The 72,089-nt window shown below is 44.6% G+C and overlaps 1 protein-coding gene and 1 non-coding gene across 2 annotated transcripts; both read right to left on the bottom strand.

Annotated features, from left to right (window-relative positions):
* Positions 1-27,010: 27,010 nt before the first annotated feature.
* On the bottom strand, positions 27,011-62,809 carry TMOD2 (tropomodulin 2). Its single transcript, XM_049778214.1, has 9 exons — positions 62,632-62,809; positions 61,642-61,798; positions 58,894-59,019; positions 54,347-54,433; positions 51,022-51,152; positions 47,139-47,246; positions 37,705-37,848; positions 30,533-30,677; positions 27,011-27,095 (listed from the first exon to the last, which is right to left on the bottom strand). Exons 1-9 carry the CDS (start codon positions 62,755-62,757, stop codon positions 27,061-27,063), a joined length of 1,059 nt encoding a protein of 352 aa, XP_049634171.1. The 5' UTR covers positions 62,758-62,809; the 3' UTR covers positions 27,011-27,060.
* LOC126025377 (U6 spliceosomal RNA) lies at positions 39,656-39,762 on the bottom strand. The gene has a single exon (XR_007501388.1). It is a non-coding gene; the product is annotated as a U6 spliceosomal RNA (small nuclear RNA).
* Positions 62,810-72,089: the final 9,280 nt, after the last annotated feature.

Here is a 72,089-nt window from a genome sequence, read left to right as displayed (position 1 = left end):
ACAAAAGGATTATACTTTAGGAGCTGGAGAGATAGTAGAGTGGATGCTTGTCATATCCAGCCAGTCAGGTTCTATCCTCAGTGCCCTGGATGATTCCTCAAGTTCTGCCAGGCAGATGGAAATCCTGTTCCTCAATATTTGTTCTCGGGAGGTCGAGACTGTCCTAACTGCTGCTGGAGGCTGTGCTGGACCTCTTGCAGACCATCCTAGGCTTCCTTTCGTTCTCTCTCCACATAGATATCATACAACCCTCTCCAAGTCCATAGGCAGGAGCTCTGCTCTAGACAGTCACACGATTGGAGTGGCGGTGGGGCAAGGCTTTAAGAGCCACTGCCCGCCGACACTTCTTTTTGTCTCTGCACAGAGAAAGCTGTGGTTGAATACATGTCATGTCCTGAACTCAGTAAGTCACATGGGCAGGGCTTCAGGCAAATGCAGGTGCTGCTGTGTGGTGGGAGCCAATAAAAGTAGAGATTTCATGTGACATCTAACTAGACCGACTGGTACTCTGCCAACACAATCTGACTCCTACATTGTCCCAGTGTGAAAGGGGACCCTCACAGACAGAAATGCTGTGACACCCCCCCCCCCACTGGCATAAAACGTGATTTTTCTCTAAATAAAAGAGATTCTATTCAACTTAGGGACAGAACAAATCTGAGTACTGAGGTGAAATGTTTGAATAAGGACGAAATTATCACTTCCTGTTAGTTTTCAGGCTTAGAGCTGACAGTGATTGGTAAATGACACTGTGACTGAGGGCATTATAGACCCTTCATAGTGTTAGGTTTATACTTGCGGCCAAGGTCAGAGTTTCTTAGTAAAGCCAAGTGCACTGACTCAGCAAAGGCTGTGAAGGTCCAGCTGCAATTTTCTTATCAAAAGGGGCTCCCTCAGAAAGTTTTTTTTTCTTGTAACATAGTGAAGTTACTTTTTTGTTTGTTTGGTTGGTTTTTGGGGGGTCACACCCAGCAGCACTCAGGGGTTACTCTTAGCTCTATGCTCAGAAATCACTCTTGGCAGGCTTGGGGGACCATATGGGATGCCGGGATTCAAACCACTGTCCTTCTGCATGCAAGGTAAATGCCCTACCTTCATGCTATCTCTCTGGCCCCAGTGAAGTTACTTTTTGAAGGAAGACTTAAGATATTATGTTACCTAAAACAATGATTATTTTTTTTAATGGAGGGGAGGGTTAGGCCATGCCTGGCTCTGTGTCCTGGAATCATCAGGGATTATATCTACTCATTCTGGGGGATGGGAACGGACTATATGCAGCACTGGGGTCAAACCCATGTTGGTCACATGCAAGACAAGTGACTTATCTACTATATAGCCTCTTTGCCCCACTGAAAGTAAGGATTTCATTAAGGATCTGGGAGTAAGTCCAACCAGTGGGAGGGAAGTGAGAATTGGAGAAGACGCACATCAAGGCCAGAGCATACAATTTTATAGAAAGGATCAAGCAAACTCTTCAGCTTGAAATGTTCTTCCTTGGGGCCGGCGAGGTGGCGCTAGAGGTAAGGTGTCTGCCTTGCAAGCACTAGCCAAGGAAGGACAGCGGTTCCATCCCCCGGTGTCCCATATGGTCCCCCCCACAGCCAGGGGCAATTTCTGAGCGCTTAGCCAGGAGTAACCCCTGAGCATCAAATGGGTGTGGCCCAAAAAAAAAAAAAAAAGAAATGTTCTTCCTTATTGTTGCATCTCTTCCTGCTCGGCAGAGGCCTTCTCCTGTTTCATTGTCTATCTCAAATGCCTATTTCTCATGAAATAGTGCCTTCAGCTGGAATTAATTTCTCCATTTCTGCATGCAGCCAATCCAGATTTGATCCCTGGCATACCATATGGTCTCTGTGCAACACCAGTAGTAATTCTGGAGTTCAGAGCCAGGAGTGATTCCTTTGCTCTGACCAGTGTTCCTCTTGACTTATAGGCTATAACAAAACATTTATACACCCATTAACACCTACTGTACCAATATTCAGGATGACGGAAATGATACTGAAGGAGGTATTTCAAAAGTTGAGGCCCAAAGTCCAGGTCACGTAGCAGAATTTTGGCCATTACTAATAGTCTGTCAAATGTCACTTAAGATAGAATCAGCTTATTGGCATGTACATCCCACTTCTTACTGACAAGCCTTTAGTCAATACTGTGGGGGAGGCTGAACCCCTTGCTGGAGGTCTGAGAGTCCAAAAATAACTCCAGAGAGAAAGATTAAACTTCATTCTTCCATCCCCGTCCTGGGCAACAACTATCCGTCACAAATAATTCACTTCAGACAAAGAAGTTAGGGGACCAAAGGTTTGGAAAGAGAGTTCTTTGACAGTCTGATGCTAGTTCAATCAGCCATCCGACCCAGCCGTCAGCTCTGCCAAAAGCCTCTCTGGCCTCCCCCACAAGCTCTTTTATTTCACACTCAATCGCCCTCACCTGGACGATCCAGGTGTGACGACAGGCACAGAACTAAGAACATAGAATACTACCAAGAATACTCTACAAATACATTAGGCCCTATTTTGCCCATTGTGTCTTTTGTAGCACAGGATTAAAAGTAGACTACCAGGGGCCGGAGAGATAGCACAGAGGTAAGGTGGTTTGCCTTGCATACGGAAGGACGGTGGTTCGAATCCCAGCATCCCATGTGGTCCCCCGTGCCTGCCAGGGGTGATTTCTGAGTGTAGAGCCAGGAGTAACCCCTGAGCGCTGCCGGGTGTGACCCAAAAAACAAACAAACAAACAAACAAACAAAAAACACAAAAGGGGGGCCGGAGAGATAGCATAGTGGCATTTGCCTTGCAAGAAGCCAATCCAGGACCTAAGGTGGTTGGTTTGAATCCCGGCGTCCCATATGGTCCCCCGTGCCTGCCAGGAGCTATTCCTGAGTAGATAGCCAGGAGTAACCCCTGAGCACCGCCGAGTGTGGCCCAAAAACCTAAAAAAAAAAAAAAAAAAAAAAAAAAAAAGTAGACTACCACATTGTTACTCCTACTAAATTTTACCTGACTAGATACAGGTTTATACTTTGTCTTATGTTACTGTTTTTATGATACTAGGGATGGGAGGGACTCACATATAGAAGGCATGCTCCCAATCACTGAGGCATACCCCACCTATTGGGTTAATTTTTGATTTGTCAAAAAATTCCCTGTCCTGGGATGAGGGTGTGTGACTCATCAGACAAATAGACCTGAACGCAAAATCCACCCCATCATCCCAAAGTCTCTTGGTTTTCCCAGGGTTTAAAATTAAAGACTTTAGTGGGTAGGGTCTTTTCCATGCATTTGGTTGATCTAGGTTTGATTCTTAACATTCCAAAAGGTCTCCTGAGCACTACCAGGAATAATTCTGAGTGCAGGGCCAGGAGTAACCCCCGAGGATTGCCAAGTGTGACTCAAAAACTAAACAAGAACACAAAAATTAAGAACTAGGTATTCTACTATTATTATATTCAAATTATTTGTAAACTACAGGTCAAATATATCAAGAAGGGACAAGATAGTACAAGAACACATAGGGTTCTTGCATTGCATGAGGCTGACCTGGGTTTGATTCGCAGCATCCTATACGCATCGCCAGGCACCACTAGGAGTAATTCCTGAGTGCAAAGTCAGGAGCAACCCCTAAGAACTGCCAGGTTGGCTCTGAAACAAACAAAATCTTAAAAAGGAGAGACAAGATAAATAATTCAAGGGACTGGAGCATATGCTTTGCTGGTTCAATTCACAGCACCGGAGGCGAGAGAGATAGTACAATTGATGCCTTGTACACAACAGACCAGGTTCAATCTCTAGCACCATATGATCCTCTGAACTCTACCAGGGCAAGGAATCTGCATACAATAACCACTTTCTAGCTAAAGAAAAAAATTATACAAGACAGACAAAGTGGATTCAAAGCAACTGAACAAGCTCTGTGAAATCATCAAAGAGCAATTCTCAAGACACAAAGGAATGGCTTTCCTGAGAGTCTAGTAGAAGTGGCCTCATGGATAGATTCCACTAAGACAGAGGAGAAGTGGAAGGTGGATGTACTCAACTGCAGTGGTCCCTTCCTTGATGAGGGAAGGGGAGCAAGAACAGAGAGCAGGAGACAGAAAGACAAACACATCCATGTGCTGGCGTTAGAACTGGGTCTTCAGGAAGTGTTCAGGTCATGGGGATGGAGCCCTGAGAGAGATTAGTCCTTTATCCTGGTGATCCCAGAGCACTCATCACTGCTGTCTGGGGGAGCCATCTCTTTTTAGCCACTTTCTATCACAGAAGGCTGCATATGTAAGAGACTAGGAGGGGAATAGTTTGTCGCACTGCTGCTGCCTTGATGTGGAACTTCCCAGCATGAAGAAAGAAGAGAAAGAAAGAAAGAAAGAAAGAAAGAAAGAAAGAAAGAAAGAAAGAAAGAAAGAAAGAAAGAAAGAAAGAAAGAAAGAAAGAAAGAAAGAAAGAGAAAGAAAGAGAGAGAGAGAAAGAAAGAAAGAAAGAAAGAAGAAAGAAAGAAAGGAAAGAAAGAAAGAAAGAAAAGAAAGAAAGAAAGAAGAAAGAAAGAAAGAAAGAAAGAAAGAAAGAAGAAAAGAAAAGAAAAGAAAAGAAAAGAAAAGAAAAGAAAAGAAAGAGAGAGAGAAAGAAACCTGGTAAGGAGGGGGTACTTTACTTTGGGACCTGAAAACATTAGATGGCTTGTTAAAGGATGTGTGTGTGTTTCTGTGTGTGTGTGTGTGTGTGTGTGTGTGTGTGTGTGTGTGTGTGCGCGCGCGCGCGCATGTGTGTGTGTTCCGAAAGTCACTGTAGACCTTAGCCACTTCAGAGAAATGTGCAAGCACTTCATCGTTGTCTGAGAGTTAATGATTTACCTTTATTTCCTAGTTATTACGTGGGTTTTGTGAACGTTGAGAGATGGCAATGGATTCAGCTGATGAAAGATGGTAAAGGCTGAGGAAAGCCCAAATTAAAAGGGGTGATTGCCTGCTCATAAACCAAAGTCTAAAAGATCTATCTGAAGAGATCCTCCCCCTTTTCCTGCCTTTATCCTTCCCTGAGATCCTGTATGCCCCCTCTCAATGTCACCAAAGAGAGGGAGTAGTGACAATCACCTAGGGTACCCAGGCTTGTCCTCTGTGTCACCTGCAGTGCGCTTGGCTCTTCTGAATCTGGCTATCTTTGTGGATGAAAACTCTGGCCTGGTGGCAGAAGATAATTGAGAGCACAGGGTCTGGAGTCTTTGCCAAGGCAGAGAGACTCGATACAATCATTCAGCTGAGTGCACGCCGAGCCTGAAGCACTTAGGGAGGAGATCTTGGCAACTGCAATGCTGGGTGGCACCCAGGAGGAGACAGGGCCAGACAATGCCACATGCCCTATCCACACTATCGTTGTCTCCTCAGATAAGTGCTTTCAACAGAATCCTAAGCAGACTGACCTCACGACTGTGGTGGCTTCTGGGGACATTCTGGGGGTAGTGGGGAGCAAGTGACTTGCAGCTGGTGCTGAGGTGGAAGGGGAATGATACAGCTCAGGGAGATCCCTGCCATGCCACCCCCTAGAATTCCTTTAGAAAGTACATGTTTGGGGCCGGAGAGAGAGCACAGCGGTGTTTGCCTTGCAAGCAGCCAATCCAGGACCTAAGGTGGTTGGTTCGAATCCCGGCATCCCATATGGTCCCCCGTGCCTGCCAGGAGCTATTTCTGAGCAGATAGCCAGGAGTAACCCCTGAGCATGGCCAGTTGTGGCCCAAAAACAAAAAACAAAACAAACAAAAAAATAACAAAAAGTATATGTTTGCCTCCCACCCCTTCCTGTGGAGGGTTGGGGGTTGCTAGACCTTAAGACTATGGAGCCAGGAGCCTCTCCCCCTCGATGTTCTCCCAGGAAGAGAATCAAGGGCACAGATGCTCCCTGGAAGCAGAGACTGTGGCTAGTCAATGTGAATTCAGAAAGCAGAGGTGGACTTGGTGTTGCATCTAAGTTGTCTGAGTGGGTAAGGGGAGCACGGAGATACTACCTCACTACAGGGAGACTCTTTCTCTATGGGAAATTGGGTCCTCATTGGAAAGATATCCTGAGAACCGACTGTCTTTAGCTCTAGAGACAAGAGATTGGGCCATGCACCATGCCCCAGGGACTCCCAAAGCTGAAGGGAGACACAGGGATGGACACACTATCCATCTCAGAGCATGGATAGTGGAGTGTAAAAAACAGTGCATGGGATGGATCCCTGCAGGGGACCCTTGTATGTCTTTCTCCTCGTGACTCACCCTGCTTCCCTTTCCCCCCACAGCTGGGACCAGGTATCATCATGGGTGCTGATCAGTGTCCTGTGTCAGTCTTGTTGCTCTCGGGGACAGTGTCCGTGGGTCTCTGAAGATGAAGATGACTTGCAGGAATGTGGACAAAGCTGTCCAAATGGGGCATTATATGGAGGTCCTTTTTGAGCCACAGTGAGGAAAATACACATGTAGACATTTGCCTTCTGTGGAGAGGGGCCCCCTTTGATATTTACCTGCTTGCTGGAGCCAGGGGACAGTCCCCCAATTCTTTCTTTTTTTTTTTTTTTTTTGGTTTTTGGGCCACACCTGGTGACACTCAGGGGTTACTCCTGGCTATGTGCTCCGAAGTCGCTCCTGGCTTGGGGGACCATATGGGACACCGGGGGATCGAACCGTGGTCCGTCCTAGGCTAGCGCAGGCAAGGCAGGCACCTTACCTCTAGCGCCACCGCCCAGTCCCGGTCCCCCAATTCTTACTATCCAGAAAGTTGAAGTTTGGTGTAACTTCACCCTGGATTTAGGTGTATCTACCTGGGCCCGCCCATTCCTGGGAGGACTCTTGGGAAGCGGATGTTGCGTGTATCTTTACTTGCAAGACCTGGCCTTTTCCTGGGAGTGGTCTTGGAAAGGTAAGATAAGGCCTTTGACCCAGGGGATTAGGGTCTTTTGCTCTTTGGCCAGCATGGAGGTGAAAGGGAAGATGGCTGAAAGGAGTTAAGACGCAGGGCTAGCTAAGAATGGCTGAATGCTTAATTGGTTATGATATAGGCCACACATGTGGTGGATAGGGGTGAATAAAGCTGATACTTCCTGAAGCCTGACTGTGAGTGAGATTTCTACCCACTGCTCTCATGAACCTCCAGACCCGCCGGCTAAAGGGGGTTGCAGAGTCACGTGGCCTGAGATGGCAGAGAAAGTCCTCTCCATTCATCCATCTCCATCCAGCACCATCATTAATCATTTAACACTACAGTTTGTTATTATTGATATTTGGGGACCTACCCTGGACTCTTTTGAGTTAGAAGGCACCAATACCTACTTTTGTGGGGAGGGATTTGCAGAGAGGCATCTCATAGGCCAGGGGTCTTCAAACTACGGCCCACAGGCCACATGCGGCCTGCAGAGGAGTCTGATCTGGCCCGCCAGCAGTGAGCGCTGTTTGGTTGCCAAGATACCTGCCAGCATATACACTCAGTGTCACGGTTTCTCAGGGATGACGTCAACCGTCTCCACCCACGGCATGTTGTGTGCTGGGAGAGTGAGTGTGAGGGTGGTGTTGAGAGGGACACTGATGCGCCCTTGCACTTGGCGCAGGCGTTGCTGATGACGTCACTGGAGGGCACCTGACGCCACTTAGCGAGGAGTACCACATGTGGGTGACTATATGATGTAAAAAGGCGCCTGCTCCACCCCCAGGCAACGTGGTGTCTGAGTGCTGTGCCTGTCTGTCAATGAGGTTTTCCTCCACTCCCTCCACTGCCAAAGGTCAGTCAAAAGTGCCATAGAAATAAATTTTTGCCAGATGGGGGGTTCTGCCCGATTGGGGTGTGGGTGACTCATATGAAAATTCCCCTTTGGGAATGGTGAGGCATTCAGTGCTGAAATCAAAGTTAGGGGGTGGGCGGTGTTTGGGAGGTTAGGGGTTCGGTGCTGAATTGCCCATGTGGAAAATTAGGGGTTCGATGCTGAAGCATTTTTAGGAGGTTACATTGAAAATTTTATATGCATTTTGCAATTCCTTTTCAGTGTTCACATGCTGATTCCGATCATATCAATTTGGGCATTATATAGGGAGATATAACTGAACTATCAGGGACTGAGCTGGTCTGCTTAGAAAAGCCTGCAAGGGTAAGTGTTCACATCAGGGACTAAAGGGGGTTTATACACTGTATGTATATATACACACATATTTGTATTTCACTAATATCAGTTTGGAATCCCTAGGAAACAATGATGTCAAGAAAAAGAAAAATTGGGGCCGGGAAGGTGGCGCTAGAGGTAAGGTGTCTGCCTTGCAAGCGCTAGCGTAGGATGGATGGCAGTTGGATCCCCTGGCGTCCCATATGGTCCCCCCAAGCCAGGAGCGACTTCTGAGCGCATAGCCAGGAGTAACCCCTGAGCATCAAACGGGTGTGGCCCAAAAACCAAAAAAAAAAAAAGAAAAGAAAAAGAAAAAGAAAAATTGATGGCGAGTGTAGGATATTCAAAGAACAGTGGACTTATGATTACTTTTCTATGCGGTACAAAGAAAAAGCTGTGTGTCTGATATGCCAGAATATAGTTGCTGTGTTCAAAGAATACAATTTGCGATGCCACTATCAAACTCAACATAAAGATAAATATGATTGTTTGGTTGGAGAAGTGAGAAAAGATAAAATATTACAACTGAAACATACACTGACGACTCAGCAAAATACTTTTGTGAAGCAGAAGCAGTTAAATACTTCCTCACTGCGGGCAAGTTTTCAAGTTGCCAAGCTAATAGCGCATAATGGCAAACCATTTGTGGAGGGAGAATTTGTTAAAGAATGCCTTATTTCTGTTGCCAAAGAGATGTGTCCAGAGAAGGCCGATTTATTTAGTACAGTGAGCCTTTCAGGAGTTACAATGACACGAAGGATTGAAGAAATGGGAGAAAATTTGCTGCACCATTTGCAAAACTCTGCAAAGAAACTTCGCTATTTTTCCTTGGCACTCGACGAAAGCAATGATGTTCGTGATTCTGCCCAACTTCTCGTTTATATGCGTGGGACAAATGAGTATTTTGAAGTCACAGAAGAGCTTGCTGCACTGCAAAGTGTCAAAGGTACAACCACAGGAGTGGATGTATTTGAAAAGGTTTGCCAAACTGAATGGTTTGGAGCTGGACTGGGTTAAATTAGTCAGTGTAACAACTGATGGTGCTCCTAGCATGGTGAGGTCTAAGAGAGGAGTAATTGCTCACATTACACAAGAGATGGACAAACATAACCATCCTCAACCAATTGCCATACACTGCCTCATCCACCAACAAGCCCTGTGTTGTAAATCACTGAAGTGGGACTCTGTTATGAAAATTGTGGTATCTTGTGTTAATTACATTAGAACTCATGCACTAAACCACAGACAATTTCAGGAATTTCTATCTGAGGTAAATGTTGCCCATGAAGATGTTCTGTACCACACAGAAGTCCATTGGCTGAGTAGAGGGAGAGTTTTGAAACGTTTCTATGACTTACTTCCGCAGATTACAGCTTTTCTACTTTGAAAAAACCAAGAAGTACCAGAGCTCAATGATGCAGAATGGAAATGGCACCTTGCCTTTCTGACAGATACATCAGAGCTACTCAACAGTTTCAATCTGCAACTTCAAGGCAAGGGGAAGCTCATCTGTGATATGGCATCGCATGTGAAAGCATTTGAAGTAAAATTAGGCCTTCTCATCAAACAAGTACAGGAGGAAAACTTCAGTCATCTCCCAACAACTCACAACCTGTCAGTGGACAAACCATTGATTGCATTCCCAAAGGAAACATGTCTGGCTTCACTAGAATGGTTGCAAAAGGAGTTTCAATTTAGATTCAAAGAGCTTCATCTCCATGAACAGGACATACAGCTTTTTCGTAACCCATTTTCTGTTGAAATTGAAAATGTCCTTACAATTTACCAAATGGAACTGGCTGAACTGCAGAATTGTGACTCTCTGAAAGATGCATTTAAGTCAAGTAACCTTTTGAATTTCTATGCATCTCTCCCCTCTGAGACATATCCAAATATCAGGAACCATGCACTCAAAATGGTAACCATCTCTGGAAGCACTTATGCCTGTGAACAGACCTTTTCAAGAATGAAACATCTGAAATCTCCGACCAGATCAAGATTAACTGATGCCCACTTGCATCACTTGTTACGGCTGGCAGTGACAAATATGGAACCGGACATTGACCATCTCATTAGCTAAAAGCAGGCCCACAGTTCCCATTGAAATACTGGTGCGTGATCTGTTTATTTATAAATGGCTTTCATTTTGTTTATATAAGATATGTGCAGTGTGAGTAGGAATTAGTAGCTCCTATAGTCCGGCCCTCCAGCTCTCTAAGGGACCGTAATCCGGCCCCCACTTTAAAAAGTTTGAAGACCCCTGTCATAGGCACTCAAATATGGGGTAAATTTCCCTGAAATGCACTAGAGGTACTTATTCCAGACATCCTTTCAGAATATATCAGGCTAGGGGGAGGGAGGGAAAAAAAAAAAGAATATATCAGGCCAAAGAACATGCCCAAAGGGAAAAAGCACAGGCATAAATTGAGGGAGCAAATCCCCAGAGCTGCTCTGAACCTGAGCTGGGATCACCCCACCCCAAGAGCCAGGTTGAAAGGATCCATTTATTTATTTATTTATTTATTTATTTATTTTTGGGGTCACACCCAGCGCGCTCAGGAGTTACTCCTGGCTCTATGCTCAGAAGCCTCCTGGCAGGCTTGGGGACCATATGTGATGCCGGGATTTGAACCATTGTCCTTCTGCATGCAAGGCAAATGCCCTACCTCCATGCTATCTCTCTGGCCCAAAAGGATCAATTTAAAAATGACATGTTCATGGGGCTAGATAGATAGCACAGCACTAAGGTGTTTGCAGTGTACACAGCGGATCCAGGAAGAATCCCGGTGGTTCGAATCCTGGCATCCAATATGGTCCCCCATGCCTGCCAGGAGCTATTTCTTTTTCTTTTTTATTTATTTATTTTTTTGAGTTTGTGTGGCACTAATGTGAATGGGGTGGTTTTCTTAATGCCCATTTCTTCCCTATATTATTGGTGTATAAAAAGGCCATTGATTTTTTAAATTTTTATTAATATCTTTATTTAAACACCTTGATTACAAATATGATTATAGTTGGGATTCAGTCACATGAAGAACACCTCCCTTCACCAGTGCAACATTCCCACCACCAATGTCCCAAATCTCCCTCCATCCCACCCCACCTCCACCTGTACTCTAGACAGGCTTTCTACTTCCCTAATTCATTCACATTGTTATGATAGTTCTCAATGTAGTTATTTCTCTAACTGCACTCATCACTCTTTGTGGTGAACTTCATGTCGTGAGCTGGACTTCCCAGTCCTCCTCTCTTTTTTCTCTGAGGATTATTGCAAAAATGTCTTTTATATTTCTAAAACCCATAGATGAGTGAGACTATTCTGCGTCTATCTCTCTCTGACCTATTTCACTCAGCATAATAGATTCCATGTACATCTATGTATAGGAGAATTTCATGACTTCATCTCTCCTGAATGTGCATAATATTCCATTGTGTATACGTACCAGTTTCTTTAGCCACTCATCTGTTGAAGGGAATCTTGGTTGTTTCCAGAGTCTGGCTATCGTAAATAGCGCTGCAATGAATATAGGTGTGAGGAAGGGATTTTTGTATTGTATTTTTGTGTTCCTAGGGCAGTGATGGCTAACCTTTTTGAGCCCGTGTGCCCAAACTGCTGCACAAAACCAAAGAATTTCCTCAGAAGTGCCAGCACGTCAATTAAACCTTAATAATAAGATTTTAGTATCTAAAAACTAGGCGGCATCCTAGACCTTCCCACGTGCTAGCTGCAAAGCCTTCATGTGCCACCACTGGCACGCATGCCATAGGTTTGCCATCACCGTCCTAGGGTATATCCCTAGGAGTGGTATAGCTGGATCACATGAGAGCTCAATTTCCAGTTTTTGGAGGAATCTCCATGTCGCTTTCCATAAAGGCTGGACTAGACGGCATTCCCACCAGCAGTGAAGGAGAGTTCCTTTCTCCCCACATCCCCACCAGCATTGATTGTTCTTGTTCCTTGTGATGTGTGCCAATCTCTGTGGCGTGAGATGGTACCTCATAGTTGCTTTGATTTGCATCTCCTTGATAATTAATGATGTGGAGCTTTTTTTCATGTGCCTTTTGGCCATTTGTATTTCTTTTTTGGCAAAGTGTATGTTCATTTCTTCTCCCCATTATCTGATGGATTAGATTTTTTTTTCTTGTAAAGTTCTGTCAGTGCCTTGTATATATTTTGGATATTATTTATATTTATCCCTTATTTGATGGGTATTGGGTGGATAGTTTCTCCCACTCCGTGGGTAGCTCTTGTATCCTATTTCCTTTGAGGTGCAGAAGCTTCTCGGCTTAATATAGTCCATCTGTTTATCTCTGCTTCCACTTGTTTGGAGAGTGCTGTTTCCTCCTTAAAGATGCCTTTAGTTCTCAATGTCATGGAATGTTTTACCTATGTGTTGTTCTATATACCTTATGGTTTCAGGTCTGATATCAAGGTCTTTAATCCATTTGGATTTGACCTTCATACATGGTGTTAGCTGGGGGTCTGAGTTTGTTTTTTTTGCAAGTGGCTAACCAGTTGTGGCAACACCACTTGTTGAAAATGCTTTCCATGAGGCCAGCGAGGTGGCGCTAGAGGTAAGGTGTCTGCCTTGCAAGTGTAGCCAAGGAAAGATCGTGACTGTGGTTCGATCCCCCCCCCCCCCCCGCGTCCCATATGGTCCTCCCAAGCCAGGGGCAATTGCTGAGCACTTAGCCAGGAGTAACCCCTGAGCATCAAATGGATGTGGCCCAAAGGGGAAAAAAAAAAAAAAGAAAAGGCTTTCCTTGTTGCCAGGAGCTATTTCTGAGCACAGAACCAGGAGTAACCCCTGAGAGCCGCTGGGTGAGATCCCAAAACAACAACAAAAAAATGAATGACAAGTCAGAGAGGTAGTACAGAGCACATGCCTTGCATGTGGCCAACCTGAGTTTGAGTCTAGGCATCCCATATGGTCTCCCAAACCTGCCATGAATAATTCCTGAGTACAAAGCCAGGAGTAACCCCTGAACATTGTTGGGTGTATCACCCCTTCAAATATAAAAAGTATTAAGGAGCAGTACAAGTATTAAGGCAGTACAAGGGTTAAGGTATGAAAAAAAAAACAGACCATACCCACATATTGGAGTTTATTTTCAAACAAGTTAAAATCAGAGAGCAGGAGCTGACATAGGGCCACTGAGTCTGAGTGACATGACATAATCATGGAGTGCATTCAGAATGTCTTTGAGCATCTCTTAATCAGGCTTTGTAACCTTGATAATCTGAGAATATACTTGAAATGTGCTCCTGTCCTTGTATTGGTCCAGACCCTCTTTTGTTTGTTTTGTTTTGGGGCCACACCTGACTGCACTCAGGGGTTACTCCTGGCTCTTCACTCAGAAATTGCTCCTGGCAGGCTCAGAGTACCATATGGGTTGCTGGGGATTGAACCAGGGTTGATCCTGGGTCGGCAGTGTGCAAGGCAAATGCCTTACTGCTGTGTTATCACTCCAGCTCCCAGGCCCCCTTTTGCAAAGCAACATGCTTAGGAATTTTTGCTTCCATATTCTCCTGCTAGCTGCCTGATTTCCTGATTTCCATTAGCTAGTCTATAGAATGAAGCTCTTGCCTTGTTTGGGGCCCAGACTTTGGAGCAAGGAGCACTGCTGAGTCCACCAGCATAATTAAAAGTGTTCTTTTACTTCTCAAAACAGTGTGATTTTTTTCAACACCTGAGCAGAAATTTTTTCAGCACTTGAGCGCAATAAGCCCTGACAATGGGTGTGGCCCTCCCAAAAAAACAGTTCTGAATATCCATGGTCCCTTGAGTACCAACAGGGTCAATCCTTGAGCACAGTCAGGAGTAGTGTCAAACACTGCCTGTGTGGTCCAAATCTCCTTTCCCACCAAAAAACTGAAACCAAAACAAACAGCCCAAAGAATCAAAAAAGAGGGGGCTGAAGACATATACAGCAAGAGAAGTAGAGTAGTTGTGTGTGGCCAACTTGTATGTGGCCAACCTAAGCATGATCCCCAGCACTGCATATGGTTCCTACTGTCAGGAATGATCCCTGAGCATGAACCAAAAGTAAGCACTGCTAAGTGTGGCCCAAAAAGGAAAAAGAGAAAAAAGAGAGAGAGGAGTGGTGGTGAGAGGTATATGCTTGTCATAGTGCAACCTCAGCCACCACCAACGATTTTACTGGAATCCAAGTAGAGTGTGTTCAGTTCACTGAATACTCTCACGACTTCTCGTTACTTTTTTTTTGTTTGTTTGTTTTGTTTTGGGGTCACACCCGGCAGCGCTCAGGGGTCACTCCTGGCTCTAGGCTTAGAAATCGCTCCTGGCAGGCCCAGGAGACCATATGGGAAGCAGAGATTCAAACCACCGACCTTCTGCATGCAAGGCAAATGCCTTTCCTTCATGCTATCTCTCCAGTCCCGGGCAGTGTCTTAATTCCTGCACCATCTCTCAGACATCCAGCTGTTGACAGCCCTAGGTTTCTTATTTGTGTTTTAATAATTTTCCAGCATTTTATATGTATGTATTTCTTTTTCTTTTTCTTTTTTTTTTTTTGGTTTTTGGGCCATACCCGTTTGACGCTCAGGGGTTACTCATGGCTATGTGCTCAGAAATCGCCCCTGGCTTGGGGGGACCATATGGGACGCCGGGGGATAGAACCGTGGTCCATTCCTTGGCTAGCGCTTGTAAGGCAGACACCTTACCTCTAGCACCACCTTCCCGGCCCCATGTATGTATTTCTTATCCTAACAAGATACCATGCAGAGGGGCCGGAGAGATAGCATGGAGGTAAGGCATTTGCCTTGCATGCAGAAGGTTGTTGGTTCGAATCCCGGCATCGCATATGGTCCCCTGAGCCTGCCAGGAGCGATTTCTGAGGGTAGAGCCAGGAGTGACTCCTGAGCTCTGCTGGGTGTGACCCAAAAAAACAAACAAAAAAAAGAAGGTAAGTCTGACCCCAAATAAGGGCATAGTTGTAACCCTTATTTATAATAGCCACGGATGACAGAACCTTTAAATAATTACACTGCTTCCTTGTCACCAGAAGGTGTGTGATAGCAAACAGAAATGAGACAAAGGCCTTGCATGCTTCTGAGCTGTACAAGGTCATCAATCTAAGTGAGGAGAGTTCAGCAGGAGGGCAGGAAGAGCTGGGTTTGCTATTTCCCCAGGGAAATCTTTACAATGTGACTATGTTTTTGTGTTCCAAGTTATAAATCTCAAAATAGTCATTTCAAATTTAATACAAACATTCAAAGGTAAAACAATTAACGTATAGAAAATTATTTTCCCAGGGAAAATCTTTACAATGTAATTTTTTTTTGTTTTTTTTTCAGGCCACACCCGTTTGATGCTCAGGGGTTACTCCTGGCTAAGTGCTCAGAAATTGCCCCTGGCTTGGGGAGACCATATGGGATTGAACCGCTGTCGCGATCTTTCCTTGGCTAGTGCTTGCAAGGCAGACACCTTACCTCTAGCGGCACCTCTCCAGCCCCTTTACAATGTAATTTTATGTTCTTGTTTGTGTTCCAAGTTGTAAATCCCAGAATGCTTTAAAAAATAGTGATTTCGGGGCCGGAGAGATAGCATGGAGGTAAGGTGTTTGCCTTTCATGCAGAAGGTCATCGGTTCGAATCCCGGCGTCCCATATGGTCCCCTGTGCCTGCCAGGAGCAATTTCTGAGCATGGAGCCAGGAGTAACCCCTGAGCACTGCTGGGTGTGACCCAAAAACCACAAAAAAAAAAAAAATAGTGATTTCGGGCTGGAGAGATAGCACAGCGGCGTTTGCCTTGCAAGCAGCCGACCCAGGACCTAAGGTGGTTGGTTCGAATCCCGGAGTCCCATATGGTACCCCCCCACCCACCTGCCAGGAGCTATTTCTGAGCAGATAGCCAGGAGTAACCCCTGAGCAACGCTGGATGTGGCCCAAAAACAAAAAACCAAAAAAAAAAAAAAGTGATTTCAGGGACTGAGAGGTAGCACAGTGGTAGGGCATTTGCCTTGCAAGAGCTGATCCAAGACTGATGGTGATTCGAATCCCAGCATGTCATATGATCCCAGTGCCTACCAGGAGCGATTTTTTTTTTCTTTTTGGTTTTTGGGCCACATCCGGTTACTTCTGGCTTGGGGAACCATCTGGGATGCCGGGGGATCAAACCACAGTCTGTCCTTGGTTAGCGCCTGCAAGACGCCCTACCACTTGTACCACTGCTCCAGCCCCTTTTCTTTTTTTTTCAGGAGCAATTTTCTTTTTTTTTTTTGGTTTTGAGGCCACACCCGTTCGATGCTCAGGGGTTACTCCTGGCTATGCGCTCAGAAATTGCCCCTGGCTTGAGGGGACCATATGGGACACCAGGGGATCGAACCGAGGTCCTTCCTTGGCTAGTGCTTGCAAGGCAGACACCTTACCTCTAGCGCCACCTCGCCAGCTCCATCAGGAACGATTTCTAAGCACTACCAGGTGTGACCCAAACCGCCCCCAAAAAGAAAAGAAATAGTGATTTCAAAATTAATATAAAAATGCAAAGATTGACTCGGCCGGGCCCGCGCTCGCTCCGCTCCGCTCAGCCCGGGACACCGCGGCCACGCCCGCACCAAAAAAAAAAAAAAAAAAAAGAAAAAAAGAAGAAAAAAAGAAAGGAAAAAAACAACAAAAAAAAAAAAACAACAAAAAAAAATGCAAAGATAAAACAGTTAACCCATTGGAATTATTAGTATTTTTGCTCCCAATTACTATAATTATTTGGGGAAGTTGCTATGTTTAGGAATTGTTAGAGCTTGTAGAACCATAACCCCCGATTATTTTAAACAGCTGAAATCACCTATTTCTTTTTTGCTTATTTTTGGTTTTGGTCCACACTAGGAGGTGGTCAGGGTTTAATTTACTACTGACTCTACTACTTAGGAATTACTCCGGGTTGGCTTGAGGGATACAGGGATGGTGGAAATCAAACCTGTCAAACCTGTGTTGACGGTGTGCAAGGCCTTATTCTCTTTATTATCACACTGGCCCTTGAGCTGTTTCTTCAAATGATGAATTCTTCATTTCTCTGACTTTTTTTTTGGAGGGGGGGTACAATCAGTGACGCTCAGGGTTACTCCTGGTTATGTGCTCAGAATCGCTCCTGGCTTGGGGGACCATATATATGGGACACTGGGGGATCGTATCACGGTCTGTTCTTGGTTAATGCGTGCAAGGAAAACACCCTACTCCTTGTCCCACTGCTCTGACTACTTCTTATATTCATAGTAAACCTCTATGTATGCCAACAGTTTAAACAAATAATGATTAATTAAACAATATGCTCAGTAAACACTTGGCAAGGATTTGGCCTAAGTGGTAAAGAGTACATGTTTTGCAGATGAAGCTTTAAATTTGGACATGTTTGGTTGGTGGGCTATACCCACAGTGCTCAGGATTTACCCCTGCTATGCTCAGGGATCAAACTTCAATCTGGGGTCAGCTGCCGATAAGGCAAGTACCTTAATCCCAGTACTATCTCTAAGGCTCAAAGCAAAACAAAACCCCAATAAATTTATCTTAGCATTAAGTCTGGCTAATTCCACAGGATGTAACATTGCAACTAGTTGTTTAACTGGGATCCTTAATGATCAAAGCAAAAGCATTTCACTTTCATAATGTCGCTTTATTACACATTTATTTCTTACACAATGTTCAAGTTCACTTTTAATAGGAAAATTAAACTAACCATCAGTTCCTTAGGGAATATAATGATTGCGAAGTGTTAACATGAGACATGGAATTGTAGGTTTTTCAGTAACTGTTTAGCAAATAAATGTTTCTAATGTAAGATTAATTAGTTTACAAAGTATTTCCATTGTTCTCTTTAAGACTATACAGGTATACATCAAGTCACATTATAGGCATACAAAGTGGTAAAATGTTACAGATTGGTAGCATGCAACCATTTTACATTTTTAAGTACAATGAAAAATGCTGTGTCTTTTTTCTGAAAAAATGAAACAAACTCTGAAGCCTTACTTACAATGTAAGTATTATTCCATGACTTACAATTTGTGGTGTTTTTTTTTTTTTCCCATTTTAGAAAAAAACAAAGTGGCAGACACAAGAATTTTCAGGTTGGAATACTTTTTTTTCCTTAACTAAAGATTGTCTCTGGCAACATAGGTTACTAAAATAAAATTTCCTAAAAAAGCCTTTTATTATCCATCTCACTCTATCTATCTCACTACATGGTCAATTCCTTTCCATCCACGTTCTGATCATCCACAGGCAGTTTTGATCCTGGGTCTGCTTTTCTTTATCAGGTCGTATTTATGATTGGATTCTGTTATTTAGTCAACATGTGCTCAGAAACACACATACGCATGCATACGTACACATACACAAATTTCAAATAAAGGTCTGTTTCTTTGTATATCCTCCTAGCCACTATTTGAGAATTCTTAATATTTATCTTATTTCTATTATTTTATTTATTTATTTATTTATTTATTTATTTATTTATTTATTTATTTTCGGGTTTTGGGCCACACCTGGCGCCGCTCAGGGCTTACTTCTGGCTCTATGCTCAGAAATCACTCCTGGAAGGTTCGGGGGACCATATGAGATACTGGGATTCAAGCCACCATCCTTCTGCATGTAAGGCAAACACCTTGCCTCCATGCTCTCTCTCCAGCCCACTTTTTTTTTTTATTATTATTATTTAAGTTTGAAGTTACATCTAAAAGTGCTCAGGGCTTACTCCTGGGCCTGCACTTAGAGGACTCCTGGTGGGCTTGGGAACTATGTTTGGTGCTCAGGATCAAACCTGGGTCAGCCATGTGTGAGTTGAGTGCCTTACCCCACTATAATATCTGTACTATCTCTCTGGCATCTTTCTCTCTATATATACAGACATATATATGTGCAGGGGAACAGACAACTACAATATTTGAATCTCTTCCTCTGAACAAAGCCTCCTGAAGGGAAGTGAGGCTAAGCAGAGGCATGAAAATATGTGTAACAAGGGACTCGGGAGAGGGTTTCTCACAACTTACTTCATTTTTTTTTTTTTTGTGGTTTTTGGGTCACACCCGGCAGTGCTCAGGGGTTATTCCTGGCTTCAGGCTCAGAAATTGCTCCTGGCAGGCACAGGGGACCACATGGGACACCGGGATTCGAACCGATGACCTCCTGCATGAAAGGCAAACACCTTACCTCCATGCTATCTCTCCGGCTCCAACTTACTTCATTTTATGCTTGAAACAAAGCTAAGAGAGCTGGAGAGTCTTGTCCGAAGTCAAAGACACCTGACATTCACATCAGAACTGTTTCCTAAAATATCACCTAGTGGCAAGTGGAGCACACATTTTAGGGACTAGAGGACAGATCCATTTAAGTGATATTTATGAAGCACCAACTATGTACAAGGCACATTACTAGATGCTACTCAGATACAAAGATTGAGGAGACAGTCCCTGACTCCAAGAGCTGATGAGAATCCTGCATGTGTACGTCACCCTATGTCTGAGCAGAAAAGACTGACCAGGGCTGAATTTGCTGGTGATAACAAGGCAGCTGCTGCACCATGAAGGGCAAAATCTCCTCTGCCTTCAGTTACACCTCAAGTTCTAGTCTTCACAACCCTGCCTGAAGTGACAGAGTTTGGCAGGAGCAGAGCAGAGCACCTTATGTCCTGCTTAGACTCTGTGCCAAGATTCTGGTCATGTCCCAGTGTCAAAGTACTTGTTAGTGACCCAGGAAGATGCCCAAGTGCACATTTCAATAGTACAGAACACTCACCATCAACCTCTTGCACCTCTCTGTTGAAAATTAATAAAAAACACACCTAGTTCCATTGATATATTGGCATTCAATCCCCCATACTTGAAAACACGTGCTGGTCAGAAAAATGTAAACAGAATCCAGGAGGCAGTGGAAAAACATTAGTGAATAGATGATAAAGATGAGCTCCCACTTGGTATAACGCTTTCCAGTTTAGTGTTTTCACCCAATTGATCAGTCTCATCACAACTCTGAGGTAGTTAGTGAGGATATTATTCCCTTACATAGCTGAAGAACTGAAGGGGCTTGCCCCGAAGTCTCCCAGCTAAGAAAGCAGGGAGCCAAGGGTCCATATTCCTTGACTCCAATTCCAGGGCTCTTCCCCCTATGTAGTCTATAATTGTCAGGCAATTGAATGAATTGCCCAGAATCATATACCTGCTAAGTGTTGGTGATAGGATTAGGAGACAATCTCCAAATCTGTGGCATGGTGTCCTTCCACCATACCAAAGAGCAGAGCCAGTGAGCTCAGAATAACTGCCACGGAAGACATCAGGACCAAGTCTAGCTTCCTTCAGCCTCCCTAGAGTCAGCCAAGCATCACAAAACCAGGGTAACCTCCCTGGCACCTCTAGAACAGTTCCCAGGGGCAGACTGCAAGATTAAACCTTCTTTGCCCACATCATCAACCAAGATAGAAAGTAAATTGAGCTGCAATTCCTGCAGCTTAAGATATACTAAAACCTTTCCTTCCAAATCTCCCCCCACCCCATTTTTTTGGTCACACCCAGAGAAACTCAGGGCTTACTCCTGGTTCCGTGCTCAGGGATAACTTCTGATGGAGTTTAGGGGACCATATTGGTTTCTGGATCAAACTCAGGTCACTTACTCCATACTCCACTGTACTATCACTCTGCCCCTTCTCTCTATTTACTAAAGTTCTGAGCCAGAAACAAAATCCAATCTTAGCTGGGATGGGGAGTGAGGGAGAAAATGAAGACATCCTTTAGGTTCTGTAAACCTTTCTCTCTGCAGCTTGTTACTAGGAGGCTTGATCACTGCTTTTTAGTTAGAGGGCTTCCAGCTGCTGCTTCCAAGCACTTTCATTCCTTTCCTTTTGCAATGAATCCCCATTACTGAGCTTTAAGGAGGGGTTGAGCTCAATTTGAATTCTCCGCTCATTAAAATAACAAGAGCTAAGATTACATCATTGTTGGGAGAAAGGATGTTTCTGGAACATGCATTTAAACTCAATTCCAAAAACAGTCCACCTGAATATGAGAAACATACCACAAAATCTGGTCATCACAACAAACTTTACTCCAATTTTTGCTGATTCAATGAATTAACCTGAATGAAAGACAGTTGCTAATTTTTTTTTCTTTCTTTCTTTTTTTTTTTTTTTTGGTTTTTGGGCCACACCCGGTGATGCTCCTGGGGTTACTCCTGGCTTGGGGGACCATATGGGACGCCGGGGGATCGAACCGAGGTCCGTCCTAGGCTAGCGCTGGCAAGGCAGACACCTTACCTCTAGCGCCACCATGCCGGTCCCATAGAGTTGCTAATTTTTTTTTTTTTTTTTTGGTTTTTGGGTCACACCCAGCAGTGCTCAGGAGTTATTCCTGGCTCCAGGCTCAGAAATTGCTCCTGGCAAGCATGGGGGACCATATGGGATGCCGGGATTCGAACCGATGACCTCCTGCATGAAAGGCAAACGCCTTACCTCCATGCTATCTCTCCGGCAGAGTTGCTAATTTTTAAAAAGGCATTCTAGCCCTCATCTCCAAGCCCAGGAATTTATCAAACCCTGTTATTCTGGAATTCTTACATTTTCTGTTTCCTTTAAAGTATCTAAGACTGATAGAAGCATATCACAAGCACAAGATAAGGGCCACTCTATCTATGGTCATTGGAAAGAGCAGCTGAAGCCACAGCACTAGCTTCCAGCAGACAGACTGATGCTCTGCGGCATTTATTCTGAGCACACTGTCTTCCCTGATGCAGGGGACCTACTGGGGGTCCCAGTTTTGTCTGTGGGAAAAGTAGATGTTTTGGTTGGGTGGCCAGGTTTCCCTTAGAGACAATGTTGCAGAAGACAAGAGTTGGTATGATGTCGAAGCTTTTCAGCATTGACTTGTCTGCTTTGACTGTGCTGGACTGAGGGCTGGGGGCTGGGAAAGCTGCAGGGGCCCTTGCAATGCAGGACAGTCTGTGTAATGGCCCCTAGTAGCGGGGCAGCAGGCTGGGAGACAGCATCTCCCATCAGTGGTCTGAATGTAGCCAACACCTCCCTGGGGGTACTTGGCCATAGGAATGTACAAAACATCTATATACAAAATACACAGATGGAAGCAAAGGGCTTAACTTTGTTCATGGAAATCAAGAGCTTCCATTACATATGGATGTGTATGAAGAGATTTGCTGGAACAGTGACACATTCTAGGCTTCTAAGAATTATATACCCTATGAGTTATCTCCTAAGCATATGGTGAAATTTTGGGGGTGTTGGGGGCTGGGAGGAGGTTGGTAATCTATACTGCAAAGTCTAGGAGAGACCCCCTTTTCCCGTGTGCCTACAGCAAGGCTAAAAGGGAACAAGGAAGTGGGGCTGAGGAGACAGTGTCTCCCTTCAATCAGTTGTCCAGATGTAGCCAAATACCTAGCTACTTAGGTATGTGGCCACACACACACACACACACACACACACACACACACACACACACACGACATGCATTTACATTATACCCTTCCAAGATAAAAGGAAGGGAATTGTTCACTCTGATGGATAAAACAGCTTCTATGAGATACCCCGAGGCGGCTAGAGAGATGCCACGCTGGATTAATGACAGGCTCTCTAGACTACTTATCTTTTAAAACTTTTTTTGGGGGTGATACTTGGTACTAGCTTATCTCCTTCAAGGCATCTTCTACCTATGTTGAGGCAGGCCACAAATACGAGGAGCCTACAAATCCTGGTGAGTGATCTTTTATACCTAACAAGGCTAGGGTTGGGGTCTGTACAAATTTAGGAGGGGGGCAGGAGGACTTCACAAGAGCAATCATTCTACCTCATTCAATCAGTTGTCCAGATGTTGCCAAATATTGTGATATCATATTTGGCAAATACATACATAGAGATAATTTATACAAGTGACAGGTGGTAAGGGAGTGATGACACACGTGGCCCTAACCGAGCTTTTACTTACATACTTTGAACACCAACCGGCCTGCTAGTTAAATAACAGGTTCTCAAAACTATAAGTTTATCTCCTAATAAGTTGTCTTTAATGTGTGAATACTCATGGAAATGTCTCCTTTCAGCTACTTTAAAAACACAGGTAATGATAAGATAGACTCTAGTATGAAATATTTGATTTCACAGGCTATTCCACAGGACCCACCTATTTTACAAGCTGAAAACTGGACTAAATTGTTCTAACATCCCATCAGCTCACTTTAATACTGGCAACCACTGTTAGCATATTCTATGGCAGGTTCTGACTTTTCTTTTCTTGCTTTATGTCAGGATTTGTTAGAACGGCTTTAGTAAATGCCCACCCCACCCCACTCACTACCCCATTTCACAGCTCTTGGGGCTGCAAAAAACACTCTGAAACTAGGTATTTCTCAGCAGTGAAGGTAAGAGAACGAACTAAGAGAGATGGAAAGAAACCTTATTCTGAGGGCCATGTCAGGAAATCTGACCTTTAAATTCAGACACTATAGACACCTCAGAAATGTTTTTCTTTGACAACATATAACCAAAACAGACATACACATGCAAAAAGAATTGTGCACATTTCATCCAGTCATAAGCTGGTGAATATTTATCAACCAGTGACATAGTACAGAGAGGCTCTGTTTTATAACATTTTGCTAATTCCCATGGCATAATGAATTTTAAATTGCCAAGAAAAATACTTAAGTTCTGAGCTGAGAAGATATGTACAACAGCTGTACTGAGATGTACAAGACACCACTGTGTGGTATTTCTGTTCTACAGACACAACAGACTGAATGATCTCAAGTGCATAAAAATAGGAGGCTATATTTTGAGTCCTTCTGGGCTTTGTATTTTGGGGCTACACCAAAATTGTTGGTACGCAGGATTTACTCCTGACTCAGTAGGTGATCACTCATGGGATACGAGGAATTAAAACTAGCTCAGCAGTGTGAAAGACCAATGTCCTACTTGCTGTTCTATCAATCGAACTCCAGTACTTTTGTTTTGGGGCAACCTCAGCAGTGCTCAGGACTTACCCAGGCTCTGCACTCAGAAATCACTTCTGGTGGGGTTGGGAAACCATCTGGGATGCTGTGGATTGAACCTGGGTCGTATGCAAGACAAATGAGCACTAGCTGTACAATCACTTTGGACCCACAGGATTTTTTTTTTTTTTAACATTTGGGTTAAATGCTCAGGGATTACTCTTGGCTCAGCACAAGAATTATTCCTGGCCGGCTCTGGGGACCATATGGGATGCTGGGGATCAAACCTGGGTGAGCTGAATGCTAGACATTCTACTATATAATTACTATCTGTTATATAATTACTCTATCCCCTAGTGCTGTTTTTTTTTTTTTTAAATATATAACTCAGTTTTACATTCTATCATTTCACTTTCAGTGAAGGCTGTGTTTCAGAATAGGTTTGCCAAATTCTTGATAACTTAAGGACTGGTAAACCTGGATGAGTCAGTTCTATCACTCCTAGGTGAAAAAAAGGAAAGAAAATGCTAACTTAGTATATATACACTAAAAAACAAATTCAAAGGAATTTTAGGGCTCCAAATGTGTCAATATGTTCTGGTCATTAGTCTCTCACTATATGTAAAATATTCTCCAGAAAATAAAATGATTCCCAGGTTTTTGGTGCAACAAATGTAGTACTTACAATAGAGATAAGGTTCAATATTCTAAAAGCTATCCTAACTCATTTTTTCAAGTGCTTTACATGCAAACTAGAATATATAGATGATTTTCCCATTAAATTCCTGGTTACCAATTTCTGCAACTTAGATGCACTCAGGTAGTAAACAGATTCTAGACTGGGCTCCCCTTCTCTGCCTGGGTTGGCAATCTCTTTATCTCAGGTGTCATCAATAGAAGGAAGGTTTGTTACTACAGAATAAAATCACAGAGGAAAGCAGACAGAGTTGGAAGAAAGGGAGGGCACCAGTCACTGTCCACAAAAACTTCTGTAGAGCAGTAAAAGGTGTTATTTTCCATAGGTCAGCTCCACAGACCCAACTGAATGTATCAGGCAGATAAATTCCTACTGCCAAGCAACCACTGGAGTAAACAATAATTTACACTTGTTTCTGATGTTTGCAAAAGCATGGATGGTGGGGGCTAGAGTGATAGTACAGTGGGTAGAGAATTTGCCTTGCATATGGCTGACTCAAATGAATCTCTGGGTCCCATATAGTTCCCCCAAGAACCACCAGGAGTAGTTCCTGAGTTCAGAGCTAGGAGTAACCTCTGAGGACCACTGGGTGTGGCTCTAAAGCAAACATTAATATATAGATGACTCATACCAAAGGGGAGAAAATCTGTATGTTTGATGTAATGATCACACTCATCCTGTGATCCTATTACACTGAAAATAAAGCAATCGATGCTTCTAAAACTTGCCAGCATCACATAATCATGTATCACATGATTGTTTTTGTTTCATTGGGAAATTCACTGTTTGAAAAGTCCCCCTCCTTTTACTGACACTTTTACTGAAAAATATCAAACAGCTTTGTTAAAAAATTTTCCATAGACAGATGTTAAAAATCAAATCTATATTAAATTATTAGTAAAGGTAGTGTGCTAACTCATTTTGCTGTCTGGAAATTTGACCTGAGGCCAATATCTGTGGATTAACAAATTAAGAAATGTCTGGGGGGCACATCTGGCTTTGTGCAAGGGTCACTCCTGGAGATATTTGGGGACCATATGCATTAACAGAGTTCAAAATGGAGTCAGCTATATGCCAAAAAAAAAAAAAAAAAAAGCCTTAACTTCAGCTTTCTCTCTCTCTTCCCCACACTTGTAAAATTTTTTTTTTTTTTTTTGGTTTTTGGGCCACACCCGGCAGTGCTCAGGGGTTACTCCTGGCTATCTGCTCAGAAATAGATCCTGGCAGGCACGGGGACCATATGGGACGCTGGGATTGGAACCAACTACCTTAGGTCCTGGGTTGGCTGCATGCAAGGCAGACACCGCTGTGCTATCTCTCCAGCCCCACACTTGTACATTTTTATACTTGTGTTTCCCTCTATCACCACCACCACCTTTGGTTTCTGGGTCATATCTAGCAGTGCTCAGAGATAACTGCACACAAGAATCACTCCTGGAAGTACTCAGGGGATTAGATGGGATGTTGGGGATCCAGCTGAAGTTGGATGTGTGCAAGGCAAATGCCCTACTCACTGCACTATCACTTGGGCCCCACATGTGTTTTCAAATGCTGTGCGAAGGATCTGAATACGGCCTTGCTTTGTTGAAGATGACACCACTGACATGCATTCAGTGGCATTTCTGAAAGTACGGGAGAATCTGTGCTAAGCCGATCACATTTTCTCACCCAGCAAAAGCTTGGCAATACTTTTTCATGTGGTCATCAGAACACTTCAGATGCAGTGAGCCTAACTCAAAGCTGTGCCTGTAAACGAAGATTAGGTCTCTATTGCAATCACAGTTATAAACACTTTTAGACAGAAAATTCCAAACAGAAACTTGGGTGGTTAGAAACACAAAACACACATAAGCCAACAAGATAAGCCACCTTAAAAGTAATTAAACCATTTCCGGTTGCTATTTTCACTAAGACCAGCAGAAGTTTGATAGTGCAAGTTGCCAGAGGGGTCCAGGACCAGAGGACCACATGCATTAAAACATTCAAAACAGGGGCTTGCATGCGGCCGACCTGGGATGGGCCGGGGTTCAATCCTTGTCAACCCATATGGTCCCCAGAGCCTGCCAGGAGCAATTTCTGAGCACAGAGCCAGGAGTAACCCCTGAACACTGCTGGACGTGGCCCAAAATCCCCCCCACCCAAAATCAAGATAAATAAGTAGTGCTAAAAAAAGAACAACAACTAAATTGTTAGTTTGGTTAATAGAAATTAAAACCTTTGATAAAATGGTCCCCATGGGGAAGAAGAGCTTTTGAATGGCTGCCGAAACAAAACTCCAATCTTCAAGCGTTTACTGAAGACTTTACCGTCCATCTCCTTCCACTCGTTTTTTACGAACTAGGGGAAAAAGAAAGGAATACATTGAAGACACATTCCTTAAATTCCAGATGAAACAGCACTAATCACACAGAAAAGCCATGCCACAGGATCTGCGGAATAGTTATCTTTCACTTCATTCCTCGATGGCCCCTGGCAGTAAAAGGGAAGGATATAAGGAGCCCAGAGTCTTGTGGAATTTACACTTAAATAAAACTGGCTGCAAGCTTGAAATTCAGAACTTTCTCATTTCTCTGACCATTTCCAAGGTCATATTGCCATGGCACATGCTTAGAGTTGTGGTGCGAGCCAATCACTAGCCAGCTCTAACTGCCCAGGAGAATGCAGTCACAACTTATGCACTGTACTGCTTGAAAAATCCCGAGGAGCAGCAAACAGAAGTTCAATGTTTCTAAACTGATCTGAAAATGAGAATTTCTATGCATGCGGACAAGGAAATTGTTCAAGGACTATGGTATATGCTTTGCATATGCTAGGCCCCTAAGACCTGGAACCACATGAACCCAGTTAGTCCTGAGCTAACTGGCCAGGTTTAGCCATCAGTCCACAGAACTGAGACAAGTATGACCACAAGTGGCCCCCAAGCCTCCCAGAAAACTGGGAGAACTTCCCCATGCATTCTCACAGTAGGTGTACTCAGATTGGGGGGGGGTGCAAAGTCAGACTCAAAATTTTTCTCAGGCTGGTGCTTGCTTTGTATCCATGCTGGTGAGATATCTGTTTCTCCTTTCTGCACCTTGTTTCTCATTCTTTTCTTTATTTGGGGGGGGGGGGAGGAGGTGTGGGAAGGAAAACGACTCGTGGTACTCAGGGGTTACTCCTGGCTCTACACTCAAGAATTACTTCTGGTGGTGCTTGGATATCCCCAGCAAATGGGTGCTGGGGATCGAACCTACGTCAGCTGTGTGCAAGGCAAGTGCCCAATTTACTGTGCTATTTCTCCAGTCCTCTCACTTCTACCTCTTTTCCTTACCCCCAAGACCCCAGTCTGTGATTTTTGGCAGATACAAAGCAGCTGAACTCTTAATATTTCTGGATTCAGCAAGGACACAACAAGAGGAGATACTGCCCAAATTTCAATAGCTTATTGGGGACTACTGTTAAGACATAAAAGTAAGGGCCAGAGAGATAGCACAGTGGCAGGGCATTTGCCTTTTACATAGCCAACCCAAGATGGACCCAGGTTCAAATCTAGGCATCCCATATGGTTCCCGTACCTGCCAGGAGCGATTTCTGAGCACAGAGCCAGGAGTAACCCCTGAGCACCCCCGGGTGTGACCCAAAACAAACAAACAAAAAAAAAAAAGAGGATAGCATAGCAGGTAGGGTATTTGCCTTGCATGCAGCTGACTTAGGGTTCAATTCCCATCATCCCATATGGTCTCCTGAGCCTATCAGGAGTAATTACTTTTTTTGTTTGTTTGTTTTTGGACCATAACCGGTGATACTAAGGCAGTGGACCTCAAACTTTTTAAACAGGGGGCCAGTTCACTGTCCCTCAGACCATTGGAGGGTCTGACTATAGTAAAAACAAAACTTATGAATGAATTCTTATGCACATTGCAAATATCTTATTTTGCAATGAAGAAACAAAACAGATACAAATACAACTAAGGGGTTACTCCTGGCTATGTGCTCAGAAATCCCTCCTGGTTTGGGGGATGCCAGGGGGATTGAACCACGGTCAGTCCTACGTCGGCGCCTTGAAGACAAAAACCCTACTGCTTGCGCCATCGCTCCGACCCCAAGGAGAATTTCTAAGTGCGGAGCCAGGAGTAATCTGACTGCTGTCAGGTGTGGCCCCACAACAAAAAGAAGATAAAGGAGTCAGACAATATGGGATTGGTACTTTATGGAAACTTTAAACCAGGATGCTGGTGCCCGAAGGAGGAACATTGCCCTTTCAGGGGTTCTTTAACTGCTCTGTCTGCTTCCTCTCTCTTGGAAAACTCTCCCTTTGAGAAAACCCATTATAAAGATGTTAGACCTGATATACTGAGGCCCTCGGCTGCATAAGTCTAGCTGGATAAATTAAAATAGGCATTTGACCAAAGAACATCATTCTTCTCCTTCTGATGATTAAAAGTTCCAAGCAATAAATATTGCATGTGAAGGACAATTAGAAGTCTGAGATTGTGAGTCCTGACCTCATATTTTTCTTCTCTCTCTCTCTCCCCCTCCCGCCCTCCCTCCCTCCTGATGATGCTTAGGGGTTACTCCCGATTCTACATTCAGAGGTCATTTCTGGCACTGCTGGAGGTACCACATGGGATGCCAGTGATGGAACCCAGGTCAGCTGTGTGCAAGGCAAGTACCACTGTACTACTGCTTCAGCCCCTTTCTCTTTTCTCAGTCCTCAGGGTGTCCTTGCTTCATCCCTGTTCACCTGGGGCCAGCCTGACAATGATCCCCTCCCTCTCTGTATGCGCCACAGGAAATTGACAGACGCTGGCCCCTCCGGCGTGGGGTCTCCCCTCGCTGCCTCTCACCTTCTGTTTAGCTGTCATCTCCACATTGTCCAGCTATGGTCGACCTGTGCTTCTCCTGGCTACTTTGTAAATGCTGTCCCCCATCCTTACCTGAAACCATTTGCTGGTTGCCATCTTGGCTTCCCTCTGCACCCTGAAAGCAAGCACTTCTACGGGCCCAGCCAGCTTCTGGGGCCACACACTGCACCTGGGTCAGGCCTTAGGAACTGGATAAGCACTGGATGCTAATCATTATCTGCTCCTTTCAGGGACTAACCTCTAGCTGACCTCCTGTCTGCTATCTGAAACCCTGCAGGGTCTGGCACTGTGTCTGGGGGTGGGGTACCTTGCCCACCTTGCTGTTCAAGTCTGTCCTTCTGTCCCTGATAGTCCTAAAACTGGGCACTGAAGTTTACTGTTGGCAGAGAACTATTGGCTCTAGACTGTTGTAGGTGGATGAATTTCACCAGATCAAGCCTCTCCAATCTGTTTCATTCTGGGGGTGATAGATGGTACAATGGGTAGGGTGCTTGCCTTGCATGTAGCCAACCTGGGTTCAATCCCAGCACCTCATGTGGTCCCCCAAATCCCACCAGAAGTGATCCCTGAGTGCAGAGCCAAGAGTAAGCTCAGAGTATTGCCAAGTATGGCCCCCAAACAAACAAAACACTCTGTCTCATTCTTCTGTACAGTGGTTGAGCAGTACACGTTCCATCTCCTCCTACTAGAAGAAAGGTCATAGATCCTTAGCAGTCAGTGGAGAGTGGGGGAAATTACTGAGGGACTAGCTAAAATAAAAGAAAAGAAAAAGAAAAAGAAAAGCTGCTCTGTGTTTAATCTTCCTTCTGTTAGTTTGTTTCACACCTAAGTGAAGCATCAGACACAACCCTGTGGAATGTTTTGTTGATCAGTCCCAATGAGAAATGAATGGCCATTTGGCCTCTCAGTTCAATGTTATGGTTGCATTACCAAGGTCGTTATTCTTTGTGATGGCAGCTGCCACCCTGGTTCGGGGTCCTTGCTTGGTAAACTGGTATCCAAACTTGAGGATTCTTGAATTTTCCTCCAGCATCTGAGCAATTTCCATCTCTACAGCCGTTCCCAATTGCTGTCTCTGGTTGTGGGGTGAACACGCACAGGGGAAGACAAGAGAAGGGGAGGAGACAGTTACTTGCATTGCTAAATTATTAGACAAAAGCAAAGTGGAAGGTCTCCTTTGAAAGTTCAAAATAAGTTGGAGAAATATAGCCGGTAGGTGCATACCTTGTACCCAGTTTGATCCCTGGCACTGCATATGATCCCTCTAGCCCTGCTAGGAGTGATTCCTGAGTAGAGCCAGGAGTAAGCCCTGAGCACTCCCTGGTGTGGTCCCAGAACAAAATAAAAATAAAACCAAGGGGACAAAGCCATTTCCTCCTATATATTTATCTGAGACCTGCTCCTTGTCTAGAAGCAAAATCCAAAACACAGCTGAATCTGCTGACATGCTATACTGAAAGGCAAAAAGCAAATTATAATGACAAAGATGATTCCATATATAAAGTCTAAATTAGTGTTTAGGGTTTCCAATATACTCCAGTATCAGCAGTTCTAACAAAGATTTTTTTTCATTTGTTTTTGTTTTGTTTTGGGGCTACACACAAAGGTGCTCAGAAATCACTCATGGCAGGATTTGGGAAACCATATGCAGTGCCTGGGATTGAAATTGGGCAAGCACCTTACCTGCTGTAATGTCTCTCCCATTCCAGGAGGCAATTTTAATTGCTTAATGACATATCATTTAAAAAAACAAACATTTACATCTGTGGAGCTTGAATGAGCCCTAAGTGGAGCCAGGTGTGTTCCTACACTGCTATACCCTGAAAAATGACAGAGTAATTTTTTTTAAAGGTTTTTATTTTTTTATTCTGGATAATTTTTTTTGTTTTTGTGGTTTTGGGTCACACCCGGCAGTGCTCAGGGGTTACTCCTGGCTCCATGCTCAGAAATTGCTCCCGGCAGGCACGGGGGACCATATGGGATGCCGGGATTCAAACCGATGACCTTCTGCATGAAAGGCAAACGCCTTACCTCCATGCTATCTCTCCAGCCTAATTTTTTTTTTTTTAATTTTAAGAAATTTGCCAGGGATGGTAACTCAATGGTAGAGTAATTGCTTCACATGTGTTGAATGAAGTTCTGGGTTCTTTCCCTGACATGATTAAAAAAAAAAAAGATTAAAATGGTAAATTCTTTGCTCCCTCCCTTCCTTTCCTTCTTCTGTTTTTTTTTGGCCACACCCAGCAGTGCTCAGAAGTTACTCCTGGCTCTGTATTCAGGGGTCATTTCTGATGGTACTTGGGACACCATAAGGGACGCTGGGGATTGAACCAAGATTGGTCAAACAAACATCCTACTCACTGTGCTGGATCGCTCTGACCCTCTTTGCTACTTTTGTTCTCATCCCATAACCTATGAGAAAAGTCTCTCCACAAGAAACAGTAAGCAGTGGTACTTCTGGTCAGACAATCGTAATTCTGTCTATCCACTGAGTAGTGTCTTGGGCAACAGAGACAGCCAGAGAGAAAGAGAGATGGCCTTTGGTAGTCCACAAACAGTTCGAGATTCAGACACCCATCCAAACAGTGAGATCCTATCAAGGACTGAGCTGATCCTATCATGGCTGAGCTGCCATGGTTTTTGTGAGGGGCAGCACAAAAGTCACCTTTTTTTTTTTTTTTTTGGTTTTTGGTTTTTGGGCCACACCCGGTAACGCTCAGGGGTTACTCCTGGCTATGCGCTCAGAAGTCGCTCCTGGCTTGGGGGACCATATGGGACGCCGGGGGATCGAACCTCGGTCTGTCTCCTAGGCTAGCGCAGGTAAGGCAGGCACCTTACCTCCAGCGCCACCGCCCGGCCCCCAAAAGTCACCTTTTAACAACAACAACAATTCACCTTCCCCCCTCACAAATCTACAACAAAGTAGTTGGCTACTTTGCAGGATGGAATTGCTGATGGCCACAGAAAGGAGTTAGGAGCAAACAAACAAAAATAAAATAAAATTACCTTTGTAGAGAGGACTTTTTTTTTGGGGGGGTGACATATAGAAGAGCTCAGAAATCATTCCTGGAAGTGCTTACGGGACTATTTGTAGTGCTGGGCACTGAAATGGGTCAGTTATATGCAAGGCAAACACCTTGCCAGTTGTACTTTCTCCCTGAACACAAGGAGGGTATCTTATTTATTTATTTTTTGTTCTTGGGCCACATCCAGCAGTGCTCAGTGCTTATTCTTGGCTATGTGCTCAGGGCTTACTCCTGGTGTGATTTGGGGGACCATATGTGACCTTAGGAATCAAATTGGGGTCTGCTGCATTAAAAAGGATGAAATACTTCTTTTGCATTTATTTGGATACTTTTCTTTTATGTTAGATACAAAAGCAGTTTAATTATGAAAATAAATACAAAGGTTTAAACAACCCACCAACAATGCCAATGTATATTTTTTTATATTTTGGTTTTGGGCCACACCTGACAATGCTCAAGGATTACTTTTGGCAATGCTGGAGTACTATCTCTCCAGCCCCAAGCATCCATTTCTCTAGATCATCTCTTTGTGTGCGTCTGTGTGAGACAGGTGACTGAACCCCTCATTCATATATACCACTGAGCAACAGCCCTGGCTCTAACCTTATTGTTTTTTTAATATATACTTGGTAATGCTCAAGGATCACTCCCAGTGGGTTCAATTGTACTATCTCCCTGCATGCTCCCCCCTCCTTTTTAAGTGGCCACTTCTTTTCTACTTGAAATCAATGGACACTCAGTTAACCCCTGCTTGCTTATCTCACAGGGTAACCTGATGGCAATCATGCTTTCACTGCCTGGCAGCAGCACAACCCCAGAGGTGATTCTCAGAGGCCGTGGTTGGAACAGCCCAGTACTGGATCATCCAACTATTGGTCCTGCCTCAAGAAATTCTTTTATGTATTACAACTGGTTATACTCAAGGGCTACTCCTGGCTCTGCACTCAGGATCACTCTGGCTGGTACTCACACGGGATGTGACTGAATCCCATTCATCTATGTGCAAGGCAAGAGCTCTATTGCTGCATTGTTGCTCCATTCCCCAAGACTCCTAAAGAAATTTTTAGCCCAATGAAGTGGAGCCTTTTGGGCCTCGTGATGCTGGGATTGCAATCAGGATTACCTGGGGCATTTGGGACCTCACAGGCCTTACTGATGTTGCTTCAGAGTCATGCAGTACAAAGGATCAAATGTCCCTTGAAATGCTCTGAACTATTGCTGGGTCCTCGAGCATTTTTCCCCCTTATATTTTGTTATTTTGATTTATACCCAGCAGTGCTACAGGGCTACACCCAGTAAAGTACATAGGCATTATTCCCATTTTGGGTAGCATGTGATGCGGGGGAAAGAACCCAGGACTGCCACATGCAGTGTTGTGCTCCAGCCCTCTGAACCAGCTTCCTGGCCTGACTATTTTATTTCAAACCCTTCAGTATACACATGGAAACTAAGGTCTACATCTAGCAGTTGCTAAGTTCATGAACAAAATCTGAGTGGGAGGCAAGTTTTGACACTGAATTTGCTCATTCTAGGAAGAAAGCAAATAATTTTTTCCAGTTGCTAAAGCAACTAAAAATCTTAATTCTTGTCTGAAACCATTTCAGGGACATATTGCAAGTGTAGAAAGACCCATATTTCCGGAATACTTTCAATGCAGGCTGAGAGAGAGAGAGAGAGAGAGAGAGAGAGAGAGAGAGAGAGAGAGAGAGAGAGAATAGAGAAGAGAGAAGAGAGAAGAGAGAGGAGAGGAGAGAGGAGAGAGAAAGTGAAAGTGAGAGAAAGGAAGGAAAGAGAAAGGGAGGAAGAGAGAGGGATGGAGAGAGAGAGAAGAGAGGAGAGGAGAGAGGAGAGAGGAGAGAGAAAGTGAAAGTGAGAGAAAGAAAGGAAAGAGAAGGGGAGGAAGAGAGAGGGAGGGAGAGAGAGAAGAGAGGAGAGAGGAGAGAGGAGAGAGAAAATGAAAGTGAGAGAAAGGAAGGAAAGAGAAAGGGAGGAAGAGAGAGGAGAGATGAGAGGAGAGAGGAGAGAGAAAGTGAAAGTGAGAGAAAGGAAGGAAAGAGAAAGGAAGGAAGAGAGAGGGAGGGAGAAAGAAGAGAGGAGAGAAAGTGAAAGTGAGAGAAAGAAAGGAAAGAGAAAGGGAGGAAGAGAGAGGAAGGGAGAGAGAAGAGATGAGAGGGGAGAGAGGAAAGAGGAGAGAAAGTGAAAGTGAGAGAAAGGAAGGAAAGAGAAAGGAAGAGAGAGGGAGGGAGGGAGAGAATTCAGATGTATTATAAAAAGGTTTTCTGGTGAGCCAGACAGGGGTAAGCAGGTAGGGCAGTTGCCTTGCATGTGGCCATATGGTTCCCCCACACCTGCCAGGAGTGATCCCTGAGTGCAGAGCCTGGAGGCCTGCACACAGATGAGTGTAGCCCCCAAACCAAACAAAAAGTTGTCCTAGGACAGAGGGATATGCCAATGGGCTGAGCACATGCTTTACATTTAAGAGGTCTTGATCTGACCCCCAATACTAGGTCCCCAGAGTGACCTCAGAGTACAGAGCTGGGAGCATACTGTACTGTTGTATGGTCTCCAAACAAATCTACAAATCAGGGGCCGGAGAGATAGCATGGAGGTAGGGTGTTTGCTTTGCGTAGAGAAGGACGGTGGTTTGAATCCTGGCATCCCATATGGTTCCGAGCCAGCCAGGAGCGATTTTTGAACGTAGAGCCAGGAGTAACACCTGAGTGCTGCCGGGTGTGACCAAAAACCAAAACTGAAACCAAAAACAAATCTACAAAACAAAAACTGCATTTTTAGAACTACAGCTCCTTTATGAGGTAGTTACCAGATTTAGTAATAAAAATGCAGGACTCCAGTACACTTGAATTCAACTATTATAAATATGAATATTGGCCCCAAAATTTCATGTACTTTAATTTTTCAAATGAAAAGTCACTTCTGTTTATAAGAAAATTGAATTTAACTGTATGTTGTTATTAGATGGCATCCTACAAGGAATTAGGTTCAGGATGTTTCATAAAGATCTCAGAAGGGAGGGCCGGAGAGACAGCATGGAGGTAGGGCATTTGCCTTGCATGCAGAAGGACGATGGTTAGAATCCTGACATCCCATATGTTCCCCCCAGCCTGCCAGGAGCGATTTCTGAGTGTAGAGCCAGAAGTAACCCCTGAGCACTGCCGGGTGTGCCCCCCAACAAACAAACAAACAAACAAACCAAAAAAAAAATCTCAAAAGGGATGTAATTTTTCGGGGGGGTGCGTGTGTGTGTGGATTTCATAATTACTTCGACAATACAAGAAGCTAGAGACAGTCTGGAAGAAATATCACTTGGGTGTGAGAGTTGAAACTCTCCTCAGCTTCATCTTCCAGCTTCCAGTTCTACTTCAGTACTGTCCTGGAGGGCTTTGCCTTCTCCCAATTCTCCAGCTCTCCCACTGCCCTGGGCCTCTCTCTGAGTCACTATTCATTGGGTTCTGTGAGTGCACATCAATATCCCCAGGCTCCCTCGCACAACTCTGCAGTTGGAAAAGCTGTTTTGGGGGAGGTTCCTCTTCTGGGAAGGATGAGTGTGAAGGAGCCCCAGTCTCTTGTGGGGTCCCCTATTCCTGAACAGAAATTTTGGGAAGAGCCCAGCAGTTCAGGAGCTATACTTGTGGCAGGGTCAGGGACATTCATAGGGCCAGTTTGTTCCTACTGGGATATACGGCCCAAAGCCTTGGTGGGGCTCTCTTCACCAGATGTTTCTTCCTACGTCTCCCAAGCCATAAGCTTCCCTTCTGGTTACTTTTTCACATAATTCCCTATGTCCTTTCCTCCTGCAGATCCTCCTCAAGCCCTCTATCTCCTGTTTTGCCTTTTTTACGTTTTAAAGGGAACATTCCACTTTAGCATATGGGGCTAATAGTATAAATTCTAGGCTTTCCCTTTGTTGGGGTCTAGTGTGAAAGAGCTCCAGCTCAGCTGGGTCTGCTGCTATGAATAAATCCTGCTCTGTGAGCGCATGTATGGATCTTCCCAGTCAGAGATTCTGCTACATACATAGTTAGTTCCCTGGCTCTGCTTAGCTGAGAAGGGAGCAGAAGTGTTTCTAGGGCCTGTTTAGGGAGTGAGATGTCTCCAGCTTTAGACAAAAGTCCTGGGGAGCACACTGGAGATTTTTCAGACTGGGGAATCCTGCAGATCTTTAGCAAAGAGACATCTCTGCTCCACAGTGCACTGCATGTCATTGGGGGATGTGTCTACCCACAATCTCCTATGTCTCCTACTGCATTCGAGCCCTCTCTGCCTCTCTCCTGGATCCATTCCACACTACCTGCACTCCATGAGCATGCTGTCCTGCAGCCTCTTGGTACTATAGGCTAATGCTGGGAAGAGGACAGGAAGTGGAGCTCCAGTCTGACCAAGGCTAACATGAAAGTGCTCAGGAAAAACTGAACCCAGAGCTCGGCTTCTCCAAGCCAGACCAGCTTTCAGAGTCTATTTCCTGGACACAGGCTCAAGAGCCAGGTCAGTGTCAGACTGTAGAAGCCAGGACTGAGTGATTGGTGATGGCAACCTCAGACCAAAGAAGTAGGCCTATGCCAGGGCTGTTTCACTCCACTGGATTCTTTAAGCCACACTGGCCTACCCAACCCCAGCCTGCCTGCCTGCCTGCCACAGAACTGGTTTGATTTTGCCGTTTCCAGGCCACACCCAGAGATGGTGCAGCTGACTCCTGACTCTGTGTCCAGGAACCACTCCTAATGGAGCTCAGGGATCCTATGGGGGCAGAATCCAGGTTGGCTGTGTGCAAGGCAAAGAGTCTTCCTCTTGCTCTGCTGTGGCAGACCTGGGCCAAGATGCCCGCCAAAGAGGCCAGAAGGAGGATGGGAGAAAAGATCAGAGCATGACCACTGTCCTTCCCTTCTCTCCTTCTCTGCAGCATGACTAGCCCAGGACAGCTGGCTGTTCCACTACACAGTGTTTAATTATCCACCCGCTCCTTTGCTTGCCAACAATACTCAGTCAAGCATCCCAAGCTGCATCTCTGGCTCCCTCCACCATGGGGCCCCTGTTCCCAGGCCTTGTGGGGCGGCTGACCTGGTTGTCGATCTTGATCTCCGTCACAGTGTCATTTTCTTTCAGCGCCTCTACCAGGGCCAAGATCCCAGTCCCCGTGATGAAATTGGACTCTACGTTGAGACTTGTCAAGGTCTTGTTCACTTTCAGCATATCTGCAAAAGCCTTATTATACCAGAAGAAATAACTATTAGGGCATCAACGATTTATTCAATGCACTCCCTAGTTCCACATTTTTATAGTAAAGAAAACCTTAGCTTGGAGTTGGAGTGATAGTACTGTGGGCAGGGCATTAGCCTTGTATGAGGCTAATTCCAGTTTGATATCTGGCATTCCATATGGTCCCCTAAGCCTGCCAAGAGTAATTCTGAGTGCAGAACCAGCAGTTAGCCCTGATCATTACTGGTGTGGCCCCAAACCCAAACCCCCAAAACACAAAAACACCCTACAACAACAACAAAAAATTCAGTTCAACAGCTTGCTTTAATATCTGCAAAATTAAAAACATTTTTAAAGGATGAATAAGAAGACATTATAGTATAGCAGGTAGGCATTTGCCTTGTATGCATCTGACCTGGGTTCAATTCCCAGCATCCCATTAGTCTCCCGAGTCTTCCTGGAGTGATTCCTGAATGTAGAATCAGGAGTAATCCCTGAGCATCACTGGGTATGACCCAAAAAGCATTAAAAAAAAAAAAAAAAAAAGGATGCATAAGCATGTCACTTTTGGTTTGCTTGTTTGAAGGCCAGACCAATGGGTATACAGGCATTATTCCTGGCTCTATGCTCAGAAGTGACCCCTGTTGGTATTTGCTGAGTCATGTGATGAAATGATTTGAAGCTGAGTGAACAGTAAGCACCTTACCTCATATACTATCCTGCCCCAGAGACTCCCTCCTTCTTTTTTTTTTTTTTTTTTCGGTCACATTAACAGTGTTTAGTGCTTACTACTGACTCTGTGCTCAAGGATCAAACAATACAGCATGTCTTAGAAGAAATAGAGATTATTGTGCTTAGATGCAAATATAAGTTTTAATTGCCATTCTCCCTCAAATAAAAAATAATATTTTGTTACAAAATTCTGATTTTTATGAAAAATAGTGGTAATTAGAACAGGAACTCATTCTATTTATTTTTGCCACACCTGATGATGTTCAGCAATGAGTCTTGGTTCTGCTGACCAAGAAAACATCTGAAAACTTAAAATAAAACATTAAAGTAGGGTTGGAGCGATAGCTCAGCAGTAGGGCATTTGCCTTGCATGTGGCTGACCCAGGACCAGTGCTCAGGGGTTATTCCTGGCTCTACGCTCAGAAATCACTCCTGACAGGCTCGGGGAACCATATTGGATGCCAGGGATTGAATCCAGGTCTGTCCTGGGTCAGCAGTGTGCAAGACAAACGCCCTGCTGCTGTGCTATTACTCTGGCCCTGCCCTGGATTATTTTTTTTTTTTTGTGGGGGGTCACACCTGGACACACACAGGAATCACTCCTGACAGGTTCAGGAGATCATATGGAGGTTGAACCCTGGTTGGCCTAATGAAAGGCAAGTGCCCTAATTGCTGTCCTATTACTCTGGCCCCAAGCTCTACAGTTTTCTTTTTTTTTTTTTTTTTTTTTTTGGTTTTTGGGCCACACCCTGTGACGCTCAGGGGTTACTCCTGGCTATGCGCTCAGAAGTTGCTCCTGGCTTCTTGGGGGACCATATGGGATGCTGGGGGATCGAACCGCGGTCCGTCCTAGGCTAGCACAGGCAAGGCAGGCACCTTACCTCCAGCGCCACCGCCCGGCCCCTTCTCTACAGTTTTCTAAAGGAGAGGCAATGGCTATCTGAGCTGATTAGCAGAAAATAAAAATGCATGTACGTTAGGGTTTTCTCTCCTTGGGTGCATCATCACAAACTGACTTTTACTCATTTCTTTTCTTTTTTTTTCGTTTTTTTTTTTTTTTTTTTTTTTTTTTTTTTTTTTTTTAAATATGGAGCGCTTCACGAATTTGTGTGTCATCCTTGTGCAGGAGCCATGCTAATCTTCTCTGTATCGTTCCAATTTTAGTATATATGCTGCCGAAGCGAGCACTACTCATTTATTTTCTAATAATTCCATTTGCCACTTGCTTAAATTTTGTTGGAACAAGTAAAAACATATAATAAAACGGTTATATTCCTGCCAAGAGGGCTGGCCTGGGGATGGGAAGGTAGCTGGGAACACTGGTGAAGGGAAGGGGACACTAGTTGTGTTAGGATTTTTTTTGTTTTTTTTGGGTCATACCCGGAGGCGCTCAGGGGTTACTCCTGGCTGTGCGCTCAGAAATTACTCCTGGCAGGCTTGGGGGACCATCTGGGATGCCGGGATTCGAACCACTGTCCTTCTGCATGCAAGGCAAATGCCTTACCTCCATGCTATCTCTCCGGCCCCTTGTGTTAGGATTCTTTACAGATACTTATTAGCTATGTCACAAACAACTTTGTAAATCAAGATGTATTAATAAAAATGCTTAATAATTAAAAAATATTGGCCTGAGTCTGATTCCTGCCAGACATAACCCTGGTGGCCTCCACCTGTACCCCCAACACTTTTCTGCAGCACTGTTGGGGATGGCTCTTATTTTACACACATATGCACATAAACCAAATGAGACTCTCAGGTTGTGCTCTGGAGAGCTGTACTTCTGAATCGTTCTCCAGATGACTCAAGTCCCACCAGGATTGACAGTCTTCTTAATTAAAGTCACAAAGACAATTAGAAGAAGAATGAAAAACAAACAGCTTGTCGTAATTAGTTGGGGATGGAACAAGAAAACTTTGAACTAAATGTTTTTATTTTTGGTTTTTGGGTCACACCCGTGGCACTCAGGGGTTACTTCTGGCTCTGCACTCAGAAATCGCTTTTGGCAGGCATGGGGAACTGGAAGGAATGCTGGGACTCAAACCGAGGTCTGTTCTGGGTTGGCTGCATGCAAGGCAAACACCCTACTGCTGTGTTATCACTCTGGCCCCTATTAAAAAAATTTTTTTTGTTTTGTTTTGTTTTGGGTCACACCCTGCAGCGCTCAGGGGTTACTCCTGGCTCTACACTCAGAAATCCCTCCTGGCAGGATGAAATGCTGGGATTCGAACCACTGTCCTTCTGCATGCAAGGCAAATGTCCTACCTCCATGCTCTCTCTCTGGCCCCTATTTAAATTATTTTTATGGCAAAAATAAATTAAAAGATAACAGGAAGGGGGCCGGCGTGGTGGTGCTAGACATAAGGTATCTGCCTTGCCAGCGCTAGCATAGGACGGACCGCTGTTCTATCACCCCGTGTCCCATATGGTCCCTCAAGCCAAGAGCGACTTCTGAGCGCCTAACCAGGAGTAACCCCTGAATGTCACCGGGTGTGGCCTCCCCCCAAAAAATAAAAATAACAGGAAGGGGGCCGGAGAGATAGCACAGCGGTGTCTGCCTTGCAAGCAGCTGACCCAGGACCTAAGGTGGTTGGTTCGAATCCCTGTGTCCCGTATGGTCCCCTGTGCGTGCCAGGAGCTATTTCTGAGCAGACAGTCAGGAGTAACCCCTGAGCATTGCTGGGTGTGGCCCCCAAATAAACAAACAAAAACAAAACAAAACAAAAAACAGGAAGAAGGAAAGGGATACAACTTGAGACAAGGACTGGGATTATCACCTTCAGCACTGCTGACATTTGTGTGTGTGTGTGTGTGTGTGTGTGTGTGTGTGTGTGTGTGTGTGTGTGTGTGTGTGCGCGCGCTCCTTATGTCTTAGCAAAGTAGCAACATCTTCCTTCTGACACCCACTCAAGGCCAACAGAATCCCTTTTAGATACTATAACGAAAATGCCTCCAGTTGTATCAAATATTCCTGGAGAAAAACTGCCCTGAGTTAAGCCGAGATGTACAAGCAGAAGGACTATCCTGTGTATTATATAAATACACATAAATAGCTGTTTGATCTACAAAGGAAACATAAGGACATGAATGAACATCACCATACATCAGGTAAATTAAAGTGCATTCATTCGTTTTATTCACTGCAAGGCCTTTAATTAGATGAAATGTACACATTTTAATTAGAACACCAGAAGGAAATGCATCATGCCTTTCCTTATAGGTGCTCCAAGTGTTGGGAATGACTTTTCATTACTAGAATAGCAAAATGTCAGTGCTCTGAGGCCTTCAAAGAAGATTTGCAGGACTTCTTGGCAAGGAGTAATGATCTTGCCAATTTCTTTCAAACTTGAGAAAACACTTTTTTCATGCTGAACAAAACAGGAAACTCAGCCAAACATAACCCTGGGCTGTAGGCCCAAGTTCTTTTCAGTTCAGCAAATATTTAAGCATCTTTTATGGGAGAAGAGTATTGGTAAGTCAAACAGTAGGTTCCTTAAATATTATATGAATAAAGAGTAGGAGTTTTTTGTTTGTTTTGGGCCACACACTGCAGAGCTCGGGAGTTCTTCCTGGCTCTTCGCTCAGAGATCACTCTTGGTAGGCTCAAGAGACCATATGAGATGAAAGGGTTCAAACCTGGGTTAGTTGCATGCAAGGCAAATGCCCTACCTACTGTGCCCCACTTTCATCAATTTCTTTATTGAGGTTTTTTTTTTTTTTTTCCCTACAGCCACCTGGGCTCAAGGCTTACTCCTAGGAACCATGTGCTGGGATCTTAATTCAGATAGGCAGTATGCAAGGCAAGTGCCTTAAACCCCTGTATTATCTCTCTAGCCCCAGTAACACATTTAAAAAAAATTTGGGCTATACCCAGCTATGTTCAGGGCTTATTCCTTAAGAGCTCCTGAGAATCATGTAGAGTACTAAGGATCAAACCTGGGTCAGTGTGTGCAAGGCAAGTGTCGTTGCTATAGTAAACTAATATATTTTTGGAATATGTTTCAAATTACATCTGGCGATACTCAGCTATTACTTCTGACTCTACAATATGGGATGCTAGGGATCAAACCTGGATCCTTGAATGCAGGGCAAGTGCCCTACTATTTATTGTACTAGCTCGAAATATTTTGAAAAGTTTCACTTCCTCAGTGGAAAGGAAGTCAAAGTCTTGGTCCTTAGGTTTTGCATGGGAGTCCTGGACCTGATCCTCCACACTACCAGGGGCCCTGGGTACTCTCTGGAATAATAATTTTCTTTTGTTTTTTGAACACAACCGGTGATTCTCAGGGGTTATTCCTGGCTCTGTGCTCCGAAGTTGCTCCTGGCAACTAAAAGCAGAGACAAAGCTCATCTCTAAAGGACATGAAGGTGTGGGCTGCTTAGGAGAAAGTTAGGTTTAAGCAAGAAAGAGACCCAGTCCAATAGGTAGAGGATAGAGGATTCTGCACTGCTGAGGACAGAGGGAGGATGACAGGACACACATACACATACGGGATGCAGGGGATCGAACCCAGGTTTGTCCTGGGATCTGCATGCAAGGCAAATGCCCTACCACTGTGCTACTGCTCAGGCCCCAAATTTAGTTTTAAATTTTGCTTCTGGGGAGTGTCTCATAGAATAACATGGCAAAGTAGTTTCCTGCTTTGTAAAATTGCACTGGCCAAGCAGCAGAGACACATGTATCCAATCAGCCTGTGAAAAACAGGGAGTATGTAGGGAGATGTGATGTAAAAGTAAAAGCCTTGTTGGATTTCAAAGGTCATGCATGAAAAAGTGAGTGACAAATAATTTTTACTTATCCTTTTAACCACACACATATATGCCTAGAATATATCTGAGTAGTTTTTTTTTTTTTTGGGTGGGCCCCTCAGAATCATTTCCAGTGGGGCTAAGTCATAAGTCATACTGGGGATCAAACCAGGTCAGCTACATAGAAGGCAAGTACTGTACTTGCAGTACTACTTCTCTGATACCCCAAGTATCTTTTAAACATCGTTTTGGTGCCAGCACCATAAGAGGTAATCTTACTTCCAACCTGTGCTTATTGCTATTTTAGATCTTTCAAAAGCTTGTCATTCTAAATCACATTCCGAGTCGCGGGTGTTGAAAAATCACTAGTGTTCAGCGTCTTGACAAGTGGTAAACTTGAGCAAACAATGAGCAGTTCAGGCAAATAACATGTAGTTTAGTGTCTAGATTGTGGAACTAGAAAGACCAGATGGCAAATCCTGGCTCTGCCACTCAGTGCCTTTGCTACCTTGACGAGGTTACTCAAGCCCTGCAAGCTTTAGATTGCACATTTCTTCCAATGGGAACTAATAATAGTGACAAAGCATTAGATTAGATGACATGACATCTAGAGAGCACAGAAATCAGTGATGGCACTTAGGAGTTATTCCAGAAATATGAGCTATTAATAGGTGGAATAACAGTGATGACAGAATAGACATTGTCACGTGAGTCAAGGGACTTCCTTAGTAAATTAAATAACCTCAAACGCATAAAAGACTGGGGCTTTTGGTTGACTTTGTTTTTCCAGATCTTGGTGATAAAATAAAAATCCACTTGCTTTAATTTTGAAGATAATTGACTCTATTAAATAATTCATGAACCAGGCAACTTCCTATCAAGCTAGTAGAATAGAGTTCCTCCTTCAACCTCAGGCCCCCCCCAAAAAAATAGAGAGAGAGAGACAGAGAGAGAGAGAGGGGTGGGGGTCTAGAACAATCCTACGATGGGTAAGGTGCTTCCCTTTTATACGACTGACCCAGGTTCGATCTCCAGCATCCCATATGGTCAGTCCCCTGAGTGCTGTCAAGAGTGATTTCTTAGTGTAGAGCAGTGCTTTCTCAATTATTTTCTGTCCATGCTCCCCTAGGAAGAAGAAAATATTTTTCGCACCTCCCCCCACACGACTGTAAATAGTATCTTCTTTTTGTTTTTGTTTTTGGGTCACACCCGGCAGCGCTCAGGGGTTACTCCTGGCTCTACATTCAGAAATCCCTCCTGGCAGGCTTGGGGGACCGCATGGGATGCTGGGATTTGAACCACCATCCTGCGTCTATGGCAAATGCCCTACCGCTGTGCTATCTCTCCGGCCCCTGTAAATAGTATCTTTATTAAAAAACAAAAACAAAAAAACCTTAACCTGAAAAACAAAAATATATAAAATAAACTGAGCTGATTTTGAATCAGAAGTGATGTCTGGATTAATGGCTCCAATGAGCATGTTTTGCAACGCATAGCTTTTCACAGCAGGGTTTGAAGCAGGACACAGTGACTCTCAGCTTCAGAGACATAAAGAGACAGAAACACAGGACTTAGCTTGTTAGGACAGTATTTGCAGAGGTCAAACGCACCCCCCTTTATGAAGCCTCGAGCCCCCCCAAAGGGGGCGCCCCCCCCCACTATTTGAGAAGCACTGGTGTAGAGCCAGGAGTAACTCCTGAGTATCAATGAATATGACACAAAACAAACACACAAAAATAAAAAAAGAGGTTAGACAGATAGCTCAAAAGATTACTGTACATACTTCACAGTCAGGAGGCCAGGATTCTATCCCCAGTACTGCAAGGTCTCCTGAGCACTGTGGGAAGTAATGTCTGAGCACTGTGCTAGAAGTCATTAAGTATTGCCAGGGTGGCCCCCAATCCCTTCTTCCCCACCCTACTGAAACTGTACAAAATGAAGTGCCTTTTTTTTTTTTTTAAATTTTTGGGCCACACCTGGTGACGCTGAGGGGTTACTCTTGGCTATGTGCTCAGAAATCGCTCCTGGCTTAGGGGACCACATGGTATGCCGGGGGATAGAACCACAGGGTCCATCCTGGGTCAGCCACATGCAAGGCAAATGCCCTACCACTGCGCCATCACTCTGGCCCCCCACATGGAATGCTTTTAATTAAATGGCAGGAAAAGGGCAAGATAAAGTAAGGAGGGACAATTTTAGCCTTAGGCAACCTAGCTATATAGAAGAAATGAAAAAAAAGTAGCTTACTTGGTAGTCATCAGAAAATTATGTACTGACTAATTAGACTACATTTTGGGACGAGGGTAACACCTTCATTAGGTCAGGTATTAAGTTGTGGAAAGGGTAGGGGACAGATGCTGGAGAATGAACTGAGTCTCATATGTTACTGTTGAGCAACATCCCTGAACCCAGAATAGCACTGACAGAGCAAAGTCTGTGTGATAGCCATGGTTCTTGGGACCAGAGATATAGTGCAGGGGATTAAGGAACTTGCCTTGCATGCTGCTAACCCTGGGTTTGATCCCTGGCACCACATGGTCCCTGTAGTTACATGGCTAGGAAAAAAACAAACAAAAGGGGCTGGAGAGATAGCATGTGGGTAAGGCATTTGCCTTGCATGCAGAAGGAAGGTTCGAATTCCGGCATCTCATATGGTTTCCCAAGTCTGCCAGGAACAATTTCTGAGCATAGAGCCAGGAGTAACCCCTGAGCGCTTCTAGAAAGAGACAGGGAGTTACTATAGATGTGAAAGTAAATAAAAATATATATCTATTAAAGATAGAGGGGCCGGAGAGATAGCATGGAGGTAAGGCATTTGTCTTTCATGCAGAAGGACGGTGGTTCGAATCCCGGCATCCCATATGGTCCCCTGTGCCTGCCACGGGCAATTTTGGAGCATAGAGCCAGGAGTAACCCCTGAGCACATCCAAAAAAAAAAAAAAAAAAAAGAATAAAATCTCTATATTTATGTAGTTAACTGACTAATTTAATCTTGTTTTTCTTTTTGAAGATCCCAAGGTCAAACTCATGACTTCGCAAATAATAGGTATGCTACTGACTTATAAAACACCCTCAAACCTTATTTCATTCTATACAAGTGTTGTGCTGACAAATTAATGGAAAGTGCCTGAAAAATTCCAGCACTTTACTGTTTATAACATCTTGCTTATTAAATGTGTAGAAAATAAGTTTACCAGATTAAATAAAAAACATTTATTGATAGAACCAAAAAAGGCCTATTTCTTTTCTTTTTCCTTTTTTGGTGTTTTATTTATTTATTTTTGTTTTTTTTTTTTGGGGGGGGGGGGCACATCTGGCAGCACAGTTCAGAAATCGCTCCTGGCAGGCTTGGGTAGACCATATGGGATGCTGAGGATTGAACCTGGGTCCATCCTGGGTCTGTCACATGCAAGGCAGATGCCCTACCGCTGTGCTATCACTCCAGTTCCTGTTTTTCTTTCCTTCTGTCATTTTTCTTTTTCTCTCTCTTTTGTTTTCAAACTTGGTGGTGCTCAAAGAATTCCCCTGTCTCTGCATGCAGGAATCACTCCTAGTGGTACTTGGGTGACTATATGGTATGCATACTGAGGATGAGACCTGGGTCAACCAGCTGCAAAGCAAATGCCCTACCTGCTGTAATATCACTTAGGCCCCTTCTTTTTTAGTTTATGGGCCACAGCTCAGGGAGTTGGAACTGCTCAGGGGATCCTATGAAGCTGTGTGTAAACATGAGTCTCCTGTGTGCAAAGCCTATGCTTAGATATTTGCTTAGATATCCCAGTCCCTTCAGGTTAGAGTTCTAAGAATTTTTTTCTCACAATTGCCACTGGGTCGTTGCTTCGGGTTGCGGCCAAGCTGAACTTCTTCACGTGAGTATTGCTCTCCAGCGCCTTTGCAAATTCTCTCAGTGTTGGAATCGGAATGTTCTAAAATAGGTGAAACACAGAAAGCTGATGAGTCATTATGCAACTTCTCCAACACAAGCTAAGATTCACAGCTTTTCAATACTTAAGTATTTTGGTCCAATAATCCTCAAAATCCAATCAACACCCATTCTCCCCTAGCATGCAGCTGTCCTGAACCAACATTGCCACCTAGTGTTCAGAATGAGCGCCAAACCAAAATGTGACAAAATGTGGTCTGCTTTATTCTACCAAGAAACCAGACACGTTAACACTCCTGTTTCTATTTCTTGCTTCATATTCTAGACTAATTTGCAGGCGTATCTCTCCTTCCCCTCCCCATACCTTTACATATTTTCCCAGTGCCTAGAAATTCCTTTTTTTTAAATGTTTTTTGGGGCCACACCTGGCAGTGCTCAGGGGTTACTCCTGGCTTTGCACTCAGGAATCACTCCTGGTGAACTTGGGGGACTACATGGGATGCCAAGGATCAAAACTGGGTGGGCTGTGTGCAAGCACCCTACCCGCTGTGCCATTACTCTGATTCCCTTGCTTTTTGCTGATGCATTTTTTTGTTTGTTTTCATTTTTGGGCCACACCGGTGACGCTCATAGTTTTACTCCTCGCTCTGTGCTCAGAAATCACTCCTGGCAGGCTCAGGGGACCATATGGGATGGTGGGAATTGAACCCACGTCTGTCCTGGGTCAGCTGCATGCAAGGCAAATGCCCTACCACTGTGCTACCACTCCAGGCCCCAGTGATTCCTTTTTTTTTTTTTTAAAGAATTATAGAAATTACTCCTCTATTTATTAAAATCTGTGCCTGACCCACTGTTGTCAGAGGCTTACTTTTGGCTCAGGGATCACTCCTGGTAGAACCACATAGGATAATGGGTATTGAACCTGAGTTGGCTATATGCAAGGCAAATATCCAATCCGTTATCACTTCGTCCTGAAACCACTCTTTTTAAACCCACTTCTTTGAACAATATATCCTGCCTCAAAATCATCTTAAGAGGGGCTGGAGTGATAGCACAGCTGTAGGGCATTTGCCTTGCAAGTGGCTAACCCGGGGCAGACCTGGGTTTGATTCTCAGTATCCCACATGGTCCCCCGAGCTGCCAGGAGCGATTTCTGAGTGCAGAGCTGGGAGTAAACCCTGAGCACCGCCAGGTGTGGGCCAAAAACCTAAATAAATGTTTTTCAAAAAATATTGTCTCAATGGGGAAGCCTCTATTTCCTTTATAAGTTTAAGACCTATATAATACTACCTCTTAACCTGTTTATCCCCAAATGTAAGGTAGTCTCCTGCAAAACTTTGTTCCCTTAATTTTTTTAGAACTTATTTATTTTTGGTTTTTGGGCCACACCCGGTGATGCTCAGGGGTTACTCCTGGCTATGCGCTCAGAAGTCGCTCCTGGCTTGGGGGACCATATGGGACACTGGGGGATCGAACCGCAGTCCATCCAAGGCTAGCGCAGGCAAGGCAGGCACCTTACCTCTAGCACCACCACCCGGCCCCTTAAAACTTATTTTTATTTTTTCCTTTATGTATATATGTGAGTATATATATTAGTACACACACATATATATATATATATTTGTCTTGTTTCTGTTTTCTTTTCTTCCTTAACTGTATATATGTGAGTATATATATTAGTACATATATATATATATATATATTTGTCTTGTTTCTGTTTTCTTTTCTTCCTTAACTCCAACCTTTTGGTTCTTCTTTTTTTTTTTTTTTTTGTGGTTTTTGGGTCACACCCGGCAGTGCTCAGGGGTTATTTCTGGTTCCAGGCTCAGAAATTGCTCCTGGCAGGCACAGGGGACCATATGGGGTGCCGGGATTCGAACAGATGACCTCCTGCATGAAAGGCAAACGCCTTACCTCCATGCTATCTCTCCGGCCCCTTGGTTCTTCTTGATACAAAAACCTACAAGAAAAAGTCTTGCCTGGGATAATAGCTCAGGCCAAAACCAGGGCACAGAGATGATGGTGCCTGACACTCTCAAACCCAAATGAACCAGCAATATAATATAGCACCACTTCCTCTTGCAAAGGCACACTAAAAAAGGAGAAATTTTACATATAGAAACAAGCTCTTATCTACTAGGGTTAAGAACTCATACATTTACAATACAGGGGCACCTCCCACCTTGAACATATGTCATGTGGATCCAACTTAGACCCCAGGTGATTAGACGGTGACTGTCCAACCCCTAACCCTAGGTCCCAGACATAGAACCAGCACAGTTCTCTACAACAGCTCCAGGAACCAATCTCTGGGACATTTTTAATACTGCTCTGACACCAACATGAGCCAGTTTTGATATGACATCCTGACAATGAGGAAATGGCAACAACTTGATCTAAGAGCAGGTTGTCTTACCTCACCACCTAACAATAAGATGAAATCAGAAGACATGTCATCCTTTGATTTGTAAAAAAGCCAAGTTCACTATCTACAGAAGACTGTCTATGACAACCATGACTGGGCAGAACTTTTCCTGGGACTAATAAAAAAGACCCTAGTCTAGGTCTTGGCTTATAATCTGTATAACAACCAAGATCTCTAATTCCAGAAGTCTTACTGAGACAACTGTAACTGTTAGATCTTCTGGAAACATAATGAAAGACTCTATCCTATGCTTTGTCCTAGGATTGGGGCAAAAAACAAGACCACCAACTACAGAAGACTGATTAAAACAACAGTGATGGAACAGAACTTCTAGAACCGTAAAGAAAAACTCCATTCTTTGACGTGTGCAAATACCATGATCTCTAGCTACAGAGGCCTGATTTTATCATCCACAACAGAGTGGAAAGTTTCCAGACACCACAAAAGGACCTAGGGGAGAGAAAAAGAACATGTACAGATCCTGTAGTTATGTCCATGACAGTATACTTCAAGGGCGGAGAAATCCTGTATCTCTTAGGCCAAGGGAATTCCCTTTCTAATCTCCCCAATATTTACTGTGCCTATGCAAAAAAAAAAAAAAAAAAAAAAGCACAAATTAATGTTTTTGATTTTGTTATTGTTGTTGTTTTTGTTTTTTCCCCTGTTTTTTTTTTTTCTGGAAGTGTGTGTGCTTTGTTTTGTTTTTATTTCTGGACCGTGGTTATTGTGGGGTTGTTGTCTTTATTGTTGTGGTGCTTTTCGAGTTTTTTATTTTTTTGTATTGTTTTTTTTCCTTTTCCCTTTCTTCAATTAAATTGATATTTATAGCCTTTAGGACTCCTCCCATTTTTTGCTTGTTTGATTTTTGCCCCATTTTATTTTTTTTTCTTTCCTTCAAACAGAAACACATAGCTTGAACTATCTTGTTCCACCTCACAAATTGAGGGGGAAATAATGGAAGGTATCAAGACCAAATAGTCATATGAACATTAAGTAGAAATAAAAAATGATCAGACTTAAACACCAGATCCAAAGCCAACGACAACAGAATCAATACCAATCTACAACAAGCTAGACACAGAGGGGACCACTTATACTAGCACCCCAAGGGTATAGGAGGGGATATGGGATGCATGTTGGGAAGAGAGGTAGAGGGAGGACAACATTGGTCGTGGGAATGCCCCTGATTCAATGTCACTATGTACCTAAAATATTACTGTGAAAGATTTGTAATCCACTTTGATCAAAATAAAAATAAAAAAAATCATCTCAAGGACTTCTTAACCCATAATCCTCACCAGTTGCACAGAGAGATGAAAGCAAACTTCAGTCATTTCCACCAAGTTCTTCAACTGCACGAGAAATCTAGTGGCTGGCAATAATCATGACGTACCTTAATGTTGTTGAGGTTCACTTCCTGCAGGTTGGGGTCGTTGGCTTTCATCTGCTGCAGACTGGCTTCCACATTGGTGGGGTTGGGCGGTTCTTCAAACACTGGCTTCACTTTTTCCCCTTTGACCACATCTACAACATGAATTGAACAGAAAAGAAAAACAAAAATAAATAAAAAAGAAAAACACCCAGATTTAAATTATGACCGGGATGCAGCTGAACCATAAGGGATACAGGGAACTTGTATTGGGGGTTGGGTGAGCACAATAATAAATACCTTGACCCAGTGCTATCTCTTCGGCCCTCACAACCAACCACCAGCGTGTGTGACCCCTAATGGCCACAGCATCAGAAGAAAAGGGAAAGGAAGAGGGGAGGGGCATGAAAAGACTGAAGTGGGGGTGGGGGGGAAGCAGAGCAATAGTACAGTGTGTAGAGTACTGCCTTGGATAGCCAACCCGAGCTCGATCCTTGGCATTCCATATGGTCTCCCAAGTACCACCAGGATTAACCTCTGAGAACAGCTAGGCTTGGCCCTACCTCACCCTTACCTCCCCCAAAAACAACAACAAAAACCAATGAAGTCTTGGGAAAAATGTTAGAGACACATGTGTAAAATGCATAAAAGCCCAGAAGATTATGTGCCAGACTTTTAGTACCAGACATGCTAGAATGTAGACTGGAGAGAGAGCACCAGGGGTTAAGTGCACGCTCTACATGCAGAAGGTCCAGGTTTGAGGCCCAGCACTACATGGTCCCAGAGCACAAAGCCAGAAACAACCCTTGATCACTGGAGGGTATGACCATTAAAATACCATTTTTTAAAAAGACAGAATATAAGGCCGGAGAGATAGCATGGAGGAAGGGCATTTGCCTTCGTGCAGAAGGACGGATGATTCAAATCCCAGCATCCCATATGGTCCCTTGAGCCTGTCAGGAGCGATTTCTGAGCCTAGAGCAGTGCTTCTCAATTATTTTCTGTTATGACCCCCCAAGAAGAAAACATTTTTCGCGCCCCCCATATGACTGTAAATAGTATCTTTATTAAAAACATCTTTAACCTACAAAGTAAAAATATATAAAAAATAGAGTTGATTTTTTAATCAGAGGTGATATCTGGATGAATGGCTACAATGAGCACGTTTTGACTCATAGCTTTTCCAAGTGGGATTTGAAGCAGGACACAGCGACTCTCAGCTCCAGAGACATACAGAGACATAGACACAGGGCTTAGCTTGTTATGACAGTGTTTGCCGAGGTCAAAAGCGCTCCCTTTTATGGAGCCTCGAGCCCCCTCTGGGGGGCGAGACCCACTATTTGAGAAGCACTGGCGTAGAATCAGGAGTAACCTCTGAGCACTGAGGGGTGTGACACCCCCCCACAGAAAAAAGACAGAACGTTAATGCTGGATATTTAAATGTATCAACATTTTCATTTGCATACATTAGGAAACAAGAAAGAGAAAAAAGGAGGGCTGGAGAAATAGTACAGAGATAAGGTACCTGCTTTGCATGTCGCTGGCCTCAGCTCAATCCCTGAGCACTGCTGGGCATGTCCCTAAAACCCAAAACCTCTTCAGGTTTTTTGCTTGATGGATAAACTCTTGTCTTGCATGTGTAAAGTCCTGGACTTGATCTCCAGAATCATGGAAAAAATAAAATCTCCCAAGTCCACATTAGAGAATATATAATTTCATTTGAAGAAAAGCTGTAATCTTTTGAGAGAAGGAATTTAGCAGCCAATAATAGGGGAGTGAGAGTCTGATAAACTTGTTAGAGAAATGCTGATCAAGACAACAGCAGATAGAGTTTATTTTTTGTTTTGCTTTTGTTTTTGGGACATACCCGGCATCACTCAGGGCTTACTCCTGGCTCTGCACTCAGAAATCGCCCCTGGCAGGCTCGGGGGACCATATGGGATGCCTGGAATCAAACCCGAGTCTGTCCCACCCTACTGCTGTGCTATCGCTCGGGCCCCTCCCTACAGGTAGAGCTTTCTGTGCCATGTGCATCCTAGCACTTTTCATTTCTGAGGCAGAAATGGGGAATGTGAAGTCTAATAGCAAGTACCTGCCAAGACAGACACTCAGACAAGATTAAAATTCCTATTTTTAAAATTTTGCTTTGTTTTTTGATTTTTGGGTCGCACCCGGCAACGCTCAGGGTTTACTCCTGGCTCCAAGCTCAGAAATCGCCCCAGCAGGATTGAGGGACCATATGGGATGCCATGATTTGAACCACCGACCTCCTGCATGCAAGACAAATGCCTTACCTCCATGCTATCCCTCTGGCCCCCCCAAACTTCTATAGTTAATTCAAACACTGCTGGAAGTATCAACTGCAGCACAGTTTGCATTGTGCTGACTACATGACTGTTTTTATGAACAACTTCATCTTTTGGGGGGAGGGTTATTGGCCACATACACCTACACTCAGGGTTATTCCTGGATCTGTGCTCAGGAATCACTTCTGGTAGGCTCAGGGAACCATATGGGCTAAGGATCAAATCTGGGTCAGGACAAGCATCCTATCAGTTGTACTATTTTTCTGATGACAACAACTGGAACGGGGGGCACACCCGGCAGTGCACAGGGCTTACTCCTGGCTTTGTGCTCAGAAATTGCTCCTGGCAGGCTCAGGGGACCATATGGAATGCCGGGGATTGAAACCAGATCTGTCCTGGACCATGCACATGCAAGGCAAACGCCCTACCGCTATGCTATCACTCTGGCCCGCAACTTCAACTTTTGATTCAACAGACTTATCAACAGAATGTTACTCTGTCTTTGTTTGGTTTGGGGCCACACCTGGTGCTGCTCAGGTCAAGGACTATATGCGATGCCAAGGAATGAAACAGGGTTGACTACTGTATGCAAGGTAAGTTCCTTATGCCTGTACAATCTCTCTACCCCCTGACAGAGTGTCTTTGTGTTTTTTGTTTTTTTTTTGTTTTGGGTCACACCTGGCAGCGCTCAGGGGTCACTCCTGGCTCTACGCTCAGAAATCGGTTCTGGCAGGCTCAGGGGACCATATGGGATGCTGGAATTTGAACCACAGTCCTTCTGCATGAAAGGCAAACGCCTTACCTCCAAGCTATCTCTCCAGCCCTGAAAGAATGTTTTCTATGCTAAATATATTAATTGGTCCTACATCACTGCCAGAGAGTTCACACAGAAGTGGCTATTCTATTCTCAGGAAATAACAAAATCTAACCTCCAAACCTGTCAGACCAACAACTCCAGGTGGACAGGAGGCCCAGGACATAGGCCCAGATCCTTTACCCCATGGCCCTAAAGTTTCAGAGCCACGGACTCCACATCAACTTACTTCTAATGGGCCCTTTGCCTCCATTGGTGCCAGGAGTTTCTTCATCAAACTTTGGATTGTTGAGCAAATTGTGGACTCCAAGAACAGCTAGAAACAAAGATAATCAGTGAATCAACATATGGATGGGAAAGTGACTTGACAAGCTACACTTTTTTTTTCTTTTTCTTTTTTTTGGTTTTTGGGCCACACCCGGCGGTGCTCAGGGGTTACTCCTGGCTGTCTGCTCAGAAATAGCTCCTGGCAGGCACGGGGGACCATATGGAACACCGGGATTCGAACCAACCACCTTTGGTCCTGGATCGGCTGCTTGCAGGGCAAACGCCACTGTGCTCTCTCTCCGGGCCCACTTTTTTTTTTTCTATCAAAGAATAATTCCTCAGGGGCTGGAGCGATAGAGCAGTGGTAGGGTGTTTGCCTTGCATGTGGCTGACCCAGGACGGACCTTGGTTCAATTTGGCGTCCCATATGGTCCCCCAAGCCAGTAGGATTTCTGAGCACAGAGTTAGGAATAACCCCTGAGCATCACCCCCCCCAACAAAAGAATAATTCTTCACCTCACTGAAACCAGACCCCCTTCCCCACTCTTTCATTTACATACACAAAAGCATTTAGGATTTGGAGGTCCAGTCTAATAATTTTATTCCAAATGATTGAAAAACCTGCTTAGACTTTCTGCTTGAGAAGACTTAACTAGGACAGAATGATAGCACAGTGAGGAGGGTATTTGCATGGCAAGTGACCAACCCAGGTTCAAACCCCAGCATCCCATATCATTTCCCAAACACTGCCAGGAATGATCCCTGAATTCAGGATCAGAGGAAGGCCAAGTGTGACCCACCCAAAATCAATTTAAAAATGTATAAATCCAAAAAATGTGTAAATCCTTTCCATAGGAGGGAAGTCTACAAGCAGGCTTAACTGGGGGCTAGACTAGAGTGAAAAAGCACAAGGGTAGGGCACTTGCCTTGCACACGACCAACCTGGGTTTGATCCCCAGCAACCCAGATGGTCCCTCGAACCCACCAGAAATGATTCCAGAGTGCAGAGCCAAGAGTGACACCTGATCATCACCAGCTATTGTCTAAAAGCAACCAACAAAAAGACGACTTAACTCTTTGTGGCCACACCCAGCAGTGCTCAGGACATACTCTTGTTGAGACTCAGGGAACCATATGAAATGCTGGAACTCGAACCCCCACTGACTGTGCGCACTATCACTCTGACCCCAGAAAAATGAACTCTTTGTTGTTTTCATCTATAAAACCAGAGAATAGGGCTGAGTGTTTTGGATATAAAGATGTTTTGGACCACAGCGGGTATTTTCTCAAAGACGTAAGGCAGGAAGATCGGAGGCCTCTTTCAACATAAGCCTCTACTCATCTTCTCCGTGTGTGTGTGTGTGTGTGTGTGTGTGTGTGTGTGTGTGTGTGTGTGTGTGTGTGTGTGTGTGTGTGTGTTGGGGGGTGGGCACAGAAACCAAGACTGCCACGGAGAGCAGATTTTGAGTTTCCTGCAGAACCTATAACTGGCACCAGGGGGCAGCAGAGGATGCATGCGCACCTGGAGAAGGAACACCAGGCGGGCACAAATGACAGCCTCACCTGGCTTTCCGCTTTAGTGATGAAATTTCAGGTGAGTCTGGTCACTTGGATAAGGATCCCGGAATAGATACTGTTAGCAGGTGGCAGAGGAGTCCTCTGTGCACATGACCTGCACTGTGAGCTACGTGTTTGCAGGCGGCAGGCCAGCTAGCACAGCACAGACGGCAGTTCGCCCATGGGACACCGTGAGTCAGCTCTCGGGTGGATCGGAACTCATGGAGGATGGCCTGTGTGGCAGTGGAAGTTACTGAGTCCCTTCGAGTCAGTCTTTCCATAAGGAAAATAGGAATAATGATTTTTTGGTGGGGCCACATTCAGCAGCGCTCAGGGGTTACTCCTGGTTCTGCACTCAAAAGTTGCTCCTGGCAGGCTCAGGGGACCATATGGGATTCTGGGAATCGAATATGTGTTTGTCCCAGGTTGGCTGCATACAAGGCAAACGCCTTGCCACTTTGCTATCACTCCGGCCCCAGATAATGATTTTTCTATTGGAGACAGAAAGCGGATAAGGTATTTGCTTTATATGTAGCTGCCCCCAGTTGGATCCCTGACACCCCATTAGGTCTTTAGCCCTGTAAGATGTGATCCCAGAGCAGAGCTGGGAGTAACCTGTGTGGCTTAAAAACAACTCCCCCACCGAAAAATAAAACTAATAAACTTTCATTTACACAGGTTAAATCAGTCTCTGTTAGCACTTGACCAAATCTGTTTTGTTCTACCTCGGGGGCATAGTTAGTGGCATGCGGGGCTACTCCTGGGACGGTGCTGGAGAACGCTCAGGAGACATCTACTAGGGTTGAAGCCCAGGCCTATTACATGCACACCTGCTCTGAATGCAGCATTCTCTCCGATCCATAGACTCTTGTCAAGGAAACAAGCATCTGTCCATGTGTTCATGGTGCTGCGGAGATTAATTCCTGGTAAACACAGGCTGCAAACCTCTCTGGCTCACCATCATAATCCTGCCAAGTTTTAATTTTTATTTAATCTGTTTCCTGTAAATCAGGCCAGTGAATCCATCACTGCTGTTGTCAATCTGAATCTGAATGTTCCCATGTGCATCGACAAGGTCAGCTCTGCAGCCCGGTAGAGCAGAGAGGCCAACCTGAAGAATGACCACACTGAGAGAAGTCAGGGCACAGGGCCAATCTTGTGGTGAGTGCTGCTTCCTGGTAAACAATCTCACTGCCCTTGATCAGACATAGAAGAGCACAGAGGATACTGAATCCTCCCTTAGCCAAGCCACCAGCATACTGGGCTACTCTGGATCTTTGGTCAAGAGGCAGGCCTCAGAACTACTGATTTCGGGGGAGGGGGGGGGGCTTCTGACTTGGCAGGGGGGGGGCAGCAGGTGAGAGCTGAGGAAATGATGCACAAGCCAGTTTTATAATGGAACTGCCTCCTTGCTTTACTGATTCTGAAGTTCAAAAATCTCATGTCTTTTGAATCATGTATGTTTTTCTCCTTTCTCTGGCATTTCCTGGGAATTTAAGGCTAGCTCTGTGTTCTCTCTTTGGGAAATTCCAGGAGAGGCCATGAGGCAACTCTTGAGAAGCAGTTACCATAACAGGATCCCACCATAGCAACTGCAGGGCCAGCAGGAGCGACCACTCCAGAGCAGAGCTCAGGGCCAGAGATAGTTGGGAACTATGAATAAGCCCTGAGCACCACTGCAAGTGGACATCAACCCAAAGAGCAATATTTTATGACCATAGTTCCTTCTAACCCAGTTCTTTCCTGTATCTATCAATTGATCATCTCTACCTCCCTTCACTGATACCATTTTCATCACTGGCCCCTGGCCCTCGAAATATCCTGGGATCCCACAGGCCATATCCCATGGGTACCAATTAGTAAATGCTCCTCTATGGTGCCTTTATTTATTTATTTTTGGCCACCCAGACTCAGGGTGGCTTTGAACTCAGTCATCACTCCTGGTGGGCTTGGGGGACCAAATGGGATGCCAGGAATTGAATCCAGGTCAGTTGCATGCGAAACAAATGGCTTACCTGCTGTACTATTGCTCTGGTTCCCTTATGATGCCTCAACACTGAGGGGGGGGTCAGAGCTGTGATCTGATAGTTTGCATGTATCAAAGCACTGGCATCAGTGATGTGGCATCACTACGCATCATGGAGGGGAGGAGTGAAAGAGTAAAAGTGTCGCTAAAGAAAATGCCCAAAATTATCACTATCCTTGTAAAAATTTAGTTAAAACTATTTTTTGATTATGCATTTAATTTGCATTGGGGACACATATGAAAATGTTCAGGTGCTACTCCAGGCTTTACACTCAGGAATTACTCCTTGTGATGCTTGGGATGCTGGGGATCAAACCTGGGTCAGCCACATGCATGGTAAGTGCCTTATGCACTGTACTATCACTTAGCTCCACAGATTACACATTTCTATATGCATTTCCAACAGTCCCTCTATGATTGCGGTATGTGTGCAGCACTGTGGCACCAAAGGACTAGGACCCTCCACCTGCATCCCAAGGTCACATATCCCACACCTTCTCCCACATCTCTATGGACGGGTCAAGATGGGAATTAGTGGGGCCGGAAAGATAGCATGGAGGTAAGGCATTTGCCTTGCATGCAAAGAACAGTGGTTCAAATCCTGGCATCCCATATGGTCTCCCGAGCCTGCCGGGGGTGATTTCTGAGTGTAGAGCCAGGATTAACCCCTGAGCACTGCCAGGTATGACCCAAAAACCAAAAAAAAAAAAAAAAGATGGGAATTAGTGCCACGATGAGATTTTGCATTTTATAGCTGAGATAGAACAATGTAAGGTTTATTCCAAGCGATGAGTAATCTGCCTCACATCTCACAGCTGTAAGATGGCTAAGTCCTGTGAATCACAATATAAGAAAGGAGATACTATCGTATGCCTGTCCAGGCCATGGGGGACTGCATGGGGACACTTCCCGGAGCTGAGACTCACCTGCAAGATCATAGAGCTCTGTGTCAGAGGCACTAGCCAAAGCTTCTTCCAGTTCTGGGTCGAGGGTCACTTTTTCTTCGACCGGCTTTCTCTCTATGGGCTTTTCCTTGGGGATAAAGACTCTCCCTTGGAATCAGAGAAGAAAACATGAGGTGATGCTGCATTCTGTGGCTAACGGGCCTGGCCAGTGAAGGCACTTCTGAGTGCAGGGGACCACATGGGATGCTCAGGGGACCACATGGGATGCTCAGGGGACCATGGAATGCCAGGGATTGAACCCAGGTTGGCAGTGAACTATGGTTCCAGCCACTAAAGAAATCAATTAGTCTTGCTCTCCAAGTATATGCTCTCCCCTGAATATGTATCTTGCTTGCTTGTCTCTATGTTTCTTTGTTTGCCTATATCTACTCTGGAGAAGCCTGTATTATCTCTCAACTATGTATTTCCCTTTTTATTACTCCTCACACATAGTTGTAAATAAGTGTCAATAATAACTTTCTTGACTCACCAAAAAATAAAATTAATTAAAACTGGAAGTGCTCAGGGGACCATATATGGTGCTGAGAATCAACCCAGGTTGATCTGAGTTATTTCCTGAGCACTGAACCAGGACTAGCAAACACTGAGCATCTCTGGGTATGGCACCCAAACAAACAAACAAACAAACAAACAAACAAAAAGAACCAAAAGTAATAATAAAAAAGATTTCAGAGCTGGAGACATAATGCAGTGAGGAAGGCACTTGCTTTCCACATGATCAAATCTGACTTCAGAATCAATCCAAATCAAACGCAAAGAAAGTGCCTTAACTGTCCTCTCTTTCTGACCTCCAACTGCGATTCTTAATTGCTGGGATGAAGCTAATGTCAATAACCTCCTGCCAGAGGAAGGAATGTGGGAGGAACTTTGCATTCTGCTGCACAGAGAGCTGAGAAGATGCCTGAGAGAAAGACGGGTAATTTTCTCCTCCTTCCTCATACCCCCACACTACTCTCAGACCAGGCAGGAGGGGTCTGGGGTGACAAGCCTCCAGCCAGTCTCTACTGCTGCCTCTCCATCTCCCAACCGCTTCTGGTGTCACAAGAGGGTCACAGACACATTCCCACCCAGAACACGGGCAGCCTGCAGAGAGCCTATTCCAGGGCCCTGCACCCTGGGAATTCTCCATCTACAGAGCCCACTGCTTCCCACTCGTTCTGCTCACCTCTGCGGTTTCTCCAGCTTTTCCCAAGCTGTGCATGTAACACAGGTGCCCTCCATCTTGACAGCTCCTGTATTCCTGCCTCCCCCAGGACCCTTCTCTACATTAGAGAGGATCAAGAAATGACCGGCTACCCCTCGAACTTTTATTCTGAGAAGTAAGCACCAGTTTCTCCTATCACTGCTGCAATATTAGTGTTAAGCAACCATGTTGTCACAGAAATAGCTGTATATGCTACTGCAATGCCTGAGTATCATTCCAATTGGTCTTATCCAACTTTACTTTCTATCTCTAGATTTCTTTAGGGAGGGGGTCCTGCACCAGCACTGCTTAAGACTAACTCATGGCTCTGTGCTCAGGGTTTATGAGTTTATGAGTTATGAGTGTTTCTGAGATCATATGTGGTACTGGGGATCAAACCTAGGTTAGCTGAGTGCAAGGCAGTTTGCCTTACTCCAGGAACGATCTCTAGTCTCCAACTTATTCTTTCTTCCTTCTTTTTATATTTGTTTTGGATCATAACCAATGCTCAGGTACTCATTCCTGGCAGGACTGTGGGACACTGCAGATGGTTCCTCAGCACCACCAGGAATAATCCCTGAGCACTGAGCCAGGAGTAGTAAACCTTGAGCATCTCTGGGTGTGGCTCCCAAACAAATAAAAAAACCCAAAGCAACAATAAAAAACAATTGCAGGTGGGGCTGGATCCCAGGTTTGATTCCCAGGATCCCATATGGTCTCCTGACCCTGCTAGGAGCGATTTCTGAGTGCAAAGTCAGAAGTAAGCCCTGAGCACTGCCAAAAAATAAATACCAAAGTAAATAAAAAACCAAAATAAATAAATTAAAAAAAAAATAAAGGATTGCAGGGCTGGAGACAGAGTGCAGTGGGGAAGGAACTTGCTTTCCATGTGACCAAACCTGACTTCAGACCCTAAGCATCTGATATGCTGAGCAGAGCCAGAAGCCAGCCCTGAGCATCACATCACTGGGTGTGGCCTCAAAACAAAAAGGAAATAAGTTATTATCAAATGCCAAGTGGTTATTTGATTAGCCCATTCTGCCATGGCTTAGATAATACACATTAATTATGTGGGAGTAGTTCTGGGCTCTGAGAGGTATAATACAAAGTGTCTGTCTTGGGGCCGAAGAGATAGCATGGAGGTAAGGCGTTCGCCTTGCATGCAGAAGGACAGTGGTTCCAATCCTGGCATTCCATATGGTCCCCTGAGCCTGCCAGGAGCGATTTCTGATCATAGAGCCAGGAATAACCCCTGAGTGCTGCTAGGTGTGACCCAAAAACCAAAAAAAAAAAAAAAAAAGTCTGTATTCATTCTTGCAGTCTCTCCACCATCAGCATAGTAGAAAGAGCCCAGCCTAGGCTCACCTGGCCTCCAATGCAATGGCTGGTGTCAGGCTTGCTCCGAGTGACAAGCAGCCTTGGGAAACACGCTCCACCACTCTCATTTTTCTCTAGGCCCTGACTGCCACTACAGGTTCAGCTTCCGTGGCAGAACCTGTGTCAAGTCACCCCACCCCAGTCCTTACCTTTCTTCTCTCCTGTGAAGGGCACAAAGTCCTCCCTGTCCTTCTGCTCTAGCGCCTCCTTCTCCAGGTACATGAGCAGATGCTCACGGTCAAATGGCCCTGTGGCGCTTTTCTTGGTCTGGTCTTTCTGCCGGAACCCAGCAGGCAGCAGAGCACTCTGATGAGAGAGCCAGAGAATGAGAGACAGCGAGGATGAGAGAGTAAGAGAATAAACAAGAAAATAAGAGTGGAGAGCGAGAGAGTGAGTGAGTGAGTGAGTGAGTGAGTGAGTGAGTGAGTGAGTGAGAGAGAGAGAGAGAAAGAGAGAGAGAGAGAGCAGTGGGTAGGGTGTTTGTGATTTCTAAGCAGAGCCAGGACTAACCAGAGCGCTGCTGGGTGTGGTCCCAAAACAAAAAACAAACAAAAAAGATGGTAATAGAAGAGACAGTCCCACTCACCAGACCTCTTCCAAGCACGACACTTAGGTATTAAAGATTTGTGCCCCAGACCCTTCGAGCAGGCATAAAGAGTTGTGCATCAGGAGTGGGTACACTGATACTTTAATTTCTAATCCTTCTACTAGAAGAGATTTAGGGTATGGTTTGGGAGCCACACACATGGTGCTAAGGGCTTACTCCAGGCTCTGTACTCCTGGAAGTACTTGGAAGGCCATATGGGATACCAGGGTTCAAAATAGTGTTGGCCAGGTGTGCAAGGCAAGAGAGACAGTGTAGTGAGAAAGACACTTGCTTTCCACATGGCCAATATTTTCTCTTTTCGCTCTAAATTGAACTGTCTTCCATCAACTAATGGAAAACATTCTCCATGTATATTAAACCTACTTGAGAAATAAATGATCCAATCATAGATGTGGCTACTCAGGTTCTCCATGAACACGAAAAGCCAGTGAGCTGAACCTCTACTGAAAGAACAGAACTGGAGCGAGCCATGGGGTGTTGACCCTCTTTGGTTTTGGGAAGCCACGATATTCTCCCAAGCCAGGCCACTCACCTCGGGATCCAGGTCATCAAGAACATTTTCCAACTGCTTCAGCTCCTCTTCTGAGAGTTTGCCAAGCAATTCATCTTCATCAATGTTCTTGTATTTCTCCAGCTCTTTTTGGAAAGGAAGTGCCATGGTTTCTTATAGACCTTTCTGAGAACACTGAAGGGGAAACTTCAGAACAGAACTACTGAAAAACAAAACCCAAAAAGCATGGTATGAAGCTGTCCTCCCTACATGCCATGTTCTGTATATCAAAGGTAAATCAATGACATTTTAAAAACAAAACAGGAGAGATAAATGGCTGAGCACATACTTTACTTGCTGGGGACCCAGGTTTGATTTCTGACATTACATTATATACCCCTACTCCCGCCCCAAACACTACTTCCCCAATTTACAGATGACCAGAAATAACCCCAAGTTCAAAACCAGAATTAGCCCTCGAGTACCACCAGGTATGAGTCCCAAATCAAATGAAACACTTTTATAATCTTCTTTTGACAAACAGATTATTTCAGTAAGCAAGGTTATGCTAGCTACCAATAAAGTCTACTAAATGAGTAACTCAGTGAATAGGTAATATTAATTCTCGTTTGCAGAGCAATCCAATTGTTTACAGAGTGCTTTCATACACATGAATTCACTTACTTGAATCATTTTTGGGGGGTGAGATGGGGGTCGGGCCACACCCAGTGGTGTTCAGGGATCAGTTCTGGCTGGACTCAGAGGGCCACTGCCAGAGATCAAACCCGGTTTTGCCATGTGCAAGGCAAGTGACAAAACCTTGTACAATTTCTCTAGCCCCAAATAATGGGGATCTTGGCAACAACCAGAAAGAAGCCTGGACTGATAGGAAAGTCCTGTTTCATGGAAGACCCTGGGGCCAAGGTGCTAGTCTCCTCACCAAGAGCCCAGAGCTGGGTGTGCCAGGTCCCTGAGTGCTGGTATAGTGGGTGAGTGTCTTCCTACCACTCACTCAGCCTTCCCCAGCTTCCCACACTGACCAGCAATGGACAATGCACTGATTGTAAGGCACTGTAAGCAGACTTGTGTCTTCAGAGAGAGTGATGCGAAGAATACAAAATGGGGTTCATTCAGGAAGAAGCATTTGGCCCAGTTCTGTGAGAAAGTGTTGTCCAGGAACTCCCTTGAAGCTAAACTAAATCAGATGCTGAAATCTTGGCTGCAGAATTGCTCCCTCCACTGTGCTTCTTCCTTCATCTCCCATTCTCATTTCTTTGTTGCTGTTTTAGCTGGTCTCCCTCTACATTTTTTAATCTCGAATCCTTTAATCTTTCAATTCTCTGTTAAATACCACCTCACTCCTAAACTTCCACACCAAATAGAATTTCTTATCACTTTTCCTTGCAGAGGATATTACAGATGATCCCCAGAAATATCACAGTGCATTCAGAAAATAGCAATGAGCTTCACAGATTATGTCTCTTTAGGAAGGGATTAACATCCACAGCATCTTTTACTCATGGCAGTTAGGATTTGCCCAACTCAATTATAGAAAACAGAAAAACAAAAGATAAACCAAAATATGTTATATTCCCAAAGAAGTTCACAAGTCAGTGAACAAAAAATGGCAAGAGCAACACTTGACAAGTAGACCTACTGTCTACGGTAGGTGTTAGAAACACTGGAAGGGCCTGGAGACAGTACAGGAGTTAGGGCACACCCAGGTTCAGTCCCCAGCATCACATGGCCTCCCAAACGTTTCCAAAGGCTCACAGGCATCATGTGCCCCCAAAGGCCCATGGGATCCATAGATCTACAGAGCCGGAGAGTGCTCTCTTTGGGACCTTGCATTGAACTGCTGGTCTGGTTGGCCCAAAACCACCAGGAGGGGACCCCAGATCTCCTGTGCACCACATGGAAGGCATCACCCTAAAATCACACACAAAAAAGATCATTAGGTTTGGGGAAGACACTGAAAAAGAGACCCCTCTTATGCTCAGGTATCACTCCTGGTGTGGCTCCAGGACCAGATGAGGTGCTGGGAACTGAACCCAGGGTCAATAATATACAAGTGCCTAGACCCCTGCAACTCTCTCTAACTCTCTCTCTCTCTCTCTCTCTCTCTCTCTCTCTCTCTCTCTCTCTCTCAGGGTCAATAATATACAAGTGCCTAGACCCCTGCAACTCTCTCTAACTCTCTCTCTCTCTCTCTCTCTCTCTCTCTCTCTCTCTCAAATGGTAAGTGTGAAGCACAGTGACGGAGAAGACCACTGATTATGAGAAGTTTGCTTCCTTATTAAGTCAGCAAGCTCAAGTTTAAAGTTTTCCATTTAGGTTTCTTTTTCACATACAAAGCCAGTCTCTTTCTCTCCCATCAGGAGACACCTGGTAACCTTTCTTCATTGATATGCTCCAATTAAAGCATCCAAACAACGAAACCCCATCCTATGAATGTCAAAAAACAATCAGATTATATAACCAGGTTCTGGTTCCAGCTCTTACCAATGGGGTTGCATAGTACTGGACAAGAATGCCAGCCCACCAGGCCTTTGCCCCTGATGAAATGGTAAACCTTCCTTCCCAATGACTTCTTAACACTGTTTACTGTTTGTTTTTAGGTCACACCAAACTGTGCTCGGGCCTTCGTACTGGCTCTGCACACTGGGGATCATTCTTGGCAACTTTGGGAGACCATATGAGATGGCAGAGAATGAACCTAGGTTAGCCGTGGTAAGGCAAGTGCCCTATCACTCTCTCTCTCTCTCTCTCTCTCTCTCTCTCTCTCTCTCTCATCACTCTCTCTTGGGCCCCAATACTTCATATGAAATTGAGATATTTCCATAGCTGATTCTTAGTCTACAACTGCTACTGTCCAGTTTCATTCAAGGTATCCTTACTAACCCACTGTATGCACAGATATCAATAGCACCAGCATCAAGGTCTGGAGCAATAATACAACAGGTAGGGTGTTTGTCCTGTATATAGTCAATCAGGGTTTGATCTCCAGCACTCCATATGCCCCCCTGAGCTTGCCAGGAGTAATTCCTGAGCACTGTTGGGTGTGGCACCAAAACTAAAACTAACAAAAGCACCAGCATCAAATGAGCAGTATAAATAACAAGAATAAAATCTCCGGGATTTTCAGAAACAATGGAACACTTTTAAAACCTGGCATGTGGGGTAGGGGGGCAAGTAAGGGGCTGGAAATGTCACGTCTCAGGTGTCTTCAGCTATCAACAGAAGCAGATTGATCAGTTTCACATGATTAGAGTTGGCTTAAAATCCTAGTGTCTGGGCCAGAGAGAGTTCAAGGGTGAAGCACTGGCCTTGCATACAGCTGGCCAGGTTTGATCTCTAGCATCACATATGTCCCCAAACACTCTGCCTGGAGTGATTCCTGAGCATAGAGCCAGGAGTAAGCCCTGAAGACTGCTGGTTGTGGCTCCAAATCCAAAAACAAAACAAAACAAAAAACAAAAAAACGCCATTAAGAACAACAATAGGGGCTGGGAAGGTGGCGCTAGAGGTAAGGTGTCTGCCTTGCAAGCGCTAGCGTAGGACAGACCACGGTTTGATCCCCCGGCGTCCCATATGGTCCCCCAAGCCAGAGGCGAATTCTGAGCGCATAGCCAGGAGTAACCTCAGAGTGTCAAATGGGTGTGGCCCAAAAACAAACAAAAAAAAATTAACAATTGGGGCCAGAGAGATAGCATGGAGATAGAGCATTTGCCTTGCATGCAGAAGGACAGTGGTTCAAATCCCAGCATCCCATATGGTCTCCCGGGGCCTGCCAGGAATGACTTCTGAGCATAGAGCTGGAAGTAACCCCTGAGCACAGCCGGATGTGACCCAAACTCCCCCCCAAAAACCAAAAAAAAAAAACTAAAAAAAATATTATGGGGGCAGAGCATTAGCACAGTGGTAGGGCGTTTGCCTTGCACACAACCAATCCAGGTTCAATTCCTGGAATCCCATATGGTCCTCCAAACCTACCAGGAGCTATTTCTGAGTGCAGAGCCAGGAGTAAGCCCTGAGCACCACTGGGTATGACCCTAAAACAAAACAAAACAAAGCGAAACCCAACATATTACCAATTTGTTTTGTTGGTTTTTCCTCCAAGTACACAGGGTTGGCTTTTAAAATGTTTACCTGCCTGGTGTGACCCCAAAACAAAAAATAAAACAAAATATATAAAATCTTTATCTGTATAGTAGCTTTACTTGAAATAGATATAAAAGCGTCAATAATCTGAAACCATCGTCAGTAGAAGGAATAAATTGTGGCATACACACACAGTGTGTATGCCAGTCAGGAGTCAGGAACAAACCTGATTTTCTGTAGCCAGTTAATTTATCTGTGCTCTTCTCCCCAGGGCCTTGGTGCAATGGCTGCAAATAGCAGTCCCCCAGGTGGAGTCGCAGCCCATGGCACCCGAGTCTTTAGAGAATCCCAGGGAACGGTGGTCAGGGTAGGCTTTGGACATATCATTATGTCCATTGCACTAAGCTGCTAAGCTGAGCAAGGGACATTGTGACTATGACTCTGCACAAGGTCAAATTAAATTCCCTGCATGCCAGAAGAAGTACATCTCCACTAATTGGGGCTTTGCCAAGTCTAAAGCTAAGCTTAATGACTGGAATGCGGCCCATTCCAGATGGCTCTGTGGCCAAGTACAGCCCAAATGATGGGCCTCTGGGCCAAAGGCAGGTCCAACACTCCTGAGAGTCTCAGAGTCTGCCCATCCCAAGTGTCTGTTCCCCATACCACTCCAGTAAATCCTACTTCCTACACACTGCAAACACACACACACCATACATAAGAATATTTAAAAAAAAAAGAATGAACTATTGCAATACGTAGCTCTAACAAGAATCCCCAAATAATTATAATAAATCGAAGAAACCAGTATGAATGCATCCAGTATAAACATAAATAGATCTGTATGATAGAGTACTTAGGGGTGGGAAACAAGTAGGGAAGAAAATTAGGGGAGCAAACCTGGGGGCCCGAGGAAACTTTGGGGGTTGTTTCCTGCCTCCAGGACAGAAGAGAAGGGAACAGTCTAGGGCCGAAGAGATTGCATGGAGGTAGTTTGCCTTGCATGCAGAGACAGTGGTTCAAATCCTGGCATCCCATATGGTCCCCTGAGCCTGCCAGGAGTGATTTCTGAGCATAGAGCCAGGATTAACCCCTGAGCGCTGGCGGGTGTGACTCAAATTCCTCAGTGAGACCTTATTCAGGTTCCCAGATAACAGCATTTTCCAGGACCCAGGAAAAACCCCATGCAAATCGCTCACTCTGCCTTTATTCCATCTATGCACTTAGCCTTGGTCATCCTCACCAATATCTGTGAGTGGGGAACAACACCTCAGTGCTCCTCAGTACTATAATCCCAGCTCCCAACAGGTCTTGACCCAGCCCACAGCTACTGTGCAAGCAATGTCCATTGCAGGAGGTGATCTCAGAGATCACCGGCTCAGATCTCGTCTCACCATGTCCACGGTCCCTAGTCAGAATGTTGGGCGAGGCTGAGCAACATCATGGGTAGGGTGCTTGCCTTGCACATGGCTGACTTGGGTTTGATCCCTGGCATGTCATATGGTCCCTGAGCCTGCCAGAAATGATTCCTGAGTACAGAGCCAGGGGTAACCCCTGAGCACTGCCAGGTGTGGCAAAAACAAACAAAACGAACAAAAAAACCAAAGAATGAAATAGAGACAACTGTAGAAGAATGTGGTTGTGCTTCCTTCTCTTTTTGTTTTCTCAGAACATAAAAAAATCTTATAATATGGGGCCGGGAAGGTGGCGCTAGAGGTAAGGTGTCTGCCTTGCAAGCGCTAGCGTAGGACGGACCGGGGTTCGATCCCCCGGCGTCCCATATGGTCCCCCCAAGCCAGGAGTGACTTCTGAGCGCATAGCCAGGAGTAACCCCTGAGCATCAAACGGGTGTGGCCCAAAAACCAAAAAAAAAAAAATTCTTATAATATAAAGGTGTTGGTCTCTCAGTCAATTCTATGCCAAATTAAGACAAGCAAATACTTGGACTTTCTGCAGTGGCCTCTGTCCAGGGAGGACACTCCTCTTTCTAACACATTCGTTATTTACCTCAGTTCCTAGTTCCCTTTTCATGCACATCTAGCTTTCTATTTTCCTCTTTAACAGCACCAAAAAAATCCTAAAGAATGGGTGATGTCATATTTCTTTATATTCCTAGTTTTTTAGAGGGGTAGAACCCAATTGTGCTTAGGGCTTACTCCTGACTCTGTCTCAGGGATCATTCCTGTGTAGTTTAGAAGCCCATATGTGGTACCAGAGATTGAACATGGATTGAGTGCACGGAAGACAAGCACCCTACTCTATGTGTTATCTTTCTGGCCCAATATTCCTGGTTTTCTCAAGCTCAGATTGGTACAGTAACTTAGAAAATATTTACTGAAAGCCACAATTCCCAGAGACTGCTGAGACTACCAAGGTGAACAAAACAGATGCACCCCTATAACACAAGTGCCAAACCCAATGGTGCTTACAGATTAGTAGGGAAAGAGACTGCTCAATTAGTTACCATTATATATTAGCTCTACATTACAAAACCTGTGAGAACAAGTTGGATATGTTGTACCAATAAACCAGTGTGTTCTGTCTGGTTCAGAAAACAAAGCCAAAGTATCCCTCCAGAACACAACTCTGAGCTGGGCTGCCATAGCATTGGGGATGACTTATTCTCAAGTAAGAAAGCTGATAAAGGAGAACTTAATACTTATTGTCATCAATTTGCTGAAGAAACAAATTATTTTGTTGTTGGTCACATCTTGTCTCAGGCTAATTTCTGTCGCTGAGATCAAGATCAGGGATCATGCTTGGTGGGCACAGGGAACCAGATGGGATGTTGGTGATCAAACTATGGTTAGCTGTTTGCAAGGCAGATGACCTACCTGTTGTACTATAACTCTGACCTCTAAATTGAGTCTTTTCATTGTTGTTGTTGGTTTGGGGCCATATCTGGCAGTGGTTAAAGCTTATTCCTGACTGCACTCAGATCACTTCTGTCAGGGATTAGGGGAACATATGGGAAATTCTGGAGATCAAACCCTGGCATCTATAAGGCAAGTACCCTACTTGCTGTGCTATCTCTCTGGCCCCAATAGTTCGTAAGAAATTTTAACTAGAGAACCAAGTTGCCAAGAGTCCATCAGTATATTTTAAAACCGGTAAATTATTAGGACATAATTGGTATAGCAATTTATTATCTCCCAAAACATGGTTGACTCAGGGTTAGAGACATGTTCTGCATGTGTGAGGTTCTGGGTTCAATCTCCAGGATTGTAAACAACATTTAATTCTATACATTTAATTCCTCTTGAGTAGTAAGTAAAGATAGATAGACACACAGAAATAAACAGTTACAGCCCATAATTTTCAAGGCAGATGACCCAGGGAAGTCTGATTTAACAATGAAATACTTCCTGTCATATTCTGTGAAATAATTGGAGTTGAAGGACAGAGAATGGGGAAGGTATTTCAGGATATCTATTCCTATATCTGTATATCTCAAGGCAACTAGAAAGAGCTGGAAAAAATGACATTTTCTTCTCAATTTTCCAATCTCCCATGTTTGCCAGAGCTCAGGCTGTGCACAGAAATAGTTCCCTTTCCTAACAATAGGGCTTAATAGGTGCACTGATGTACCACCTGCTTTTGGCTTAGAAGAGCACAAATTACTGAAAGCATGGGCCCTGGAGTCCGCCTGCGTGATGGGTAGATTCAGCAGCAACAGACCTCAGTCTGGCTCAATTTCCATGCCTCTGTTCTTTTCTTTGTAAAAGAGACAAAGAAAAATACTTATCTCAGAAGGCAGGGGTGATGCTTAATAAAATAATGTGGGTACATGGCACAGTGCCTAAGCAAGTACAAGCCTTAGTCAAAGCCAATTTTTTAGTCCTTGGTCTGGGGATAATATTATTGGGGGTTACAAATCTCACTAGAATTTGTTGGGCACGAATTTGCAACCATCCCCTGTAACGGTACAGATGATGGGCAGCCAGCTGCCATGTGAAGATGGGCCAAGGCAAGAGATAGGTTATCAGGGAAGGAAGCAGCCAAGAAAGCTTGTGCAGGCGATCTTACTTCTGCCTGGACTGTCATCTGCTTTCTGATTTTCTTGGCAGTTTCAACTTCCTGCTGCAGCCTTACTCCTTGGCCAGGCTCCGAGCTGCTTTTTGAGTTGTTTTTTGACTTTGGTCTGCCTACTCGCCTTTCAGTTGAGTATCTGCATTTTTTTGTTTTTGTTTTTGTTTTTGGGGCCATACCTGGTGATGCTCAGGGGTTACTCCTGGCTATGCTCTCAGAAATTTCTCCTGGCTTGGGGGACCTTATGGGACGCCTGGGGATCAAACTGCGGTCATCCTAGGTCAGCTGTGTGCAAGGCTGCACCATCGCTCCGGCCCAAGTAGCTGTATCTTACCTTTTTCTTTTTTTTTGGCTTTTGGCTTTTGGGTCACACCCAGCAGCACTCAGGGGTTACTCCTGGCTCTACGCTCAGAAATCGCTCCTGGCAGGCTCAGGGGACCATATGGGATGCGGGATTCGAACCACTGTCCTTCTGCATGCAAGGCAAATGTCCTATGTCCATGATATCTCTCCGGCCCCTCTTTTTAGTTTTTGTCTGTTCGTTCTAGCTAACACTTAGGTTTCGGCATTTGGGAAGTCAGGGGCCTCTAAATCCCAGTCTGACTCCATGAACACACTACTTTTAAACTACTTTAAACTCTGGGTTCATATGCTTTCCTGACTTCTATCTGCATGTCTTCTTTTATTTTTCACTGGGGGTGCAAACCTGGAAATTATGGGGCTAATTACTCCTGGTCTTAAGCTCAGGAATCACTCCTGGCAGTGCTCAGGGGACCAATATGGGATGCTGAAATTGAATACATGGAAGGCAAGCACTACCTATTGTACTATCTCTTTGGCCCCTACTAATGTCTTCTTTGACCCACATACTTTGTTCCTTTCTTTGTCATCTAAAGAACAATTATTATTATTATTTTTTTGGGGGGGTGAGTGAGGGGACTGGGGATAAGAATTGGCAGTGCTTAGAGCACCTACCTAATAGTGTTCAGAGGACCAGGTATAAGGCAGGGGATTTGAATAAGGGCTGGCTGCCTGCAAGGCAAATGCCTCAATTCCTGTAATATCTCTTCAGTCCCCAATTAAGTTTCTATAATGCTTTGTTTTAACCTTTAGTGTTAAACACACGCTTACTCACTCCTGTTTAGCAAGGTAATATGGAAAAGGGGCATTATAAATACTGGGAAGGACTGTCCCGAATGCACCGGGTGAAGCACAACCCAGTTCATTAAACATCTGATTCTTCTAGGCACTTCAACAAGGTGTCTCCTGATTCTTTCTGAGGGCTCAGTCCTGATTTACTCCTTACTTTCCCTGTCCAGACTTGGCATGGCTGGCCTTGTTCTGCTCCATGAGCCACTGTGACCCAGAGTCTC

This window comes from Suncus etruscus, chromosome 1 (genome assembly GCF_024139225.1).
Source record: "Suncus etruscus isolate mSunEtr1 chromosome 1, mSunEtr1.pri.cur, whole genome shotgun sequence".
Taxonomy (NCBI): domain Eukaryota; kingdom Metazoa; phylum Chordata; class Mammalia; order Eulipotyphla; family Soricidae; genus Suncus; species Suncus etruscus.
The sequence above is the reverse complement of the archived record's forward strand: the minus strand, read 5'-3'. Positions and strand labels throughout refer to the sequence as shown.

Coding starts and splice junctions, on each gene's coding strand:
- TMOD2 (XM_049778214.1), bottom strand. CDS start 62,757: ATGGCACTTCCTTTCCAAAAAGAGCTGGAGAAATACAAGAACATTGAT. Junction 51,153..54,346: donor AGGCAAAGGGCCCATTAGAA/GTAAGTTGATGT, acceptor TTCATGTTGTAG/ATGTGGTCAAAGGGGAAAAA. Junction 47,247..51,021: donor TGAACCTCAACAACATTAAG/GTACGTCATGAT, acceptor CACCTATTTTAG/AACATTCCGATTCCAACACT.